This window comes from Pangasianodon hypophthalmus, chromosome 6 (genome assembly GCF_027358585.1).
Source record: "Pangasianodon hypophthalmus isolate fPanHyp1 chromosome 6, fPanHyp1.pri, whole genome shotgun sequence".
Taxonomy (NCBI): domain Eukaryota; kingdom Metazoa; phylum Chordata; class Actinopteri; order Siluriformes; family Pangasiidae; genus Pangasianodon; species Pangasianodon hypophthalmus.
In genome coordinates, this window is record NC_069715.1 from 21,878,236 (window position 1) to 21,950,324 (window position 72,089).

General features: G+C 38.5%; 1 protein-coding gene across 1 annotated transcript; it reads left to right on the plus strand.

The window, feature by feature from the left end:
* Positions 1 to 1,976: 1,976 nt before the first annotated feature.
* Positions 1,977 to 52,886, plus strand: zbbx (zinc finger, B-box domain containing). The gene is made up of 18 exons (XM_026914293.3): positions 1,977 to 2,105; positions 2,746 to 2,841; positions 3,094 to 3,207; positions 8,307 to 8,382; positions 9,876 to 9,927; positions 11,163 to 11,266; positions 15,967 to 16,062; positions 22,252 to 22,434; positions 24,865 to 25,042; positions 26,708 to 26,819; positions 33,003 to 33,115; positions 34,000 to 34,118; positions 34,283 to 34,341; positions 35,267 to 36,192; positions 40,008 to 40,225; positions 41,965 to 42,136; positions 47,309 to 47,461; positions 52,316 to 52,886. The coding sequence occupies exons 2-18, from the start codon at positions 2,780 to 2,782 to the stop codon at positions 52,570 to 52,572; spliced, it is 2,994 nt and encodes a 997-aa protein (XP_026770094.3). The 5' UTR covers positions 1,977 to 2,105; positions 2,746 to 2,779; the 3' UTR covers positions 52,573 to 52,886.
* The last annotated feature ends 19,203 nt before the right edge of the window (positions 52,887 to 72,089 follow it).

The following is a 72,089-nucleotide window of genomic DNA, read 5'->3' on the forward strand; positions in this document are numbered from 1 at the left end:
GCTAAAAGGTTATTGATGCCAGAAGAGCTGGTTTGAGTATTTCTGAAATGGCTGATGTCCTTGGATTTTCACACACAACAGTCTCTAGAGTTTACACAGAATGTGGAGAAAAAAAAAACCACCCACTGAGCGACAGTTCTACAAGTGTATGGGAAGGCTACAGTAACTCAAATAACCACTCTTTCCAACCATGCTTTACAATGTGTACAATGGATATAATATACCTTTTCAATCTGTACTGATTGCATTACACTGACCTGTACAATCTATTACGTGTTGAACTCCCAACCCTGTATACATATGTGTAGATTTCTTTGAATAAATTTATTGACCTGTACTGTGTGGAAACATCTCATACTCAAAATAATTCAAAAGAAAATCTGAAAATGTGTAAAATAAAAAAATATTCCTGTATTTGAATGAAAATTCAATGAATGAAAAAGCTAATTCAGTTAATGTATTTACTATACTAGTAAAAAAAGAGACTTGATTTAAAAGAAAGCTAACTATATATGTATATATATATATATATATATATATATATATATATATATATATATATATATATATATATGCAGTTTTAAATGATTTAAAATTACATTTAAAATTTATTTCCTGAACCACATGGATATGTTTGCACTGCCTTTGTGGCAAAATGCATTTTTCTTTTGTTATCACAGCCTTCCAGCTGTTGGTCAACAGGGTGAGACCACATTATGCTAAGCGGAAAATATGTCTCTATGTGAAACATGGTGGCCACAGAAAATTATCAGTGTCATTGACTGATAAACTCGTATAGCCAAAAGTAAAGCATGGAGCTGTTATTTTAAAATATGTTCACTATATCTCCCAGTCAGATTTCCTTTAGGGATTTGGAAAGAAACCTGACAGAGAGGAACCTGAAAGAAGAAGAGACGGTCTAGGATTAACTTTCTTGCTTTGTCTGATCTGCTATTTGGTTATCTGTTTCATATAAACTGATATAGGATTAGCACAGTGTCTCCCTATTGCTCTATGGTGCTGTTTCCTTAATTTTAAAACAAGAAATTAAACCTAGGAAAAGCATAGCTCCAGTTTTCCTGTGGAAAAGGTTCCCGTACTTTGTGGGAAAAGACCATGTGTTATTTGGAAAAGTCCAGAAAAGTCTCTTTCCTCATTTCCAGCACACTGTCTGTAGCAGCAGTGGGCTTTTAATTAGCTACAAACTTCAATAATATGGCTTATTGTTGCCTGGGGAAATTAGTAAGACCTGATTATGGCTCATTTAGCTTTACATCAGCATTCAAAAGCAACATTGCTAGAGTCCAGTTCATATTAGAGAAACACAAACTACTCAGGTGTGTGAATGTGAGCTCAGGTCTTTGGCCCACATTTTATTTATAAGTAGACATTTTGTTTTTTGTTTTCTTCCTTTTTTTAATTTTTTTTTTAATTATTTTTTAATGTGGTCATGCTTCTCATGTGGTCATTCCATTTCCACCTGCAGAACTGCCCCTCTCTGGATGTGTTTTGTTTTCCCATCATTCTGTGTAAACTCTAGAGACTGTTTTATGTGAAACTCCCAGGAGATCAGCAGTTTCTGATGTATTAAGAAGCATTTAATTTCATTATATTACACTTCTTTGCAAGTACCTAAGACATTTGCCCAGTAATTTTTTCACTTTTAGGATGAAGAATAAAAAATACACTTATTCATAGAATTAAATAAATGTGCTTATTGTCTTACACTAAAATAAAACATATAGATCAATTAAATACGTTTTAACCAGATACATAATCAAATAAGTACTTATTCAATGAAAATGTAATTAAATCAAACAATAAATCACACTGCTTAACAGAATATACTCAGAACAAAGCGAACCAATCAGAATTTAAAGCGCACGTTTCCTATCAGCCAATCAGAATCCACTCTTTCTTCGCGTTGCGGAAATCTCGTGCCAACTCTCGCGACAGCTACCGTTACCATAGTGACGCTAGTACACAGTTACTCGAAGCAACAAGTGAGCGTTCAATGAGTCAGAAATGAACTCGCTTTAGAAAACAGTTTGACTTTTTGTAACCCTTTGTTTGATCTCAGTTTCATCTTTTGTCACGTCTTTCAGGTATGACAACACTTTTATTAGTTATGGCTAGAACCTAAAGGAGTATATTTTTCTGAATTTACAGAGGTCCGATTTTTATGTATTATTTATATATTTAAATTGATATTTCCAATATATTTATATGTTTATATACAGTATTATATTATACATTGCACTGTACTGTTACTTTATATTGTACTGTCCTATTTAGTATGAATTATATAATTACTGTTTAGTTTTCATTATTATTATTATTATTATTATCATTATTATTATTATTATCCCTGTACTGCAAGGGGCATGGTGATTTAATGTTCAGCACTGTTGCCTCGCACCTCCAGGGCTGGGGGTTTGAGTCACACCTCCGCCCTGTGTGCATGGAGTTTGCATGTTCTTGGGGTTTCCTCCCCTAGTCTAAAGACATGCATTGTAGGCTGATTGGCATATCCAAATTGTCTGTAGTGTGTGAATGAGTGTGTGATTGTGCCCTGCAATGGGTTGGCACCCCGTCCAGGGTGTCCCCCGCCTTGTGCCCAGAGTCCCCTGGGATAGGCTCCAGGCTCCCGCACAATCCTGTGTAGGATAAGTGGTACAGAGAATGGATGGATGGATCTCTGTATTGCTAGTCACTTTCATAAGTTTATTATTTTCTCTTTTACAGGGGGAAGTCAAATCTCTAAGCAGGTTCAACAACCATGAATTTAAACAACTTTGTGGTCCTTCCCAACAAGCCTAAATCAGTAAAGCTAAATGTCAGGTTGAGTATTTTTCCCTTTTGGTAATTTGATTTTGCTTTTACATTATTATTAGTGTACACGATGTATTGAGCCTGTTGAGTTAATCACACTTATGTTAATCTCTGGAACGTGGCAGATAGATCTTCATTCTACTGTAACAAATTGGCATGAATTAATTTGTCAGATTTGAAGCTTCTCATCCCGAGACTGCCTGACACATTGCTTCTCTGATTAGGATTTTATGTGTGTAAAGTATGTTGTGTGCTTTGCAGAAATTTGCGTGAGCTGCGAATGGAGACAGCGCAGCTCAGCCAGGACAGCAAGGACATGGAGAGCCGCCTGCAGCAACTCCGAGAAGTCATGAGCCGTGAGAAAGAGGAGAGAGAGTGAGTGACACATATATGGGTGGCAGTAGAGCGAGGGAGTGGAAAAGGGGAGCCTGATATATTTGCTTCCGTTTTTATATACAACCACAATGTGTCTAGTACGTCATGGTTCAACCAGTGTGCTGTTGAAAATGTAAAACACAAAGTTTAGCCACATTATTGATGTGTACATTAGCACTTTAACACAGAGACAAATTGTTGCAGAGATCTTCCAACAATGTCATGTACTGACATACAGTCAGGTCCATAAGTATTTGGACAGTGACTCATTGTGTACACCAGCACAATCGATTTGAAATGAAGCAATCTATATGTGATAAAAGTGTAGAATTTCAGCCTTGAATCAAGGGTTTTAACAAAAAATATTGCATTAACCATTTAGAAATTACAGCCATTTTTTACATAGTACCACCATTCTCACAGGCTCAAAAGTAAATGGACAATTGACTGATAAGCAGTTTCATGGCCAGATGTGGCCTGTTTCCTCATTATTTCATGACAAATTAAGGAAATAAAAGGAATTGATTCCAAGTGTTGAATTTGCATTTGGTAGCCGTTCACGGAAACTCTCAATATGCAGTCCAAAGAGGTGCTGATGCAAGTAAAGAAGGCTATCATTAGGCTGAAAAAAGCAAAACAGACCTCTCCGAGAGATAGCAGAAACTTTAGGAGTGGCTAAATCAACACTGTTGAGCTCAGCAACACCAAAAGGCCTGGAAGACCATGGAAGCCAACTAAAGTGGATGATCACAGAATTCTTTCCTTGGTGAAGAAAAACCCCTTCACAACATCTAGCCAAGTCAAGAACACTCTGGAGGAGGTAGATGTAGCATTGTCAAAGTCTACAATCAAGAGACGCCTTTATGAATGTAAATACGGATGGTTTACCTCAAAATGCAAACCACTGATAACACTCAAGAACAGAAAGGAGAGATTAGACCTTGCTAAAAAGAAACTCTACAAAAGCCTGAAGTTCTGATGCAAGATTAATGTTTTCCAGAATGATGGAAAGAGAAGTGCATGGAGAAGGAAAGGAAGGGCTCATAATCCAAAGCATACCACATCATTTGTCAAACATGTGGAGGCAGTGTTATGGCATGGGCCTGTATGGCTGCCAATAGAACTGGGTCACTGGTGTTTATTGATGATGTGACTGATAGAAGTAGCAGGATGAATTCTGAAGTGTATAGAGCTATACATTCTGCTCAGATTCAGTCAAATGCTGCAAAACTGATAGGGCGCTGCTTTACAGTACAGATGGATAATGACCCAAAATGTACCGTGAAAGCAACCCAAGAGCTTTTTAAGGCAAAAAAATGGAATGTTCTTAAATGGAGTCACCTGACCTCAACACAATTGAGCATGCTTTTCACTTACTAAAGACAAAATTGAGGGCAGAAAGACCCACAAACAAGCACCAACTGAAGGAAAGCTGCTTTAAAGGTCTGGCAAAGCATCTGAAGGGAGGAAATTCTCTGATGCCAAACTGCTGATGTACATGGGTTCCAGATTTCAGGCAGTCACTGACTGCAAAGGATTTGCATCCAAGTATTTAAAATAATCCTAATATTTATGATTGTTAATTTGTCCAATTACTTTTGATCCTGTGAAAATGGAGGGACTCTGTAAAAATTGGCTGTAATTCCTAAACAGATAATGCAATATTTTTGTTAAACCCATTGAATTAATGCTGAAAGTCTACACTTCAATCACATCTTGATTGCTTCATTTCACATTCATTGTGGCATCATTACAAAAATTGTATGACTGTCCAAATACTCATGAACCTGATGGTATAATGCCATATTTGCAATAAATACACTCCTCCTAACTGCCAGGGGTGCTGTGAAACACTTGGATGATGTATCCACTGGATAATGTATGCCACTCCCCTGAGCATATTCCCCTTGAAAGTTGTCAATAAAGTTCTTGCATTGTGGCATTGTGAACTTGAACAGGTGTTGTGTGAAAGAGTGCATTCGCAGTTGAGCTCTAGAGACTTAGAGCTCTTATAGCCTTTCACAGAGCCTGTCACAGGTACCTGCTAGATAGTAGGAACTGAAGCAGGCCCTTCCCCAGTTGAATATGTCATCATATGTAGTTTAACATGTGCACAGGTGAAAAGAAGAAAGGGAAGATGGCTGTATGATGCTATACCATGTCATACATCACTACATGACTTTGGAACATCTCAGCATGCGCGCACCTCCACAAAGGGCTATTCATGTGTTTCTTTATGTTCTACCTTCCATTTATTTTAATGAGAGCAGCATGGTAGTGCAATAGGTAGTGATGGTGCCTCACATTTCATGGTCTGTGGTTCGGTCCTGAGCTTTTGTGTGTTCCCATCGTCTCCTTGTGGGTTTCCTCTGGGTATTCCAGTTTCCTCCAGCCTCCCAGAAGCATGTTGATGGGTGGATTGGCTACTCTGAATTATCCCTAGTTATAAATGAATGTGTGAGTGTGTGTATTTTTGTGCCCTGCGTTGGAGAGGTATCCTGTTCTAGGTGATATTCCTGCCTTGTGCCCATGCTGCAGCTCTACCGAGACCCTGACTAGGAGAAAAAAGGTTACTGAAGATAAATGAATGAATATTTAAATCCACCAATAATACGTATATACCACTGTCACATTGTCCACTATATAGACCGACAGGACTTCATACTTAGATTTCTCAAAAGCACAAAATGGTGACAAATCCACTGGGCTTGTTGATCGAGTTGCTTTTCTCTGGTTCCAGTGAAGCAAAAGTGATTAAATGGAGCCAAAATTAGGCAGGAAAATTAGCTTTCCATAAAAAAACAAAAAACAAACTCTGGAGTTATTACTTTGGCAGTTCCCTCCTCCTCAGAGTAACCCCTTGCAAAATTTCATTAATAACACTCAGATGTGACCTGGGTGTGGAATTATAGTGTGGTCCTTTTAGGGGCTTAAATCAGGATACATGAGCTCATTACTCATCTGGTGTGAAGGAGAGGCATGTTTGTGGTGTACACACTCCATCGTGATGAATCACTGCTGAGGTGATCGGAGGGTTGGGATGAACTTAGCCATGTCTTAATATCTTGGCATCGTATGTGTTTTGCAGCTCATCCAAGAATTAAAATGGTGTAACGACAGTGGAAAATTAATATAGCGTAATGAAATAAAGATGGTTTCGGTATGTTGTTCTTCACGTGGGTTGCACACTGTCAATTAAGGCCTCATGCATCATCTGAAATAATGCAGCTGTTTCAGGGGACTGTGCTGTGTTTTACTGTTTATCGTGCTTCTTTACTGGGATGAGGCCAGTTAGGTAGGGTGCGTTTTTGGGCAGCTTATGTGCTTCCAAGGTAAAACATGTCCAAACTGAAGGCAGCTACTAAGTACATGTATTTAGTGTATTTAGTCACATGTATTCATGTCATTTGAAAACCATGATTAATTTGTTAAAGAAGTAGAATCAGGCATGGCTCCTTTTTGGTTTTAACGAAAGCTTGTATCCAGTCCTGTTGTAGATATCTTTGAAGATCCCTGATCTAGAATTGTGAGGTTCAGCCTCCTGTTTTAAAGCACAAATGAGCTTGTACTTAAAGGTATTTATTATGTATGTGTTACCTTAAAGAGGATTTAGATCAGGGGTGTCAAATATGTGTTCTAAAATAAAATGGTCTTGTGGACTGTAATGAATGACAGATTGGAAAAACCAGCTTTGCTATTCCACTAGGAAGCAATAAACCATGTGTCATTCCAAAACAACTAATTTAGGGGTTTCACAGTGATGGAGTGAATATTTTTGCAAACTTTATAGCTTAAATGGATTTCTTAAGTGTGTGCGTGTGTGTGATTGTGCCCTGCAGTGGGTTGGCACCCTGTCCATGGTGTGCCCCGAGTCCCCTGGGATAGTCTCCGGGCTCCCCTGCAGCCCTGTGTAGGATAAGCCGTATGGGAAATGGATGTTCATTATATTTAAAGACTTACCATTTCTGTACAAAGGGAAATCATATAATAATAGTGCCACACTGAGTTCAGCTGCTAGTCATCATTCATTGTTTGCAAGAAGTAAATGCTAGACAAATATTTCTAATTGGGTATATTTGCAGTAAATACCAACACACACACACACACACACACACGCACACAATCAACAGAGGTCTATATTGCAGAGCTCTTCACCTGAATGTGCAAGAAGACTCAGCTCACTCTGTGTGTGTGAATGGTGTGTGTGTGTGTGTGGGTGTGTATGTGTGTGTTAATCTGGTTGATGATAGCACACTGTCACATTGCTGTGTTCAGCTCTGAGTGTCTTTAATCCTCAGCCCTAAATGAGCCTCTCACTCACTGAGGACCAGCTGATAAGCAGAGTGGACACACACACACACACACGCACACACACACACACACACACAGGCAGTCTCTCACCCTCTTTTTCTCTGTCTCTTGTCTCTTGCTACTATCTGTCTCCATCTGTCTTGCCATCGCTACTCTCCCTCTCACTTTCATTCTTCTGTTACTCTTTCATTCTTTTATCTTACTCCTTTCTCTTTCTTTTTCCTTTTCACTTGCTCTTTCTCTTTGTCTCCTTCTCTTTGTTTTCTCTTTTTTCACTTTCAACAGTTCTCATAATTCTACTTTTTCTTTCTGTTTCACAGGCTCTCTGTCTCATCCTTTCTACTTCTCTGGCTCTTTCTCTGTCTCCCTCTGCTAGCTTTTCTTCCTTCTCTCTTCATTTGCGCTCTCTCTCTCTCTCTCTCTCTCTCTCTCTTTCTCTTCTACTTATCCTTTATTCTCCTGTCTCTATTTTTTCTTGCTCCCATTATCTAATCCACTTTCTATCTCTTATTTTTTGTCACATTTTCTATCTTTCTCCTCTCTACCCTCACTCTGTGGCTCTCTCTTTATCTTTCTCTCTCATTCACTTTTGATGTCAATGTATTTGATTGTTTTTTGTAATTTATTGAAGGTTATAGCTGCCACTTTATCTCTGATTTCTCTCTCCAGCATCTCCAGCACTTCTCGTTTGTCTTGTTTTAAATGTAGTTTATGAATCTGACCTGAGAGTTTGAACATTACAGTAGCTGTACATTGAATGATCCCATGGTTTGATATGTTTCTAACAGGAAGAATGGTGCTTTTCGCTGGAAATCTGCTCAGACCCATGATGGGACAAGGGACAAAGAGAAAAAGCTCAACAAAGTGAGGATTCACTCTGCCATACAGTCAGCTCTGAAGTCATTACTGAGACCTTTTCCAAAGCAGTTCAGATGTCTCAGTTAATGCATTATTTTCTTACACTATGTGCTTGATTATCTAGTGCGTGGATTTTGTAGGGTTGTGTCTTAATTCACTATTGTTTTGCACTAAATGAAAATGACAGATCATTGCCTCATGTTGTTTACAACCTCCAATATTATAACACCACATGGCCTTGTAAACTATTTGGTCGTGATTCGCATTTATGGCATCGTGCCACTCCTGTTGTATTTTAGCCATTTTAAAGTTTTCATACTGCGCCACCTCTCTGATAGCTCTGCATCCCTGCCATGTACACTGTACACTCCAAAAAAAAAAAAAATTATCTTAGCAGGTGAAGATATCTAATATTAATTATCTAATATTTCTATAAGAATGATCTAATATTTCTTATTATTAAATTATTATTATATAACAAAAATAAGACCATTAATGCTATCTGCCAATAGAACAAGACTATTTCAAACTTCTATATAAGTATACAAGAAAATTTCTAGAAATAGACTTAATAATCTTATATTGGTGTAAAATCAATCTAATAAAGAGAACTATTAGTTGAATTTGCCTATATTCCATATATTTATACTTGCTAATTTATTTATTTTTTGTTATAGTGTAGGATATTCATAATATTCTTTTAGTTTTTTGAAGACTTCATTTATTTATTTATTTATTTATTTATTTATTACTAAATTGGTTTTAAATAATGCATTCTTAGTCAGGATCAGCTGAGGAAATTATCGTTGAATTATTGTTTGATAAATGATGAACTCTTTTTACCAGAGGCCAAAAAATGGAATTTCTGCCTGTTTTGGGAGTGCCCATATTCAGCAGTGTGTTTGATGTCATACTCCATAATAGTGGTGAATGGGTCATATGAAAGTAGACAATGTGGACTTTAAGAATTTGCAGCTTTTCATAAGCATTTTTTTAAACCTAGCCTACTAGATTTAAATGTTATAATTTTTTTTTGTGGCAATTTTATAGTGTTTTGTGGAGAGGTGTGAATTGTTTACCCAGCAGGGGGCTCACACCCCTCCCATTTCCCATTGCCCCGCTCACCAGCAGCTCAACATAGAGTCATGATACTCTACACACAGAAACCCAACAGTGTCCTGACTAATCTTATAACAGACTTGCAGCGATAAAATAATTCATTAGTTTATACTGATTGAAAATGTCTGATAAGTTGGTTTCCATCGTGCCGGTGGAATGGAACGCTGATGTACTGCGAGAAAAATAAAAAATTAAATAAAAGTTAAATAAAAAAGTCCTTAGTGTTGCAGTTGGACATCTAAGAGTTCAATATATGGCAACTTTAAGCATAACAGTCATTAAATTAATTAAGACAGTAAACAAATTTAAAGTAGAAGTTTAGAAGTTAATCTAGAATTACAAATGATATAAATTGTCTGTATGTGTGTGTTTTTGGGCAGACTCCCACCAGCAAGATGAAAATAAGAGTGCTGAAGGATGAGCCTTTACCAGGTAAGTGTGTGTTTAAGTGAAAACGGGGTAGTTGCATGTTCACATGTTCTCTGCATGTCAATGCGGATTTCCTCCGGGTTCTCCTCCCACCTCCCAAAAACGTAATGGATTGGTTAAGCTAAATTGCACCCGAGTGAATGAGTATGTGAATGTATGTGTGTGTGTATTCCTGCTTTGCGCCCAGTGTTCCTGGGATCCACCAGCACACTGACCATCAGGTACTGAAGATGAATGAATGAATGAAGGTGCAATTAGAGTTTGGTTACTTCTAATAAATATTTCCGTCTTTTTTCTATTTAGTTTTAATAAGTAACTTATTGAATTTATTCAATTCATAATATACGATTACTACATAATACCCAGGCAGTGTAGAAATATATAAATGCCCCATCTGCATAGACCCCATACTCACTGATAATTTGACGAAATGGCAGCATATAAAAGGAAAATAAAAACAGTCCAACAACAGAGAGCACCGTGGTACACCATAGTCAGTCAGTATAGTTAGTTTTGATCATGGTAGGAGAGTGTAGAATACTGAAGGTTCTCTCTTTGTATAGGTTGAATATAGAAGCTATGTGAAGTGCAACTCGTGGCAATTTTCAAACCGGACCGTTTCTTCTGTCATATAATTATTAATACTTTTGTAAACAAAAATAATTGTTCAAAATCAATGATGAACAAATGGCCATCATTATGCTACCACCAGTTTCCTCAACCATTACAGTTCAGTCAGCAGGAGTGTTGCCAGTGATGTTTCTATAAAGTAGGATAAATTGCAAGGCAGCAGTTATAAATCTTGTGTAATTCCCTAAGCATTAGGCTCAATAAATGTCACTTTGCATGATGTGTATGCGTGTTTAATATACTTTTGTTGTGTTTTGCTGCATTATCATGCGGAGCGCTGTAGCCTGCATTAAAAGGAGCAGAATATGTGCTTACACAGCTGAGTGGAGGTAGATTTTCCCAAGGCTGCACACAGTTTATTATTGATAAATGAATCTTTATAACATGAGTCATATTTTAACTTGACCTACATTAAACTCAAATTCATTGTCACTTTCCATTTAGAAGCCATGTCTGAAACCAAATCAATAATGTGATGAATATTAAATTTCTGGAGAAGGTCTGTGTTTGTCTGGAGTTTATTTGCGTGAGTACTAATATTTCTATTAATCATGCATATAGTTCTAAAGTATTTAAGATGTGTGTGTTTGTGTGTATGTGTGTTTTAGTTGAAAGGGTGCCAGAGCCTCCACCTCCAAAGCATGGACAGAGCAGAAAATCCAGGCTGAAAGGAAAAGTGTGTGGCCAGTGTGAAGCTCGAACTGCTGGACTGGTGAGTCATCATTCATCCATATTCTACATGAAAAAGACTGTTTAATCCAATCATCCATCCATCCATCCATCCATCTATCCACCCACCTAGAGATCTATTTATCCATCTACCTGCTTATTCATATTCACCTATCTATTATATGGTGCCTCTTAGATTTGATAAAGACAGATACACTTGGATAGTACATCAGTTATGTCTATAAATAAAAGACTCATAGAAAGTGCCAGTAAATACAGAGCACACTTGCAAAACAAATATTGAAGTTGAGAATTGACTAATATCTAATTAGAGTGATAATGATTTAGGTCTTTTTCTATTCGCTCTAGATTGTTTACATTAGAAGGTCACACATATTTTCCAGTTCACTTGCTTCGATTTTCTCATTTTAAACAATTTAAAATGAGCCCATTGCATTTTTAAACTGTAACTCTAAGTCCATCCATCCATCCATCCATCCATCTGCAAAATAGGTATAGAATTGTTTTAAAAATTTCAACCCATTTTATCCAATTCTATTTATATTCTTATTTAATCAATCTGTCCCCCTCGTTATACAATGTCTTTACTATAATATACTACTATAGACTACTATAGTATAAGAAAGAAAGAAAGAAAGAAATAATGAAAGGAAAAGAAACTTACTTAGATGAGTGGAGAAACATTTTCAAGAATATAGCACAGAGTTGCCTTGACTCACTTTTACTAGACCAGCCATCGATCCAGATGCTCCATCCATCCATCCATCCATCCGTCAACGCAGTTCACATATATAAGTAACAGTGATAAGTCTTTGTGCGAGTCATCCCGGCAAAGTTCAGGGACTCTTTGACTGTCTGACTCAGAGGAAATGGGATGACTGATGCGTGTGCTGTGAGAGAGAGATATGGCACTGTCTTTTTTCATCACCATGGCGGATTAGGGTGTTATGAGGCCCGTGTTCTCTACTACTACTACACCCACGCGCATACCCACACACAGCGTGATGATGGCTCTGCACTTTTATCTTTCTCTAAACACACACTTCCTGCAACCTCCTCCTGTAGACTACTGATTCAAACCCTGTCACCTTTTTCTCTCATAGCTCTTGTGGAGCTCAATTTTCCTATTCTGTCTAAAAACCTGTCACCTCATTCTTTTCACTGGTCCTTTGTGTGTGTGTGTGTCTGAGTGAATGAGAGACAGGCAGTGCAGTCCTGACTTGGCACATAAAGCCAGGTTAAGCTGAGCAACATCATGTTGTTCAGAGAGAGGGAGAGAGAGAGAGAGAGAGAGAGAGCGAGAGAGAGAAAGTTACTACCTAACTACACTATATGGCCAAAAGTTTGTGGACACCTGACCATCACACCCATATGTGAGTCTTACCCAAACCACGAAGTTGAAAGCCACAAAGTTGGAAGCACACAATTGTATATTATGTCTTTGTATACTGTAGCATTATAATTTCCCTTCACTGGAACTAAGGAGCCCAAACCTGTTGCAGCATGACAATGCCCCTGTGCACAAAGCGAGGGCTATGAAGTCATGGTTTGCCAAGGTTGGTATGGAAGAACACGAGTGGCCTGCAGAAAGCCCTGTTCTCAACCCCACTGAACACCTTTGGGATGAACTGGAATGCTGATTACATGCCAGGCCTCCTCGCATGACATCAGTACCCGACCTCACTAATGCTCTTGTGACTGAATGAGCACAAAACCCCAAAGCCACTCTCCAAAATCTAGTTGAAAGCCTTCACAGAATATTGGAGGTTATTAAGCAAAGGGGAGACTAAATCTGGAATGGGCAGATTTAGCATATATGGGAATGATGGTCAGGTGTCCACAAACTTTTGGCCCAATAGTGTTATTTGGCTCACATATTGCTATGTGTATCTAAACTTATATGCAGTGACAACATAGATTAAGATAAATATTGAACTAAACACTGCTGAGTACACCAGTAAGCGAATATACAGGTAACTTATAATTACATGAATAATTTCAGTTTATTTTTTTCTTACATTAAGACATAGATCCAGTCCAAATGTTCCTAAATTAGTGCTCCTTATGCTAGAATTAAATCAGGTTATAAGGTTCATACAGTCTCACATGAATGGCACAGTCCTGTGGTATTCACTAGTTTGTAAATTGAATTTTTTTTTATAGCGTTAGGTTTGCAAGATGTTTCCTTAACATGACAGGCCCTTAGTAGTTCGTTTTGCAGTAAATGTTAATTGTAATCATAGTTTAATTTTACATCTTAGGCTCGATGTTCATATTTTCAGTGATCTCTCAACTCTAACCAATGAGCAGTTTGTGTGTTTGCTTTACCTTGTCCCATGAGTCCCAACTGGACGCACTACAATATGGTAGACCTCTGCCTCTTAAGGTTTAGTCCTGTGGCTCCGTGTCACTTTGACACAGCTATAGCACGATGACATCTGTTCTTTCTCTCCTCTGCCAACTTTGTTGCAATATATTGCAATACACTCTGCATACTCCTAAGTATATGTCCTCAGTTCATCCCGAAGCTATCATGCATACATTGCTCTGTCACACATCAGCAGCCTCCTAGTACCATCCTGGGGTTTACACCCGGGTCCTACTCCAGCTAACCGGGGGTCTTTATTGACCGCTTCCGTTGAAGCTATGCTGATCACGGTGACAACCAGAATATTTATGACTATTTCTAGCTACTAATATATTCCTTGTAAAATCTATTCCCTAGCCAGTTTTCAGGCCCAGCCAGAGAAGGATGCCCCATGCCACACACACCCAGTACCTTGGTTTCTCTAAGGTTTCTTCCTTCTAGCACAGTCCAAGGGAGTGTTTCCTTGTTTGATCACTCATGGTTAAGGCAGTGTCATGTCTAGGGCTTCTTTGGAACAATGCTGTTTCAGAAGTGCTTCAAAAACAATGCTGTTTACTGTGGCCAAGTCGCATCTCCTCAGCACCACTTCATCATTCCATACATAAACATTATCTAGCACATGAAGTTCTACATGGTTTTGTCTCTCATAGAGGGCCAGGATGGCATCCCTCTCACAGGTCTTGTTGAAATCACCCATTCAGGCAACTCCTAAACCCTGTGGAAGCTATACTCCATCATCACTGTCCTTTTTGGGCTTAGTTATCCTAATCCAATTGATAATTTAGCGATTGCCCATAAGGTCAGGAAAGATGCTCATGTAGATAAGCCCGATGCCATTTCTTTGCTAATGGCATTTTCACTTGCCATTCAAAATGCATAGGATTGGCTCCATCCTCTGATTCAACAGGCTTAAGAGGAAATAAAGTGATTAATAAAGATGAATGAATGAATGAATGAATGAAAATTATCACTGATGCTCCACAGACATGGGAATGTGAAATCGAACACCAGTCATTATAGAATTACATTTGATTCATATCAGACGACTTCAAGATCAATGCTGTATATCTCATTAATATCTGAAGACGGAGATCACACAGTTCACTGGGCACTCTTCTTCCATGTATATTGCATCAATCTGGCTCTATAGCACAGTTTTCAAAGTTCTCTACCCTTTATAACATTTCCATAGAGAGAGAGAGAGAGAGAGAGAGAGAGCATTGCTGTTAGCATAAAAAGTAATAAACAAAGTTGGCTTGCTTATTTTATAATCATTTCGGCCTTGTCTCAAATCACATTGCTCATCTTGTCTTCTTCACTCGTTTCCTAGTTGAAATCAAATAATGAGCTCCCTGAAGATACAGACATCTAGTGTTTCCCCTCATTTCAATATTTATTAAGGCCAAGCCAGAATGAAAGCAAAAGATTTCCCTGCATGAAGTCTGCATGAAGCCTGTTTATAACAGCACACACACACAGACACACACACACACACACACACACACACACACACACACACACACACATGGCTGAGAGTTGAGGCTCATTGGCTGTGTGTGTTTACACCTTGTTTGCTATCTAATCATGATCACAGGACAAGCTTGAGTTTCCCTCTTGTTTGGTTTCTGGTTGTGGGTGGAGTTTGGTTGCTGGTGCCAAACTTCAAATTAAAGGAAAAACTATCATAAACTGTCTTAGTAAGAGGATGGACCACCAAGATCTCATTGATCATTTTATCAAAAAATTTATCAATTCATTCAGTGATCACTTTTGCACTAAGGATTGGAGAATACTGATGCCTAACGTGTAAAGAAATAACACATGATGAGATGTGCTGTTATGGGAAAACAATCCACAGTGGGGTAGGGTGATTTATTGTTACATTTAATATTCCAGAACATTTCCTGTTATCACTTAGGTTATAGCTATAAACAATTGTTTCCTCATCAGCCTCCACTTTTTTCTCATTATTGAAGTTAATAAGACAAAAACCTTGTCATGTTAATGAGAAACTGGAATGTGAAAAAAAAAGTCCTCTGTCCTGAAGACTCTCCTGTGGTGGAAAACGTACTGACTGTTACAACATTCTGACACCTGAGACTGCAACCATAAACGATAATTAAATGTCTCCTAACAGAAAACTTCACCATATCAATCATTTCATGTATTATTTTTTGTTAAATAACAGCACATTTTTAATCTGTTTATTTATTAGACTTATATTAAGGGAAAAATTAAAGCATAATTCTAACATCAAATGTTTAAAAGTTATAAAAGAACAAATTAATCTCTGTGGAGCATTTTAAAGAATAATGCTTTGTAAATGTTGTGGTCGTGTGTGTGTGTGTTTATAGGTGTGTGCAGAATGCGCAGAGGATTACTGTGTCAGCTGCTTTGCTAAATTCCACCAGAAGGGGGCACTAAGGTTCCATCATATCATTCCCATGCAGGTGAGAACCAGTTCTAACACACACACATATCCGCACACACTTACCACACACACACACGCGCACGCACACACACGCGCGCGCACACACACACACACACACACACACACACGTCCGCATGTCTTTGTGCAGACACCAGCAGCAATTGTGCTTGTCCTTCTCCATCTCGCCATTAGCGGCCTCTCTCTCTGCATCCAACTTTGATTACACACACCTGTATACGGGACTGGAGAGTAAACACACACACACATATACACACAGACAGTCAGGCCATCAGAGGGGAGCAGATGAGTGCAAACATAAACACACAGGCGTTTGTTTTAGAGATTGCAGAAGCTGCACAGTATTTGAACCCGAAGCTTTTATTGACATATGTCTGAGAGTTATTGTGTCTGTGTGTGTGTGTGTGTGTGTGTGTGTGTTTACAGTCCAGCCCTAACACAAGCATGTATTTAGCTTTTAGTGAGGACCACATGGCCCAATAAAGATATGAATCCCAGACAAGTTTGACATTGTGGAGACTTTATTTTGTCCCCATGAAGGGTAAAGGTTAGAGTTCTGCCAGATGGTTTCACCACAGGGGGTTGTGGGACTGAAAGCTGATAGGACACCTTACAATCGAAGCTAGCTTCTCTTCAGGTATCTTTTCAACTTTGATTCAGTTTATCATTGGAGTTAATAAAATTTAATTAGTCATATCTTTATTATTGATTTTATTATATAATTCGAGTTTGAATCCTGGCAATGCCATAGCCACTGATTAAAGAGAGCAAAATTGGCCATGATCTCTGGCTGGGAGGTATAGCATTGCATTACTCGCTCCCCTGTCAATCACAGTGACGCTAGCCAATTGTGGGCATCTTTGATCTCATGTATGTGGGAGAGAGTTGATAGCACTTTCCTTCGAGTGTATTACACTGCCTTGTGATGTAACACGAGCAGCAGTTCCAAAAGATACAGAGGTTAGCTACGTGTGTCTCAGAGGAAGCATGTGTTAGCCTTTGCTCTCCCTGTTGGAAGCTGTCAGATGATAGAGGAGAGTTAACTGGTGGGTGGGAATTGGCAGGTCACCTAATCTAGTAGAAAATGGAGGTAAAATAAAAAAAGAGCATTGATAAGCTTAATATATTTGTTCAACATATTCTATGTTTTAATTGTCCACTTATAGAAACTATGAGCTATGTGATTATAAGAACAAGTTAAATATTCCTGATACTGTATACACATAGCATATCCCTGACACTGGCATGTACTGTATTTAGCTTTTTGTTTTGGACCCTAATATAAATGACATTTCAGTTTGCCCAGTCTTCTTCTTTGCCGTCCATGGCAGGTGATAGATGTTCACTATAATAAGACCACAGGCTGACAACTTCGATGAAGAAAGAATTAGACCTAATCTCATTTCCAAGCTAGTGATGTGGCGGAAATTTGATGTTAAAAAACAATGTGATCAGTGTGAGTGATCTAGATTGCTCATTCAGGCTACACTAGATCTTCCTTTTTAAACACTGTACACTTCCTTGCATGCCCTGTCCCAGCTACATGTAGATTTACAGTTAGAGACTCACTCATCATTTCCAATACAATGTGTATAAAACCATTTCAACATAGAACATACAACACAAAGTGAATTAGTAAAGTGTTGGCTCACCCCCAACAGCTTCAGTGTGCTTTAGCAGCGATTCTACAAATCTCTGGAACTATACTGTAGAGATGAACACCATTCTTCCAAAAGATATTCCCTCAGCTGATGGTTGGATGCTGGTGGTGGAGAGCACTGTTTAACACTCCAAAATCTCTCATAGGTGTTCAGTTAGATTGAGAACTAGTGACTATAAAGACCATAGCATTTGAGTTACATCATTTTCATACTCTATAAACCATTCAGTGAGCCCTCATGAACTGTGGATGGGGCGGAGTCATGCCAGAAGAGACCACCAGGACAGAAATGTTTCATCATAGGATAAAGGTGATCAGTCAGAATTACTATTAATAATAACTATTAGTAGTTAATCATAAATAGATTCAACAGAAATTGCCAAACAGCTTGGTAGTTAGCTATGCTCTCTCTACAAAATATTGAAGTGTTCAGTAAAGCAGTCATTGCAGTACCTACACAACTTAAATAGCTAAATCAGCACCATAAATAGAAGTGTACCTGCTTTGCTATAAGTGTTAAAACAGTAATTAATGGTAGCTAAAATATTCCCTTTTTATGTCTCTATTACCTTGAAATTAACTGTGTGTGTGTGTTATATTACAGCATCATTATTAAATAAAGAGTGTGTATTTGCTGACGCAATCAAGGCCTGAAGTAGTTGCACTGTATATTGGAACAAATGAAGAAATGAACACACACACACAGGGAGAGAGAGCGAGAGAGAGAGAGAGAGAGACTTGATGAACATACACAAAAAATATCAGTCTCTGACACACTGCTGGTGATAACAGGGCTTTGTGTGGTCTGTGTGTGTGTGTGTGTGTGTGTGTGTGTGTAAGGATTAGGCTGTGCTCGTGCTGGTTGTGAGGTGGCTGTAATGAGCTGCTCTCCTCCTGCTGCTCAAGTTCAGAGCCCCAGACCCCAGACCAGCACACACACACGCGCACACACACACGCACACATTTGCAATGGAGGTAGGTGTCAGCTCCTATTATATTCAGTGTTCCAGATACACACACACACACACACACACACACACACACACACACATGAACAGACATACAGGTAAACAGGCAAATGCACACACACACACACGCACACACACACAAAATTGATCACTTTGTAGTCTTACCTTCAGGGAATACAGCACATTCCAGCCAAAGCCAAAATGTGTGTGTGTCTATGGAACATAAATTTTATGTTATGCATCCATGTACAATGTGTGTGTTAGACAGTGGCATAAGTTTGTCATAAAGCACCCCTGTGTCTTTCCAAATTAAATATTTGCATAGAAATCAATCATAATTTCAAAAGCAAACATTGTCCCAACAGTCACTGGTGTGTAGAACAATTTACGGTAGAAGATAATGGGACAGTATGCAGTGTGACAGTTTCATTTTACACAATAAACAAGCGTAACTAGATAAGCTGCTAGCAGGCATTAAATAAACTACATCTGAGGAAGGCTTGGCTTGGGGCATAACTGAAATGCATAACAAAATGCATAAAAAGTGTGGGCTGTATGGTCACACTGCAGGTTGTTTCCTAACAGCTCCCGGTACAGGGTTTGATCCTGAGCATGCATTACTGGCTTTGCAGAGTTACACATGTGTCTGTTCGGGTTTCTTCTAGGGATTCTTGTTTTCTGTCACCACATAAATCCTTGATGCTGGATGGACTGGCTATTTTAAATTGCCCCCTGATGTCAGTGTGTGTGCTTGTGTGTACCGTATGTGTGATGCCCTGTTATGGACTGGCATTGCATCCTGGTGTTCCTGGGATATGCTCCGGAGCCACCAGGACCCAGATCAGGGTAAAGCAATCACTGAAATTGAATGAATAATAATTCCACTGGCAGAATTCAAGGTTCAAATGAAACAATCTTTGGAGAATTGGTGCTTTGATTGTCATGCCATGGCAGCTAATCGCAAAGATTGGAATGCCATATCAGTGTGCTCTGCCCAGAACTCCTGTCTGATCCATAATAAAACAATATCATCAGGATTCATTAGAGACCAGACTGAATTCTAATGTAAGTGAGCCAACACTTTTCAGGCAAAGCATAAAGCTAGAATGAGTGCAACGCTATTATAAAAATTATCCATTAAAATAAAAGTGGCATTGGCAGATGCTGTACTGTTTTGGCTTGGATGGCTTTGTTAACAGCTTTCAAACATTCAGTTCTACAAGCCTTTTAAAATATAGCCACATTAGCTTAGGGTAAGGGTTAGATTTTGGTGTAGCATAGCATTAATTAGCTGCATTAATACATACTGTATGTCAACAGAAGGTCCTCATAAGGATAGTAAGAAAAAATGGCATGTGTGTATGTGTGTGTGTGTGTTAGATTTTGGTGTAGCATAGCATTAATTAGCTGCATTAATACATACTGTATGTCGATAGAAGGTCCTCATAAGGATAGTAAGAAAAAATTGTGTGTGTGTATGTGTGTGTGTGAGAAAGAAAAAGCTTAGCCAGAATCAAAGGTGAATGCTTGGCAGGCCACATTGAATCTGGATTAGAGCAATGTGACCACTGAGGCAGGTTTCTGCGCTCTTAATCCTGTTTGATTTGCCTTCATCAAAAAAATGAGAAAAAGGAAAGTGGGAAAAAAATAATCACAACAACACCTATGGATTTGCTTTTGAGTTTGATCCCTGTGGTGTGTCCTGTTTCTCTAGAGATGCAGGCCTTTTCCTCACATCAGTTTTCTTGTAGATTGCATGGCGTTTTAGATTTACATGCTACATTTATTCATGTATTTTTGGCAGACACTTTTATCGCTTAAACTGAGGCAAAATCCAAACCAGTCCAAGCATAGAGCCGAGCAGTAAAGGGTAAACAGTGACAGTTCTAGGATTTGAGCTAATAAACCTTGGTATGCCTGGTATTTGAACTCAAAACCTTCTAGTCACTAGTGGGTCTCTGACAGATGTAGAAGATTTTAACTCATAAGCTTCTAGTTTCCTAAGGACAGCTTTCTGGGTGTAAACTTCTTATAACCATCCAGTTATATTGGCTTTCTGGCAGATTTAAAGTCACAACCTTCCAGTCAACTTTGGCCAACTGGCAAGTTAATCTCTGACATTTCACCCCTAACTGTCTTGATTTTAACTCACAGCCTTTTGCTGACTAGTGGTTCTTTAGCAGTCCTGTGAATTGAACCCATGACCTTTCAGTCACCAGAGATTCTCTATCAATACTGAGTGTACAACCCCACAACTATGGTATCACTAGGGCCTCTAACAATCCTGGGATTTAAACATAACATAACCTTCCAGTTATTAATGGCTCTGTGGCAGTCTTTGAATTTGTATACATAATTTGCTGGTAATTAATGGCATTTCAGAACCAGCAATCTTCCAGTCATCCAGTGCCTCACTGACAGTCCTCAGATGTGTTGAAATGAGTTGTAGCCTCATAGTGTGTAGGGTTGATAACCTCATGGTGTAACCCCAGCTTATTTAATAAATAATATTTAATGTTACTGTATGTTTAGCTGTTAGGTGTTAACCTGTTGGGTAGCTAGATGGATGCCATGCCCCCATTTTCAAAGCTTGAATACTTGACAGACAAACTGAGTAATTTAATTCCCAAGACCGTATCTTGACTTTGTAATGCCTGTTGTGTGTGCAGCCAAGGCTTGCAATTTGTATCATATACAGTATTTACCCACTCTTACTGCATCAAGTACCAAAATTAAGCTCCACTTGCCAATGAGTGGATTGCATAATAGATAACAATTACAGTTCCATTTCTAGAAGGATTTTCATTGCTTGGCACTGGACTTTGGTCGGTGTAAAAGTTGTTTGAAGGAGTTTTACCTAACACTCGATGACAAAGCATAGTACATAGTTCTGGACGCATGTAGGTTTATAGAGTATACATATATATATATATATATATATATATATATACACTTGATACTGTGTGACATTTGTGTAAGCATTGAAGGTAAACATGGAGGATTTCAGGCAATGCAACAGTATCTACAGTCCCCTCCAAAAGTATTCGAACAGCAAGGCCAATTCTTTTGTTTTTGCTACACAATTAAGACATTTGGGTTAGAGATCAAAAGATGAATATGAGATGATAGAGCAGAATTTCAGCTTTCATTTCCTGATATGTACATGTAGCTGCGTTGAACAACTTAGAACATGGTACCTTTTGTTTGAACCCACTCATTTTTCTGTTCAGAAGTGATCAGAAATATTGGGACATGTGACTTGCAGGTGTTTCTTGTTGCCCAGGTTTGCCCTGTTAGATTGATTATTTAAACAATTAATAGCTCTGAATGTCTACTCTTGGCAGATGGGGACAGAAGACATGTGAATGGGTCAACAGGGACAAAAACAGGGAAGACCTGACAGGAGGGCTTTTAGTATGCAAATGTCTAAATGCCTAAAAAGAACTGATTTTATTTCAGTACTCATACAACACAAATCCAACATTTTCCCTCATTATTTAGCCCTCATTATTGGATTAAGTTATGGAAGAATCTTAATATTGTGCAAAATAATTCTGTCCAGGCCGAGCTCCATACCTCCATCAGCACACTGGATGTGGTGAATCGTTTTCAGAAGAAGACTGAACGTGAAGAAGAGGAAGATGTTTGGTCGAATCATGGTGGTGATGGGGGAACAGATCCAGAACGCAGTGCAACATCTACACTTCTCCAGCCTGTTTCTAATAACCAGATGCACAGCACACAAGTGAGACACACACACACACACACACACACACACGGTGTGTCTTACAGTCCAGAAAATATGGTTATGAACTAAACTCCTTTCATCTGCAGTAAAATCTTAGAGTGCTTCAAATACAATGAAAAATAAAAAGGCAACAGCCATAAAACACTTAAAGTAAAGAAGATAAATGCACTTAGCTAAAAGAGGCACTTAGCTGAAAGTGTTGAATCTGTATGGTGTGCGTTAGGCAGAGGTGGGTGGAGTAGAGAAAACCATTCTCAAATTAAAGTGCTCAAGTAGAGGTGATATAATCATCCACTTTACCTTGATTTAAATTGTATACAGTAAGATGTATTATCTTATACAGAAGGTAGCCTACACCTTCTGGTTAACGTTTTCTTTTTAATATCTAGACAACATGGCTGTTGTTTGCAGTTAACATTATTGTAGCCCCGGGCTGTCAAATTCTGTTAAAATAGCATTCAAATTTTAAATATTTAAGAGATTTAAGCTACTGTTCAAATGCATTTGAATATCAATGAACCTGTATTTTTTTAACTGCCACAGACAGACAAACATTAATAATGTTACACTATGTGTTCATATCACATAAACCACAAATGGTAAAAAGGCTAATCACCAAGGATTAAGCAAAAATAATCACCAACAATCACCAGCCTTCCACCCTTTGTTTATCTTCATGCTAGAATATTTATAAGCCCACATTTATTCTGAATTTTAAATGGTTTCCTTTCCACTACATATGCTCACTGTGCAGTAAGTAGTAAACTGTAACTGAATACTGTAGAACCCTTGGTAGGTCTGTCGATAAATGTATACACGGGAGGCAGGCTTTGGAGAGCATGACTTGACTTTTTTCTTTTATTTTCTGCCACTGTTTACTAGGGCTCTTTTCACCATCTCGATCAGGGAAAAAAATACACAAACCCATGCACACATTTCTGCTTCCTCGCAGCTCAGCTCGTTCCACTTGCTTTCTTGTTTCTCTCTCGTCCTGCAACACACAAACCAAGCAAAAAATACCACATTAATTACATGCACACAGGTGCATGCTCATTCCTGGAATTACTCACTCCTTCTCCCGGACTCCCCCCCTCCATTCATAAATGGCGCTCGGCCACGCCCCCGCTGCCATATACCACCACCTTCTGACTCAGGCTGGGGAGTCATCCGACCTGCAGCCAACTTCCTTTCCCAGCAAGAGAGGAAGTCTGCCACCACTACTTGCACCCCTGGCCTGTGGACCACCTTGAACTTAAATGGCTGAAGTGCAAAGATACCAACGAGTGATCTGCGCGTTGTCATCTTCCATGTGATGGAGCCACTGGAGTGGATTGTGGTCCGAACAGGTCATGAGACGGTTTCGTGCCTTATCCTGACCTAAATGCCCTGCCATTTCCTTGTGGCTCTTTGGGACCAGCAGTTGGGTTGTCTCTAAAGGGAAATTCCTGAGGAGAATCCCCACAAAGAGGGGGTGGGCAGAACCCTCCCCACCCTCCCCTCTCTCCCTGATGCGGAACTGACGTTGATGATCATGGCACTGCCTCCCCAGCCAGCGCTGTGCATATCCCACATTGTGCTTTGCTACTGCGGGACCCATCCACAAACATTCCCTTTACTAATATCCGAAAATCTGGCCAGTTTGTCCCTAGACTCATCGGATGGGTAACTGCTGCCTCCACGCTATGCTTTTGACCCGGGAAATAAATATTGAATAAATATTTGCTTAGAACTAAGTTCCTAAGAAAACGTTGCTGTAATGGACAACCAAAATAATAACTGCATGAGCAAGATTACAAAACAATGGCTCTTTGCACATCTCTAGATGAGACCAGTTATGAACTGGAGTGATGAGGAACTGTCAGAGCCAAAAATCACAGATGTTGCTGGCGTTTCTACCGCAGGTTTACCAGTGTTTCTGAGGCATAGTGGTAGGCTTCATATTTAAAACAAACAAAGAACCAAAAAAAAAACCCTCATTCTGGTTTAGGCCACAAAGACTTCAGGTTAAAATCCAATTACATACACAGATTCACTCCTACTGTGCAGAGTATATTTACATTTACTTTCACATTCATGGAGTTAGGCAGATACCCTTATCCAGAGCGATTTATAGAAGTGCTTTGAAGTCTTGATCAAAAAATACATCCTGATACTGGTTCACTAGGTCACGGATTAAGAATACCTTCTTAATACCAGTCTAAAAGCTCTGCTGGGGAGGTAATGTAGTAAGAGAAGCATACAGACAGGAAATGTTGGGGTTACAACAAACTGTTAGACAATGACACTAGATTTAATACTGCTCCTTGCTCAAGTCAGCATTATCTTCAATCTTCACTGCATGCACATAACTCTGATTACGGCCCACTGTTTTCAGAATTTGAAAAGTTAATTAAGTAAATGTGTGTTACTACCCACATCTGGCTTTAGGTGTTGTTTGTGAATGATGCGGATGAGGAGAATGAAACCTCTTTACTGAGAGGCAATTTTGATGAAGAGGAATCTTCCAGAAGTTTTCAGCAGGCTCTGAATGAGTGGAGAGCAGGAAACACACATGGCGACAGAGAACATCATGAACCCAACCGCAATGTACAAACTGCTCGACCAGGTAACACACACACACACACACACACCACAGTGCTATATCCTGCTCACACATATTTGGCTCACATTATATGCCATTTGTTGCTACTTAAGACCAGGGCCACTCTGTTCCATCACACAATAGTTTTCCATTTTTAATCTCTGGTTTTCAATCAATATTTATTATGCGCAAATTAAAAATTAGTTGGAAAACAGCTGAATGTGAATCCACTAATGACCCTGTGTGTTTCATATTCCTGATCAAATCATCTGCTCTGGTCACCACATAGCAGTTGTTACTTCATCACACATTCACTATCCTGCCAACAGGGTTTTACTAATGTGTCTAATTTTCCTAATGTGTCTAATGTGTCTTTGTCATCTCTCTCTTTCCCTAGTGGTCTTTGTTCACTTTCTCATTCCATCTATCATGCACCCTATGTCTTGTATCCCTCTTAAATAATAACACAGGTATATTGCCAAAATCTGGCTCATAAAGCATGTGAATATTACTGACTAATAAAATTGAACAAAAGTCTGTAAAAATTGTAAAAATTGTAATAAAAAAAATCTCCTAAGACTAGGGATGCAGCAGTACCAATACTGGTATCTGGTATCCATCCTATACTCATACTCAAACAAAAATCTCTGATAGCAACATTCAATACCACATGATACTACGCTATATGGCCAAAAGTATATGGACACCTAACCATCACAATCATATGTGCTTGTTGAACATCTCATTCCAGAGTTTGTCCCCTGTTTACTGAAGTCTCCACTCTCCACTGTGGGGATTTGTGTCCATTCAGCCTCAAGCCCGTTAGTGAGGTCAGGTACAGATGTTAGGCGAGGAGGCCTGGAGTTCATCCCAAAAGTGTCCAGTGGTGATGAGGTCAGGGCTCTGTGCAGGCCACTCGAGTTCTTCCATTCCAAGCTTGGCAAAAAATGTCATTGTGGACCTTGCTTTGTGTACAGGGGCACTGTCACTGTGGAACAGGTTTTTGGGTAGGCCCCATAGTTCCAGTATAGAAAAATCTGAAAGCTACAGCATACAAAGACATTCTAGACAATTGTGTGCTTCCAATTTTGTGGCAACAGTTTGGAGAAGACCCACACATGGGTGTAATGGTCAGGTGTCTACATACTTTTGGCCATATAGTGTATGTGATGTAATGAATAGACAGCATGAAGTGAACCTCTGTGAATATGTTGAAAGAGGAGTTCATTGCTAGCAGCACACAGCAACAACCAACACTGTAGTAAGTGCTAGGTAAGTGAAATGTATTTTTCTTATAGCGGTACAGAAGCAATTTTCGAAAGTGAAACAAAACCCGCACCATTGCAGCCCTACTCCATGCAAGGTAACTAATGTAGCTAATTCACTTCATTTAAAATTAACTAGTTAATATTATAAAGAGTGAGCCTAGTAGTGTATGCGCATGGACATACATGTGTGTGCTTTTCATGGCCCCTACTTCAGGGAAACTCATTTCTGTATCAGTATCAGCACTGGTATAGATGAGTATCAAAATACATGTACTCGTGTATTCAGTCTGAAAAAAAAATGGTATCACTGCATTACTAGTTAAAACTACACAAAAATAAACTAACAGCATTTCTGGGAGTAACAAAACCAACAGTTAAAGATGTACAACCTGATCACACTTACTCTGTCTTTTCTCTCTAGTAAGCATGGAGGTGATGGCGACCCAGGCTGGAGGAAGAACTCCCATATTTATTGAGTTTAGGGATCATGGACTAAGCTACATGGAAAGGCTGCTGCTGAAGAAACACCGCAGGTCAGGAGGGCTCTCTTTAGCCTATAAATTACTGTCCTAGGAGATGCTAAATAGCGTCACTTAACCTTCTGGGCCTTAATTAAGACAGACCAGTTAATCACTTTCCCCAGGCTTAAAAATCTCCTGAATCCCATGAGGCAGTTTTCCTTGAGGAATGGAAATCGAACCTATAACGGTGTTCTTTGATGCTGCGTTGATGCTAATACGTTATGAGTTAGGGCAGAACTGGAAGGTACAATTCAAAGATGAAGGCTTTTCATGTGATTTTTCTCTTGCTCATGTCCCTACTGAGTTCAGTAATAGCTCAATTTTCCATCGAGGTCACTGGAGATGCCTAGTTAATGTCGAAACCCCAACCTGCAGAGTGAACCCTAGCATGCTAAGAATAATGTCGTTAGCTCTTTTCAATAGGTGCCTTTGAGTGTAGGAAAGGCACTGTATAAATAAAATGAATTATTACTACATTGTAATTATAAGGAAGACTTGTTAGTGTGGGAGCCATTAGACTTATAACTGGTTTTAGTGCACTAAAATGTTTTGATGGTATTGACTTGATGTACAGAACCAGGGATGGACAAATCACTATCCAGGGTGCCCAGGACATGTAGATTCCATGTCTTTTAGTCTTTTTACTTGTAGTTGGTCAGCTGACAAATAGGTTCAGCAAACAGAAAAAGAAAACTTACTACTTTATTGACTATTACAAAACAAAAAAAATGGTATGTTTGCCATTTATACTTAATGCTATACATTTCCCAAATCCTGAAGCCTGCTGCACTGAATGCACTGAGCTTCATTTTTAGTAAAGTTGTGTGTAAATATTTCTGTAAGCCAAACCGAACAAATATTTTCCTGTGGATTTACAAAAGTTTTGGAAAAGCTGATTTTTTTCGTACTCACATATGTTGATCACCTGTAATGTGCAAAGTGCATTCCTGACATTCACATGTAGTGATGCCCACAAAACTCCATAAAAGTTCAAGTGCACAGACAGCTAGGAACACGAAATGAATGATCAGGGTAAAGGCTGAAAGGCAGAAGTGGATTTTTTTGACTCACTTCTATGCCAATAAAATATTTAATACTATATAATATTAATAATAGTTAGTGAGCACTAAATCTTCTCTCAGCTGAGGCATTTGTTCATGGTTTACAGTTATGTGCAGCCAGATGTTTATCCTCTGTTTATACGCCAGCATTTCTATTGCCATAATTGAATGATTAGTTTTGTTTATCTTACTTTATTGGTTTGTACTAGCTTGCTGTCTTTATTTTTTATGTTATATATTTTTTATTCCACTAATATAAAATGACTTTAATCACAATTTTTTCTTGATGGTATTCTTAGTCCCTGTCCTAGTGAACTAGCATGAGGATGTGCTTTTGACAGAAACTCCAAAGCACTTCTATAAGTCTATAAGAATAAGTATATTCCATGTATAGAAGTGCAGCGATTCATGCAAATTGTATGATTTGAAGTCGATCAAGTTGAGGTTTACATTAGTTAATCTTCTTCTGCGTAAATTTACACATTACAGAATACAAATCTTTTTCTAAATTTCAGGGATTTTCATGAATACCAAATTTCTTGTGTAAACACTTGTACGAACAATTTACAAATAAATCCGTTTGATAAATGAGGCCCTTTGTCCGAGATACTATTGGTTTTTCCTAGGCGGATTAATTAACCTTCACAGATGACAGATGAACTTTTCAGAATCAGGAACAGAGCAAAATAATGTTCAGTGCAAAGCTGTAATATAACTTTCATGCAATATATCTATGTCATGTTTCTATGGTCCTTTTTGCTCCATGAACATAGTTACACCACATCTTCAGAACATTGTTTTTGTAACATTACAGCTTTCTTAATACCTGCAGAATCTGTAGGTAATATTCTGAGAATGTTCTCTGTTAGCTGGAAATGTTGAGACTTACCCATGAAGCACCAATGTTCAGAAAAACACAGCAATACTCTCCATTAAAACAATTTTCAACCCCCGTTCTAATGTCTTAATTTAGCTTTATATTAAAAAGTCAGCTGAACCAGTGTGAATAAGGGGCAACATTCTCCACTATGAATCACACACAGGAAAGCACACCAACCTAACATTTTGTCTTAGTTGCTTGTTGGAGAAGATCAAACCCCATCAAATGCCAGTACCAAATGGAAAATGTGTTAGGTGTAATACTGCCTGTCTGCTTCAAAACAATCTCACCAAACACCAAAGCCAGGCAGAAAATCTGCTGATTTCTTTGAGCCGTGTCGGTGTTGCATAAGGGTTTCATTGTTGCCATGGTTTTCAGGTCAGCTATTCAAAGGGTCTCAGCGGTAAACCTATTAAACAGCTTTTATTTCAATATTATAGTCTGTAGAACAAGAACACCCTGTGTTCCCAGAGTACTGTATGGTTGTGCATGTGTGCACGTGTGTGTGTCCACCAGGATAGACTTACGGTTTTGACCTTTTGGGGACATTTGTCTGGTCCCCACAAAAAAAAAAAAAAAAAGAAATTATAATAAACTAAAAAAATACATTTTTATTTTATTTTATGTATGTATGTATGCATGTATTTCAGAATGTGCAGCTATTCATTTATATGCATTTATATAAAAAACAGTTTCCTTTTGGTTACAGAGGTTAAGGTTAGATTTATGTGTTGCATCATCTGCATTAATAATTGTCAGTGGAAGGTCCTTCCAAGTATCATAAAACAAAAGCGTGTGTGTGTATATGTGTGTAAGAAGAGCTTCAGGGTAGCTTGAAATAGAGAAAAGAAGGCCAAATAATGAAAAAAAGGATAGAATGAGCGAGAAGGATGAACACAGTTGTGTGTTAAATTGCTGTTTTAGGGTAAGAAGAGGATTTGGTGTAGTGAATCAAATTTGGATTTCTGCCTCTAACACTCTCAGCCACTACAGCTCTCATTTCCTCCATTATAATAGAAACAAAATATCACTTTTTCATATCCGCTTTGCTATAAACACTTAGGCAGTTTTCAATTCCAGGCCATTGCACATCTCATTTAACTCATTAGCTCATTAACAAACACACCATGAGGATAAAATGGGTTAGAGTGTGTTTGAGAGTGTGTTAGGTCACTGTGTCTCAATCTTACTTAGTTTGTTCCACCGTTCTGCATGTCCAGTATTTTTCCTGCCCTTACACACCAGACTTAACTTCTGCAGATAGCTGAATCTGTCAAACTCTTTCCTGGCTTGGTTTGAACGTAAAATTTCTGCTATGTGTGACTTTACAAAAAAAAAAAAATTTACAGTTTCACCAAATAGCATAGTTTTAACAGTTTTAGCCTTGGGTTATAACTTAAAATGTGCACCGACCCTCTATAAGGTCCAACATTACTCAATTAAAACACATTCTACGATTCTGTTATGCGCACCAGTTTACTGTGCATGGAATAAGAAGAGCATTTGCACTCTAAATGCATTTTCCGTGGATTTTGTGAAGAAAATAATACTTTCTTCGTGCATGAAAGCTTTATGCATGGTCTAGGATTATGGGATGCCATTCTGTAATGGCACATGCAAACTCATGAGCTCAAGTTAGGATAAACAAATTAGATACTTTGACCTTAGCCACCCATAAAATGAGCTCTTTCCTCAAGTAATCAAATAAAGATTAGTACCATTGATCACAGCTTATATTTTTAAAATGTTACTGTAATTGTAATTTTACTTTATTCTGTCCTTCAGTATATTAGATAAGGGACTTTCTGGTGTTTTTGACACAGAATATGGTATGCACACATTCATGGATATGGCTTGGAATATGACGTCCCTGTCTGTATTTCTTTGGTCACTAGTCTTCCTTCAGAGGGAAAAAAAAACTATTGGCAAAGTGGTTTCTGTCAGTGATGGCATTTTCAGATCTGTGACTCCTGTATTTGGTGTCCCTCCACGTGAACATATGGTGACCAGGGTCACTGATGATGATGTGTGCCCTCTTGCAGCATCAGTGGGTTGCTAGGGACTTGAAGAATTGGAGAGCTGTGCTGATGATTTTTCCACAGTTTTTATGATTTTTTTGGAGGACATATCTTTCATTCTGTGTGACATTTCCAAAATATTCTGTTATATGGATCAGTCCACGGCAGAAGTTAATAAGCCACCTATGCCAGTCTTTCTTGAGTGACTTAGCAAATAAAGGTGATGTTTGCTTGTTTGATGATGGCTGTAGTGTTTATAGACCAGTTCAATATTCACTCCGTTCATTCCGTATAGCATTAGGTTACTGATCAATTTTAATTATGAACTCATGGACTCATCTCCATTGTGTACCCTCCAATAGCAGTAATGTCATTTGCAAATTTAATAATCAGGTTATAGTCATGAAGTGATGAGTAATTTTTTATATGAAGAGTGACCCACTCCCCATGCTTACTGCCTGAGCTCTATTACATGGAAAGTCAAAGATCCAGTTGCAAGTGTTAGTGGGTAGGCCAAGGTCAGCTAGTTTCCTCACTAGCTTAGTGGAGTTGACTGTAGCTGTAGTCCAGGAATGGTACATAGGAATTCCATTTGTGCAGGTGTTCATGGGAAGAGTGAAGACCGATATCTGCTGTATCATCTACAGACCTGTTTGGGCATGAGGTGAACTGCAGGAGTTCATGTGACTCTGGAATTTGCTTGTTGATATGTTTCTAGCTTCTAGGCTTCTTCATGGCTACTGCTGTGAGTGCAACTGATCTACAGAAATTAAAGCTGGTTACCCTGGCTTTTTTCAAGATTACAGTAGAGTGTGGTCTCTTGTGCGAGTGAAATATTAAATATGTCTGCGTATACTCCCTCCAACGGTGCAGCACAGGTTTTCAATATCCTTGGTGCAACATCATCATGTCCTGCTTCCTTCTGCTGCTTTTCTGGGGGTTGATTTTTGCAGAACCACAAAACATCAAATGTTACCTGGAGAATGGGTTCACTGGGCTTGCTGGGGAGTTTGGTGGAAATGTTATAATTGGTGGCATCAAAGTGGGCGTAAAAGAATTTGTGTCCGTGATGCTGGTTTTGTTTCCTCTATAGTTTGTGACAGCTTGGATTCCCTCACACATGCTGTGGTTGTCATTGCTCAGATATTGGCTTTCAATTTTCCTCAAGTATGCTATTTTAGTTTGTTTGATGGTCCTTGATAAAGCGTAGCGAGCTGCTCTGTTGTGTTTTGCTACCAGGCTTAAAAGCCTTGATTCAGTCCTTGATTTTTTTTGTGGTTCTCAGTGATAAACCACACTTTTTTTCCCCAACTGAATAGTTTGAGTTGGCACACAAATAGAAGTGCACTGATTACAGATTCGGTGTATTCATGAATACTAGTTGTGGCTTCTATGAATAAATCCATGTCTGCAGACTCTAAACAGTCCTTTGCAGTATAAGTTAGCACAATGTATTTGGATTTTGTTCATTTAGCAACAGTAAAAATATGACTATTTCCACAGAAGAATAGAAGAAGAACTGGGAAATCTAGCAGTTCTGTACTATATATTTTACCCATGTCCACCTTTAACACACTTATTTTATTGACATAAATGTATGAGCTGAAGACTCAGATTAGGTGTGTTAGAGGAACAGCACTACAGTGTGCAAAACTGGGAACTAAAGGAGCAGGACCTTGAAACTGCATGCCATCATTACACACATTACAAGTCATCATACACTGAGTGACTTTGCAGTTGGCTGCAATTTCACAGCATCCTTGAGATACATTGTGGTACCTTATGGCAAGTTTGGCTGGCTATGCAAAAAATCTCCTTAATGTACATACACACAGTTAGCTAACCCACCTCCCATGCTGTTTGTTGAGTTAGCTACCCAGCAACATTCTACCTGTCTTGTCTAGGAGAACAGTACAAATATTAGCATAGCAAATTCACTGACATGGGCAGGAAGAGGGGTTCATTACCATCATTATTGCTGAGAGTCACACATTTTATCTCTAAGGAAGATCAAGTTAAAGGGCTGTAGTTCGGCTACAGGGCAAATCACAGGTCTTTGTTAATGTGTTTCTTATAATATGCATCTATAGTACGTTTAGGATGGTAATACATCACATCGCCCCATCGTTGATTAATTTCCTATAACAGCATGCCCTGTCATGTTTTATATATACAATCAGTGACTCTACACTGTAACAGATTGTACTCTGACTCTCATCTTCTTTTTCTTCTTCAGAACACAGATTGAATCTTACCAGTTGCTTTCCACCCCGAGATCCCCACAGGACCCGATTACAGACACTCTCACACAGCCTGTTGAAGAGACCCATGCGACTCATGAACTAACAGGTCAGCACCGTTTCATTCCACACACAAATGCAATGATTGAAAAGGAGACAGTTATACATACATGTGTGTTAGCCACAGGCAGTGATTCAATCAATAAATGAAATCCTACCTACCATGCCTACTGGACAGCCTCACCAAGACTTTCAAACACACTTCGAAAAAGTTCGTTTTTCACCCCCTCACTGCTCATGCCTTTGGAATTCCTGTAGCGGGTGCTGCCAATCCATCACACTAACACCACTGAAGGCTAATCACAGGGCTTTTATTACGGTGGAGAGGGTGTCTGATGGCTTGACTGAGGCCTCTGACAGCCGAAGAACAAGTGCATGTTGAGATTCTGCAGGTGAAAAGAAGGAAAAGAGTAGAGAGAAGAGTGATGAAGCTTGCGTTTCCCCTAAACACCTTATCTTTGCTCTAGCATAACCCCTAACACTTCCTCACATCTTTTATGTGTACACCAAACTCTTTTCTGAGTCTGACCATTATCATGCACTACTAACTGATTGAAAAATTCTATTTGACACTATGTACATGTCTTCCTGCAGTGACTCCAGCTTAAAATACGATGTAAAACTACCGTCCACCTTCAAATTTTAGACATATTGTGTTAATCAAATGGTAAAAATTCAAATTAAATGAATATCATATCCAGGTTGCAACACTACAAAATGTGGAAAAGTTCAAGGGGGTGAATACTTATGCAAGGCACTGTAAATATAGCTGACTAAAATCTTTCGCATTATTAAATCCTTCCTGTCTCAAACGTATTGTCTGAAACATGCTCATGCTTTTGTTTTACACTGATTACATTTTGTACTTTGATGAAATATCCTTCAGACTCCACCTGTCACATAATCTCTGTCTCTCTTTCATATGTGCTGCAGCTGAGGAGATGGATCTGCACCGTTACTGCGTCTCTCTTTTTGCCATCTCCAGCTCAGCAGAAGCAGAAGAAGTGAATAACATTTTCAAATCATGCCTGAGTATCACTGAGATAGATGAGGTAATTCTGTGCTCTCTGCGGCTGCTGCCCCATATCACCTGTAGGCACTGAGATATCCGCTATCTAACTAGTGTATTGCTATAAGCCATGCATTTACATTTTAATCTCCTCTCTGAAGTCCAGATTTTTCCCATCAGTGGTTTTGTGGTTTTAATTTTATCCAGACAGCAGGAGACCCTCTGGTGGATGCTTCCTTTGGAGTCAAGCAGAGAGATGATAAAAAGTGAGTCATGCTACATATAGAAAAGAGATATTCAACAACAGAAACAACTCCTCAGTATGCCTCATCTTGTGTCATGAATTCTATTTTAGTTGAATGTTTTTCTGTATATGTATATGTATCTGTATTCTGTATATGAAATAGCAATGTACCACAATGAAAACCCAAACACAATGGACTGAAAACTAAAACAGGAAATTTGTGCTTTAATTTTATTTTATGATTTGCTTTCTTAATTGTATTTACTTATGTATTAATTTACTTCTCTTTCTATGTATACTTCTGAACAAAAACTTCTTTTTCCAATGTAATGGAAAAGATTTACAATGTACAATTTTTTTTTTTTGCATGAAATAGTGTAAAATATTTTGCGCATGTCTGGTATGCATTGAGGGGTGCCAGGAAATGTAGTGTACGCTTACATGAACATGGCACAAGGGAAAGAGATCAGGTAATAACACATGGGATGAAGGAGGACAAAGGATTGAGATTGGGTAAGAACACAGGGAGAGCAGATTGGGTCGCTACTAAGATGGCAAATGAGCAGTGACGTGAAGGATGCATAACAGGTAATGATACTGGGGGCTGCAGATCAGATATATGACACTGGGACCCAGATCAGGTAATGACACGTGGGACACGCTTCAGGTAATGACACAGTGGATGCAGATCGGGCAGTGGCATGTGGTACACAGATCAGTTTGGGTAACAATACAGGGGAACTAGATGCAGAATTGAAAATTAATAAGTGGGATGGGGATGAAAAATGTACTTATAACACTTTGGAAACAAAGGGGAACATTTCCGAGGGAGCTTAGCCAATGAGGCATGATGATCAGATCCAAAAAAAAAAAAAAATGTAACTTTCATTTCTCAATTATATTCTGGGTTCTGATGTGGATTTTTTTTGTATTTTTCTCTCTGACAGAGTGAATCAAGAAGGAAATGCTTTAGCGATGCCTTGCCAAGCAGAAGAGGAAGTGTTGCTTCCAACAAAGCCACTTGATTTCTCACTAAAAACTCAAACACTGGCTAATGAAACAGTTCTGAGTGGGTCAGTAGAATCATTCTCACAATCCCCACCATCAGACCAGCTCCCGTCATCACTCACTCTCCATAAGCTCCAAAAATCTGTGGATAGCTCTACTTTAACAGGCTCTGAAATGCTAAACCCTGAACAATATAAGGAACATGCATTTCAAGAAGCACAATCACCAGAACTCCTCAACCCACACATATCAAGATATCCATCAAAAACCACGTCAACACTCAAATGTACAACACAGGTTAGAGATTCCTGCTCTTCTACTTCTCTTTCTTCTCAATCCCATAGTCCATTAACTTCCACATCAATGCAGTGTCAGTCACCAGCATTCCCTGTGTCCTCCAATCAAAAACTGAGTCTGACTCATCCAGAACACTATCAAAGAAGCTCTAGCACTCTGAACCCCCCATTCACTCCAAGATCTCCACTAAAAGCCACATCAACACAGAGCTTAGATTCCTCTTTTTTTATCCAATCCCATGGCCCATCACCTTCCACATCAATTCAATGCCTCTCGCCAGCATTTTCCATTTCCTCCAGGCTAAAATTGAGCCCAACACCTTCAGAACTCTATCATATTAGCGCTAAAGCTCTGACCCCACCGTCTACTAAATCTTTCTCTCACACCCAAAGTGGTAACACTCCATCACAATCCCAGCCACTTTCAGAACTTCAGAAATCACCTTTATCTGCAGAGCAGTCATCCTCAGACGACGAGGAACCATATTTCCTTCCTTTAGGATCGTCGTCATCTTCGGAAAAGTCAGAAATCCTGCAAAGCTCACCTCCTCTTCACCTGAGCTTATCAAGTGAGTATGATTAGCCTCCTGCTGTGTTCACTACTAATGGTACAATATTCTGTACCATTGCCATCTCTTTAGATTTTATTGTAGAACAATTGAGCTAAAAATGCCAAGTAAAATGGCTACAATTGGCTATATAAATTAAGGGTGTAATGCAATGACCCTATCTGTGCCTGTATTTAGATTTAAATACACAAAAGTGGGTGTGGCCTAAACCGGAATGGTACTTTTTCTTTTTTTCTTTTTTCTTTTGTTCTTTTACTGGAAAAACCAAGAAGTACAAATGCCAGCGCTGTCAGCATGGTCTATGAATTCTCAACTTCAGTACATCTCTCGAGTTCAGAATTGGTCTCAACTACCAGCAATGTGTGCAGAACTGTTTTTGTTTTTTTTAATCCTGTAGGTGGAGTTTATGTTCCCATTTATGCCTGTAGTTGGTTCTATTTCCAGTGCGCGCGCACACACACATATACAAATATACATACTTTGGTAGAAACTAATGATAGACAGATATTTGGTGGTTATGTTTTAATTACACAATAAAATAATTTGAATAAAAGTAATAAAAATTAAATAGAAATAGAAAATTTGCCTAGCTATGTAACTTCAGACACTTATTTCCAGAGGTCTCATAAATGGTAGCTATTTTAAGTAGCTATCCGGAATGCTATTTACATGGAAAAATCAAGATGCAAATTTATGCATCATTTTTGATTAGTGTCCTGGATTCCACAGACCCTTTGCACTTTCCCTGCTTGCTTGCCAAAGTTAATTTAGACAGAACAATAAAGGCCTTTCTCTTTAGATATCGATTAGAGCATTAAATAAATACCCAGTGCACCATAGCATTAAGCCAGGCAATTACACACTGAGGAAAACTACAGGAATACAAGGCAGGAACCTAATCACCACCATCACCTGGGGCTCCCAACAATCAGAATTGAAATGTGGATATGCACACAACACAGCAGGGACTCCGCTGACTTGAAACATGCAAAGAAACACACACACACTCACACACACTCTGACTAAGAATCACACATACACTGCAATGTTCCCACACAGCAGGAACTTTAAGCTTTACTTGCTGACTAGCAGAACCATACAGGCATCAAGCTGTGTATTATAAATGTTATTAAAGGTTTGGAGAGAAAGGTGTGTGTGTGTGTGTGTGAGAGAGAGAGAGAGAGAGAGAGAGAGAGAGAGAGAGAGAGAGAGAAAATACACCACAGCTGGCAGCGTTTGTAGCTCCTCTTAGTTTATAAGATATATAACAAATCCCAAAATAATAATCATAATTCCCTCTTAATCAAAACTTAAGTACCCAACTGTATTTGCAAGACAATCACAGAGGTCTTTCTCCTTTTCTTTTTCGTTGTCTTCATTTTTCTCGATCCTGAAATGGTCAGCATGAAGGGTACAGGCCCTGTTCAAGCATTGTTTTATAGGCAACAAGATTAAAATATAATTTTAGTGAGAAATTTAATCATTACAATACACTGACAGACTATTCATGCATCACTTCAATTCACTTCACACTTTCCAAACTTTTGAGAGTTTTGCAAACCCAGAGTTTCATTCAAGAAAGGCCTACATAGTTATAGTGTGTATAATTTCATAATGGTGATGTACAGTTTTTAGCTATATAGGCTGCTTGCTTTACAAGTCATGTGACGTGTGGAAGCAGATCCATTTGTCACGAAGCTTTGACACGCAAAAGTTTTCCATAAATGTTAAATAAACATCTCCAAAACCGTCATATTAATGATTACACACTTTTCTTTGTTAAATAACATTTAAAAAAAAATCTTTTTCATTTTGGCCGTAGATTATGTAGACTGTCTAACATACAAGTCCCTGTATGAGTTGTTACTATAGAAATAATCTTTAATATTCAGCCTTCCCTTTTGGACACATACTTGGTTTTCTGTCGTCACGTTGTAGATTATCAAAATAGAAAAGCAAAACAAAGCCGTACACATTTTTACAACGTACTAAGTATATAACTATACACATCTAACAATTTGTATGTCTTCATTTTTTGGTTTGCTATATACCAATTCTGGTTTGAATGCTAAAGATTTTTTCATAACATTTACATTTTTATAATCCCATATCCTTCTTTTAGTCCCTACTTAATCTCAACCAGGACATGTTTGCTTAACTTTTTGGCAAAAGGACTATTGTCACTTAATTTAGTGACACTTCATATGTCATTCATATGCCATTAAATTATGCATTACTTTTCTAATTAAATACAAAAATGGACATGATCAGATTGCTATATACTATTACTTATATTTTCTTAAAGTTTTTTTGATCATTTCTAAGCTTATATTTAAGATCCTCCAGTCTGCATTCGCGCATTTACACACAGAAAAATATCTTTGAGTAGTGTTTAATAATAGAAGAGGATTTTAGTTATGATTACTGATTTCTGTTCTTTCTCTGTCACCTTGTGCTTCATTGGTATGACTGTAATAACTTTTTTTCCCATGTTGGAGCCAAGAAAATTTAGAGTTGGCCAATTTAGAGAAGCCAATCTCCCTACCAGCATGGTTTTGGGAGATGGGCGGACCTAGAGGTGCTCTGAGGTGGCAATGCTACTACTACTACTACTACTAATAATAATAATTATAATAAAATGAAGAAGTAGTACAAGAAGAAGAAGAAGGGGGCAAAAAAGATTGTGTTCCAGCACTATTCGTGCTTGGACCTCTAACAAGTAAATGAAATTAAAACATCAATAGAGAAAACGACTGGACAGTAATTAGCTAATACATATGTATATTGCATCTCCATTTCACATTGCATTTTATTCCATCGATTAGTTTATTTTCCTGATTTTTTTGTATTATCTGTAGCTCATATTCTTGATCATTATGGCTCCAGTCCCAACATCATGGAGTTGATTCTAACATGCTAAAGAAAATGAATACATTATCAGAATTGTAGTTTTTACTTCTATGTGTCCAATCACGCATGGACAATGTAGGTCAATATGATTTTTTTGTTATTTGCTCTTTGTTCAATGTGAAATTGTACTTGAGAGAGAGACACAGAGAGGAAAGAAATACATACATACAGAGAGAGAGAGAGAGAGAGAGAGAGAGAGAGAGAGCGAGAGAGGGGCAGTCTTTGTTAGAGAATACAGCTTCCTGTGCTTTGTTAGATAAAGCTCATATCTAGGTCCTCCCTGTCAGTAACTATCCTGCTGATGAAATTCACTTAGAGTTGGAAAGATATGATAAATTCCGAGTGTGATGAGCGTCCAATTCAGTATTATGGTTTTAAGTGCATCTAACTATTTGCTTCCAGCCTTTCCTTCTCAAAGAGGATGACATTAAATGCTACACAGTATGATGGTTTAGTTTTGGGTGAGGGAACCTGATAGAGAAACTCAGCCTTTTGCACATTAACAGAACAATATAAGAACGCCACTTTCCCTGATTTTCACCTCATTAAAGTGATAAATCTGATAAATCAAAAATGGCCTGGTTATTTTTGCACTGGATCTACAAAGCTAATGTTCACACATTTACACCCTTTTACCACAAACCATGTTGAGGAATATCTTTTGATCTGAGTGTGGGATATTTTAGACATGATGCAACTGGCCATAATGTGTACTGAACATTTGCTACAGTAAAGTTCAGACACCAAACATGTCTCGACTAACTATCTTTAAAAAGTGTATAGGACCCACAATCTTGAAATAACATTTTTTTTATTTTTTAAATTACATCGCTATGTATCAGTATCTGCACCCCTGTGGCATAATTCTAATAACGCTAACATTTTTTCTGTTGGTTTTTGTGCAGATTCAGATATGTCAAGCGACAGTATTGGCATGATTCCCACTGATGAAGACTCTTCTGATGAAGAAATGAGGAGATGTGCACTGCAGGACATGGGGGAAGAGGAAGAGAGAAACACGTTCTCTTCCCCTCCATCTCTGTTTCCCACTGTAGATGTTCCTTTCCCCTCTCAGAGCCCCACAACTGAAGAGCAGCCAGGCTTCTTTACCAAACCGTCCCTGGTGAGCAAAACAAATGTGTCTGCTTCAGTTCTCCTGTGTTGGTAGAAATGGAGATTGTGCAGATAGGAAACTGGATTGAGACAGCAGAAACAAAAAGTGTTGAGGTGATGCAGAACTGAATAAATAACTGTTGTTCCTGTAAATTGTGCTTTAAGTTGGAGTTATTCTTTAATGTTATGGTTGGATTCTGACCTTTCAGTACTATCTGCTTGACTCCAGCCTTGGATCCAGCCTTGTGCCACTAGTATTGTTGATTTTGTAATATTCTTTGGGTGTCTCTTAGTCTATGCTCATTAGTTCTCTCTGGTCTGTCTCCCTTAAGGTGTGAATTGTGGGCAGCGATTACTAGTATATATTGAAGGCGTATCCAGTTCAATATTCAGTGTGCTTTAAGTTGTTCTTTCTTGGATTTCATCTCATTTTCTATTGGAGAGAGTCTCTTTGAGTGATAATATTTTGGAGTTAGTGACTCAATGAGTTTGATATTACTGATATTCGACAAATTTAGTTATGTGAATCAAATTTCCTGTGTGGTAAAAAGCCTGTCACACTTATGTGACCTGCTGTACATGGAGGGAGAAAGCGAGAGAAAGAGGTAAGCTAAAATAAAAATTATATCTATAGTCAGAAGCCATTTATTTCCACTCTTTTGTCTGGCTCATGTTCTTTAGGTTTTTATCTCATCCAAACTCATTTTGCGTCAAATTGACAGTGGCCTGGTAACAATCACAAAGCGGACATTTCTCATTTCCTTTTAACAACAACGACACAATGTGTCATTGATGTGAGGCACCACTCTCATAGAGCAGCCTCGTGCTTTTTGCCTGTGGTCATCTCGACTAAAGTACATAGGTCAGCACCAAACATTAGGGTGTCACTCAGATGACAAAAATTCACCAAAAAATGATTTAAACCCAGCCTACCATAAGTAATGTAGTTCGACGTCTGCCTTTATACCCTGACAGAATCAGCAATTTGTGTCAGTATAAAACTGTTGCATTGCATTGGCAGCAGAAATTGAATCTAGCCTGCATTAGTCTAAAGTATTCATTTGATACATTCAGCTGATGTGGGTTCCTAATGTTCAACAGCAACAATGTTCAGATTCTTTGGCAAGAGTGAGTTTTTTTTCTCCCCAATTTGATCACTTGCCAATTCCCACTCACCAGCCAGCTGTCCCCTATCATATGACAGCTACGAACTGGAGAGGGTGAGGGCTAATATGTTTCCGGGACACATAAAGCCACCCAACCAAATGAACTGCTGCTCATGCTGCATCACAGGGCAGCATAAACACATTCGGAAGAAAGCATTATCTGCCCTCTTCTACATACACGAGATATCGATGCACAGGGTGGGCTAGTGTAGCTGTGGATGACTGGAGAGAGAGAGAAAATGCCATCCCTCCCACCCAGATAACACGTACAATTTTGCTCCCTTGGCTCCCAGCCACAGATGACTTTGATAAGTGAGTTTGTAAAATTAATTTTGCTAGCTAGGTACAAACCATGTCTGTGTGGTGCTTCACATCCAAAAAAAAAAAACTATGCACAGCTTTTATTCAGCTTGAGTTTGAGTTTTCTACCCATATAAATTTTTTTCTGGACCATTACACTCAACACTGTGCTAGTAAATGGGTTTTCTGTTCATGGTTTTAGTGGTGCTTTTCGGTATAAGAAACTATACAGTAAAAATAATGAAAGTGATAATGATTATTAATATGCTTCTCTGTATTACAGGCTGTAAGCATTTTAGCACAGAGACACAGCAGTGTATCCACAACCTACCAAGGCCTGGATGGCTTCTTCACACTGGGGCTAGAATCCAGGTCTGTTCCACTGAGTCCGGCTCCATCACACGCTCCTCCAGAGATGCAGACACACTCCACAAACTCAGAGGCCTTTATGTCAGGTCAGTACTGGTGCAAAACAGTCCAAATTTCTCTGTTGAATTAGATTTATTTCTATGTCAATAATCAATCAGTACAAAGTATTTCATCATACCTGGTGTTGAGAAAAATTAGTTTAGTTTATAATCAGTTTATTTAAGTTTATTTATGTTATAGATACTGAGATTGGTGTAGCAATTCAAAGTGGAAAATCTTTATACTCCTAGTCAGTAAGTATAATGGATTATATAATAAATTCAGGCTACAACTTTGCCATAAGTGTTGTCTTTTCATTGGTGTTATTGTTCCATATGGAATGGAGCCATTTAGTAAGTAATGTAGAAAATGAAAGACATTTATTCTCAGTCAAGAGGGACAGATTATGTCCACTGGAGACTGGAGACAATATTATGATATAAATGGAGGATGCATTATCTGAGGGAGCTCTTCAAACACTTCCTGTACTCACCATCATGTTATTGTGTGTGTGTGTGTGTGTGTTCAAAATCAAATCAGATTGTTACCCGGTGGAGTTTGGTACAAGCTGTATTTTCTTTATTCCTTTCTACACTATTGCTGTCCTCAAGGTTTATGTTATTTTTGGCCAAAATGGTAGAGGACGAGTTAATAGAGTCTTTATGCCCACTTGAGACTTGAGGCTTGAGACAATAATACAATACAGATAGAGGCTTTTTTTTTTAGCCTAGGAAGCTCTTCACATATCATCCTATCTCTGATTTGCTCTGTCTCTTAACCCAATGGTGCCATTACCGGTCTGATTCTCATTCATCTTAAAAAAATGTGCCTAAATGTGTTCATTCTCTACAAGGGTGGTTATAACTGTCGTCAATCAAGAGACTTAAGGAAGATTACTCTCACCCAAAGCCCTGCGGCAAAGCAGAACTTGATTCAGGTGACACGCTGTATTGTTTCATACTTATACCCACGGCACCCATTTACTCAAACATTAGTGTTGAAGTGTATGAAAAGTATCAATCTTTCTTTAGAAATTCAGTACTTTTTATGAAACCATTTTTTCCCTGAAATCTAAGCTTATCTTTCATTTGCTCCTATAGCCTGCTAGTTTTCCTCTAGTGGACTTGACTATCTAGTATGTTTGATGTTTGTAGGCTTTTCTTAATCTAACACACACAAAAAAAAATCTCTCAAACTTAGATTCAATTTTGAATCTAACTCAACAAAAAACCACATGGTATCTTGGAGCTAGGTGCCAGAGGGAAGCCTGCAGTAAAATCAACTGAGGCACACCTAGCAACCATCATATAGTGGATTGAACAACAAAAGCTGGACAAATCACTGCCACGTGAACCACACATATACTGCACATGTAAGAGACCAAGATTAAGAAGGTGATAGGAAGTAGCACATCCTCCCCAAATCTAAGCTCCCACCAAAGACTTGCAATGACTTATCTTTGAAGCCCTTTCTTTTAGATATATAATAGAATCAAATGTTTTTAATTTTGTGCAGTTAACCATCTGAGTGCATAATCTACCATGACATGTAGTTTCTAGAAACACTTTAGATACAACAGTGACTTTTTTTCAGCAGTAACCTTTCGTACAAACTAAACGAAATAAATACATTATAATCCGGTAAGCTAAGGCAACGTTTTAGAGAAAATAGAGGAAATGATTCTTCAAGGAACTCTAGAAAATACATCCACACACTAACATTAGTTATGCTACTCTCTCTCTCTCTCTCTCTCTCTCTCTCTCTCTCATAGATTTTTATTTTATGACTTCTACATTATTGATTCAGTACAAAAACTTTTTAGATTTCCAAACATTAGTTTTCCAGCACAAAATTAAATGTTACAGAAAAATGTTTGTATGTCAGTAAAGAAAGCAACATATTACATAAGAGACCACTTTTCAGACAAAAACATAATGAAGGCTGCTGGGTTTTGTGGCAAAAATAAGAAGCAAGTGTGACAGTCAAAGTCTCCAGAAGAACTGTGGCTGCTTCTGCAAGATGCTCTGTAAAGCTAATTACAGCTCATTTCCTTATAAAACTGCCACATTGTACCTGAGACTACTATATCTTTAAAGCGAAGGATTGTCGCACCAAATATTGACTCTGTTTCATTTATTACTGTTTACTGCTCTTTATGGTATTTTTTAATGTAGAAACATTTAATTTCATTATTTTGAAGGCTCTACAGCTATTTTTTTTTGCTCTACAGCATTTCTTTGCATGTGCCTAAGACTTTTGCACAGTACTGTATATATATCATTCATTCATCTTCAGTAATAGCGGTGCTGGTTGGGGGGTTGCAGTGGATCTGAAGCCTATTCAGTGAACGCTGTGTGTGAGGTGGGAATACACCCTGGATGGGATGCCAGTCCATAGCAGGACACCTTGCACACACATTCATACCTAGAGGCAATTTAGAATAGCCAATCCACCTACTGGCATGTTTTGGGAGGTAGGAGGAGAACCAGGATCAGGTACCCTGAATCAATACCCTCTGCACACTATGCCACGCTACTCTTACAGTTGTGGTCATAAGTTTATATACACCTTGCAGAATCTGAAAAATGTTAATAATAAAATAAAAAAAATGAGGGATCATAAAAATTGCATTTTGTTTTTAAATTTAGTATTGCCCTGAATCAGTGATTTCACATAACAGATGTTTATATATAGGCCACAAGACAAAATAATAACTGGATTTACACATATGAACCAGTTCAAAAGTTTACATATGCTTGATTTTTTATAAAGTGTGTTGTTATCTGGATGATCAGTGACTGTTTTTATGTTTTGTGATAGTCCTTTGTTTGTCCTGAGCAGTTAAACTGCCCACTGTTCTTCAGAAAAATCCTCCAGGTCCTGCACATTCTTTGCTTTTCCAGCATCTTCTGCATATTTGACCCCTTTCCAACAGAGGCTATATGATGTTGAGATCCATCTTTTCACGCTGAGGAACAACTGAGGGACTTGTACACAACTATTACAAAAGGTGCAAACATTCACTGATGCTCAAGAAGGCAACACGATACATTAAGAGCCAGGGGGATGTAAACTTTTGAACAAAATGATTGGTGTAAATTGTTATTATTTTGTTTAAAGATCTTATTTTTTTCATTTAGAACCACTCTTCAGAAGTTACATAAGATATTTACATGTTTCCCAGAAGAAAAAAAAAAAAAATTCACACAGATCATCCTGTTCAAAAGTTTACACCCCCCTGGCTCTTAATGTTGTTTGTTGCCTTCTTGAGAATCAGTGAATGTTTGCACCTTTTTTAGTAGTTGTGCATGAATCCCTAAGTTGTCCTAAGTGTGAAAAGATGGATCTCAAAATCATATAGCCACTGTTGGACAAGGGTCAAAAATGCAGAAGATGCTGCAAAACCAGATAATGCACAGTACCTTGAGGATTTTTATTAAGCTGAGTGGGTGGATTAACTCCTCAGGAAAAACATAAAAACAGTCGTTGATCATCCAGGTAACAACACACAGTATTAAGAATCAAGCGTATGTAAACTTTTGAACTGGTTCATTTGTGTAAATTCAGTTATTATTTTGTCTTTTGGACTATATGTAAACATCCTTTATGTAAAATTGCTTATTCAGGGCAGTACTAAATAAACAAAATGCAATTTTGTGATCCCTTTTATTTTTTTATTAGCATTTTGCAGATTCTGCAAAAAAAAAGAGTATATATTTATACTCTTATAAATCAATGAAACAATACGCATATTACTAATTCATAATTGGTATTGAAACAGCTCTCTGTATTGGATATTGGGCCACTATTTCCTCCAGGTGTTTTTTGCTACAAGCTTTGTTTTTTAATTTTAAATAAATAAATTATTAAAACCTTTATTTTTTACAGCACTGTGGTATTCAGACCTTAATTATTCCAGGTTTAGATGAATTGCCCAATAAAATACTGCAGGGTAACAGCCACTGTGCAGATTATGCCGCTCTCATATATCCATTTATTCCCCTGTTCCATTCTCCCCACGCTTAATGAGCTACTCTTAAGAGAGCATTAGTTAGAATGTAAACACTAATATTTCCATTAGTACTTTCTAAGATTGCCGATATTACAATATGGAGGAAGTCAATGGAGATAAACAGAGCTCTAATGGTCTCATTTTTAGATGCTATGTATCAAACCGTGGCTTTAATGAGAGGCAGGAAAGGTCAGATGAGTGATGTTTCCCTGTCAGCAGTGTCTGCTTTTTCCTCCTCTCTTTTTTCCATGCAGCATATATCCATCACTCTTTTTTCTCATCCCTTTTTTATTCCTTAGAGTGCCATGATCTAATAGGTTTTATTGGTCTTTCTCTCTAGCTCGCATTCCCCTGAGCACAGTGACAAGGGCAGCGACCACTGAGCTGGAAAATGGCTTAATTATAGCCGGCGTTTAAGACAGAGAAAGGAGACATGCATTAACCCCAGAGACATGTCTTTCTGTATGCATGCATCTCTCTCTCTCTTTCTCTCTCTTTCTCTCTCTCTCTCTTCTGAAAGTACACTGTGCTGCTCCCTTAATATGTAGTGTCTGGCTGTGTCTTCAACTTTCTAAATCTCAGGAAAAAACAACTTTGGTATGTCTATGACTTAGGGACATAAATTAATTAACAAAAGCTAATCTAAGAGATGGTAGTGCTGCAGGGGGTTGGATTTGAGCATGTGGTGTGTTTATGGCTTTTTACAACAAACGTCATCTTTACAAGCAGATTGACTTCAACAAAACTGTTCTCATAAACGCCACTCATAAAGTCAAGTATAGACTATCAGGCTAATTGGTTCACAGAAAAGGATACTGGAAACAGCACACTTGGGAAAACAAGGAATTATGTAATAGAGTCTAATGATTTTTATTGTTATCTATGGTTGAACTGCTTTAGTTGGAATTCAGATCTAAGTAAATGCCATAGATAGGGAAACAAGTGAATGGACGGACAGACAGAAAAAGAGATGGACAGCTAACTCATCAGACATACAAGCTAGAAAAGATAGAAAACAAGTAAAAATAAACAGGTGAATGGACAGACAGAATGACAGGTAAATGTACAGACAGACAGAGAAGGACAGGTGGATGGATAGACAGAAGCACGCACACACACACACACACACACACACACACACGTTTTTTAAACTTCATTAGAATAATGCCAATGATTCTGCTCTCTCTCTGTCTTTCTTTCTCTGTAGGTGACAGTCTCTGGAGGCCAGAGAGCAGCCTTCAACATCACGCAGAGGCAAAGCTTGTTGGTGTTGTGATTAACAACCAGCCAATCAGCATCATCTCGCGATCTGTCACACCAATCAGTAAAATGGAGCCATCCCGGAGGCTGGGTCAATCAGGTGTGATGTCTCTTATGTAGTTTCTATGCACTTTAATGGAAATTTTGAATGTACACATCAGAAACCCTGCATGGAAACTGACAATTGAGCTGAGTGGGGCGGGGCCAAAACAAGAAACTTCTACGAGTTGCAGTTATAATGTGAGGAACCTACACATGTAAAATAGTAAGCTGTAACTCCACACAGTAACACTCAAAGGTACATACTGAGAGTGTGAATAGATATTTGCAAAAATTACATGAGAAGCATACATTTTTACAGCTTTACAGCTTTGCAGCATTTACAAAATCATAGTCGGCCACAGCAGTCATGACAGCTCGCAGCGCTACGGCACGCTCTTCTGGATTGTCTTATGTTTATGTTGCCACGTGTTTTTTTTTTTTAATTCATGCCTTGTCTCGACCCATGTCCTATTATTGGTTGTCTTCCTCATGTGTCTCTATTACTCGCACCTGTTTTAAGTTTAATTAGTATGTATATTTAAACCCTCGTGTGTCTTTGTCCTCTGTGGAGTATTGTTCAGTGTTTAACCACCTGTCTGTACCAAGCCTTTCTGTTTCCGTATTTGCTGTCCTGCTTACCTGACTTTTGCTAGCCTCCTGATTCTCATGTTTTGCCTTAGCTCAGTGTACTCTGCTCATCGCCTGACCTCTGCCTGTTTCCTGTTTTTGACTCTGATTCACGATTTCGATTTTCTGCCTGCCTCAAATAAACATTTTAACTGCGATTGCATCCCTCTCACCTCTCAACATATGAAAACCACGAGCTTCTCTTTTTACTTCTTTGGTTTGATGTAGTACTTAGCACAAAATACTCATTTCAAACAGTATAATATTTTAGTAATTTTAGCTAACATAGCAAGCCACCCAAACATCGCATTACACTAAAGTTAGCCAGCCAAATAGGTAATGGTAATGTTAACGTTATCTGTCCATCTATAACCATCTGACATTAAGTAGCTAGCTAGTTTGTGTTTCATTAGTTTAGCTAGCAAATTAAAGCTATTAGAAATTGTAAATTAGTAAAATTTTCTAGCGTTCACAGGAGCACTTGAAAATTATTCATGAAAGTCCCATAATTTCAGATAAATGTTCATATCCTACTTGTGCTCCTGAGTGTGTGAAAATGTACGCATAAGATGACTAACTAATGTAAACTTCAATTGATCAGCTTCAAATCATATAAATCTCATTCCAAAAAACTAAAAGAATATTAAATTTAAAAAATCAAGAAAGCAAACCAGCAAAAATCCATAAATTCAGACAAATAAATATAGATGGGCTCAGGCGGTGTATAAGTTGGTTACATTTGCTGAGGCAGCTTCATTTAATGTTGCGTGAACACTTCATTAGAGCCAGCACTAAGTGACCGATAAGTGACTGATCTGGTACGTCTCAAGCCACAATGTGTCATACACTCCCTAGTGTGCTGCGGACCATTTGCTTCCTGCAGACACATGCCCTTCTGCTTTTCTAATATGGTATCGGGGAGGGGGTGAGGGATTTCAGGCCAAGAGTTACTGAGACACCTTGCTTAGAATAAAAATAACAATTAAACATAGCAGTCTCTCTGTGTGTGGTGCTTGGTGTCCCGGATCACCTGGGTGCAGTAGATCAGTAGATATTTTCATGTCAAACCATTTTCTTTTCACCTAACTTAATTCACATGTAATTCACCTTTTCCATAATTTAGCTCCAGATTTTGGCCGTCCAAATGCTGTTACACTGTTATACTGTACACAGTGAGTGTGTGAGATTTGCCTTTTATGGAGTTTTGTGATGTCACCAAATGCAAATCATCTGTGCTGTGCATGCACCTGATCATTTACAGATGATTGGCTTTCATCAGCATATCAACGTTTCTGAAATTTTCTTAAATCCGGCAGAAGTTTTTCGTTTGGTTTGGCTTACTCAAACACTTTACTAACTTTACTAAAAGATTGATAAAAGAGGCCCAATGGGAGCACATGACAACTTTTCTTATTTTCTTCAGGCAAAAAATATCACATCTTTCCAAAATAATAACTCAGTATGACAGAAAAATAAAAGGCTCCTCCACCTTCCTGAACTGCTACCCAGTGGACAGATTAAACACTCCATGAGACTTAATCTAGATTTATAGTGTCAAAATCTGATTAATGTTTTATGCAGCATCTCTTCAGCAAGACTGAATACACTGTTTACTTGATGCTTCGTCCACTTAGTCAGACAGAGTGTTGATCACTGCACTGATGATATTGATAACAGCAAAGACAACAGCAGGAAGCACATAATTGTTCACCGTAGGTGTGATTTACTGGAGCACATTTACAATCCTCACTATATGATTAAAGCAGAGCTGATGATGTTAATACACCGGCCAAAACACATACACGCGCACACACACACACACACACACACACACACACACACACATACATTGTAGAGGCATCATTACTCCACGATTCCTGAACACAACTTGAATCAGAAGTAGCTTAGAGACCAAGAAAACTAGAACTAGAATTAAGACTGAAATGAGTTCTATAATGTACACTAAACTATGACTAGAATTAGAACCAGGCATTTGGTCAGAATTAGGCCTAGGATTAGAATTCTAAGAAATCTAATTGTCTCTTATCAGGACTAGAACTACTACCAAGACTAAGCAGGATTAGTGCTAGGTCCAAGAACAGATCAGTGTTCTCTAGGTTAAGAACTTTGATTCGGACTAGAATTATAGGACTAGACATAAAAGCTGGAACAGGACGAAACCTGGACATTGCATTAAAATTACACTAGGACTAAAGCCAGAACTAGACTAGACCTGACATTAAGACAGCTAGAACCAAAAATAAATTTAAATTCTGATCTTTGATTGACTTAGGGTCCTATTCGAAATTCGAGTTCTATTCGTAGTATTGTTAATAGTTATGGTTCTGCTAGTAATAATTACATTTCTGCTCCCAGTTATGGTTCTAGTTAATCTTAATCCAAGTTCTAGTGATAGTTCTGGTTTCAGTTCTATTTTTAACTAGAACTAGAACTAGAACAAGAAGTAGGAATAGCAGAGAACTAAAATAAGACTAGGACTAGAAGTCAGAAATGGCATTAAACCAAGTGGACTTTATCGTGTGTGTGTGTGTGTGTGTTCTACATCCTTCACTACTTTCCTTCTGCCTCCTCCAGGCCCTATTTAGACTTCACATTATTTACATCCATCTCAGCTGATCCAATCACAAGTGGACAGCCAAGATGGATAAGCGTTCACACCTGGTATTTTTCATGTGTTTCAAATGTGCCTTCACTGCTGTGTGATCACATTTCCATATCTGCCAAAAGCAACTCATTTCCACTTCAAAACCAGGCCAAAGATACTAGCCAATAGCAAACAAAAAAGTTCAACGATATTTTTATATTTATCAGTAAAAGTGTTCATTTTAGCCATCATTTCCTAAATAAACCACCAGGCACTCAGATCAGTCGATAAAAGCATTACTCATACTGTCATCTGGCTTTGCAGCATTTTGTGCAGGGTTTGTTCATTTATTCATGTTTCATGTGCTGTAAAAAGTCACAAACAAAAAAGAGAAGGAAGTAAAAATAGAAATACAATGTGAGTTGCATAGGCATAGTAATAATTCCTTTAATAGTCTTGTCCAATGGCTGAGTATACACTACCATATTTAATGAGTATACACTACCATATTTAATATCTGCCCCTTCCATACCCATACACTATTTTAAAGCCCACCCTCAGGACTATCATTGCAAAATGAGTTGTAATGTGATGCAGTAGTTTTTAATGAAGCAGCATCAAAACAATTTTCTATAGTTTATTTCCCCAAGGTCTTAAAATTGTCTAGTATTATTACATACGTTTTGTCATAAATAAAGAATAGCTCTGAGAATGAGTTGACCAAATCACTAGCACATTTATTCGTATAGTAATGAGCAGAGCTCATGATGAGAACAAGAAACGTGCATATGACACACGTATGCAAGTTTCAATATAATATATGCATAACACTGTGGAACAAAAAAAAATCAACATATAATAACAGTGTGGATGAACAGTTCAAAAGTAGCTTGATTCTGTGTGAAAACCTCAAAACTGACAACACTGGAGACTAGGTGGTCTTTGATATTGTCTGGGATGCACAATGCAATGTGATTTTGTGTGTCCGTGTGTGTGTGTGTGTGTGTGTGTGTGTGTGCGTGCGTCGGGGTGTGTGTGTGTGTTTCCTACATCTTACACTGCTCTTTCAGCCTCTTTCAGGCTTGTACAGTATATGTGTACATGTGTGTGTGTCTGTGTGTGTGTGTGGTGTATCCTTCACTGCTTTTTCTCAACAAGTTTGTACTGTGGTACAGTGTCTGTGCGCGCGTGTGTGTGTGTGTGTGTCTGTGTGTGTGATTGCCTGAGGAGGGCAGAAATCTCCTGCTGCTCTATTTGATTAGATCTGAGGGGCAAAAACACAGCTGACCTGCTGCCACTCGTTTACCACCTACTTTATACTGTCTGCCTATCTCTCTGTCTCTCTTACTCTCTACTCGCTATCACTGTGATTTATCTTTCTTCCTTTACTCCAGTGCCCTCTCCCCTCTGTCCATGCCCTTATTCTTCTCTCTTTACTCTTCAAATGCTTTCTCTTTCCTTTTCTTATTCCTTTTTTTGATTTTTTATCCTGTCTTCTCTCCCTTTCTTACACTGTCCTCTATATTTCTTATGCCATCTTTTGTCTCTCTTCTTTCCAATCTGGTCTTCTCTGTTTCCTTTTTTTTCTTATCTTGTCTTCTTATATTTTTATTGTTTTTTCTCCTACCTCGTTTTTTCTCTTCATTCACTGTGTGTTTATCTTCCTCTCATTCCCTTTAGGTGCCTCTGCTCCAGTCACTCACAATGTTTCTCGTCCTATGTGTGCATCTCGTCCCATTTCACGTGCTGCTCTGGAGATCCTGGAGGTTCAGAGCGTGGAGCAAGCCGAGATCACACACATCAAACAGGATGAGGAGGATCTGCTCACCATCACCTCTCTGGAGGAAGAGTTCAAACGGATGAGCGCTGAGCCAAATTTATTTGTATCAGATGGACATACAGACAATAGAAATTGGACAAAAAAAACTGATTTTTGAAATATATTCAAATTTTGCATCCATATAGTAGCTTTTTTGGCATGATTAAATCTTTTAATAACATAATCAGTCTTTTTCTCATATAAACTGTAATATACTTTTCATGTGCAAATATTAATTCTCAATATCAATATCACAATAATAATTGACCATTTACTCACTCTGTTGTGAAATGCATGCTCAACCCTAATGTAAATATTATTTACACAGAGGATTATAAAATATATAACTAAAACTAGTCTTTCAATTCATTTTAGTTAGCTAGCTGTTGGTGTAGTTATCATGACTTTTAAAGTCTGTTAGTTTGTTAGTTAGTTTGTTAGTTTGTACATTTTAAAGAGGGTATATTGTCACTTAATATGCGATACCGTATAGCTTTCCACTAGATTGTGGAACATGATATCAGACGAGGAGGCCTGGCATGCAGTCAGCATTCCAATTCATCCTAATTGAGTGCTTTTAATGGGGTTGTGGTCAGGGCTTTCTGCAGGCCACTAGAGTTCTTCCACACAAACCTTGGCAAATCATGTTTTTATGGACTTGACTTTGTGTGCAAGGGGGATTGTCATGCTGGAACAGGTTTGGGCTGGGCCCCTTAGATCCAGTCACGGGAAATCTTAATGCTACTGCATACAAAGACAATTATATGCGTCCAACTTTGTGGCAACAGTTTGGGGTAGTCCCTCATATGGGCATAATGGTCGGGTGTCCACATACTTTTGGCTATATAGTGTAAGTAGTATTAATCAGCATCTTCTTTCATTCATTCTGAAGTGACCCATGCCCGGTAGACACGTTTCTGTGCTAGTATGAAGGCAGCATTCTACAGTATGCGACTGCCAAGCTCACAATGCCCTCAATGTCAAAAAAAAGATAACTTAGCTAGCAGTATTAGCTATCACTTACTGCACTACCAGCAGGCAGAAATCAGTATCAGACTTCGATTCAATACTTCAATTCAATTCAATTTTATTTGTATAGAGCTTTTAACCATGGATATTGTCAAAAAGCAGCTTTAGAGAAATATGTAGATTGTGGATATAAATTTTAAATTTATAAATTTTCCATAATAAGCAAGCCAGAGGCGATGGTGTCAAGGAAAAACTCCCTGAGACAATATGATTAAGATTCCTTGAGAGGAACCAAACTCAAAAGGGAACCCATCCTCATCTGAGTGACACTGGATAGTGTGATTGCAAATAATTTCCCTGTACTACATAGTCAAAAAGTGCAATTATGTAACCAGGAACTTATGAGCTTATGAGCAACTTACGAATATTAACATCAGAGTCATTTCTGAATTCATTATAGTTTAACTAGAAGTATATTTTGTTGAAGTTATCAACTGTTAAATGATGGAGACTTGAGTGCAAAATACTACCCTTGCCTACCAGGATGGCATTGGTGTGGATGATGCTGTAATCAATCTGCTAATAGGGCATACTCCTACATGGACACATCAAGCAGCACTGTGAGGATTATGTTCTTCAATTTCTCCAGTGCTTTCAACACCAGTCAGCCTGAACTGTTAGGAGAGATAGTCCCGTTGATGCAGGTGGATGAATCCATCATCTCATGGATAATAGACAACCTAACTGGCAGTATGTGAACCACTGGGGCCCCTCAAGGGACTGTAATGGCTCCCTTCCTGTTCAATCTGTACACCTCAGATTTTAGGTACAACACAGAGTCATGTCATGTGCAGAAGTTCATGTGCAGCCATGGTGGGGTGCATCAGAGGTGGGCAGGAAGAGGAGTACAGGGCCTTGGTGGAGAATTTTGCTGAGTGGTGCAAACTTAATCAAATGGAACTGAACATTGGCAAGACAAAAGCGATGGTGGTGGACTTCAGGAGGTCCAGGCCCCACCTATCACCACTCACCATTGATGGAAAGGAGGTTGTGAGCACATGCAGTATAAGTACCTGGGCATGCGAGGATGCCCAGTCTGGCAGTCTGGATTGGACTATCAATACAGTTGCTGTGTATAAGAAGGGCCAAAGTTGCCTGTACTCGCTGAAGAGGTTGTGGTCCTTTGATATGTGCACATCACTCCTATGTGTGTTCTACCATGTAGCCAGTGCACTTTTCTATGCTGATGGGTGCTGGGGAAATGGTATTGGAGCAAAGCCTGCAAAGAAACTCAACAAACTGATTATGAAGGCCAGCTCTGTTATTGGAGTCCAGCTCGATCCCTGGAAGCAGCACAACACTGTGGCTGGGCCTTGTTCTTCTCTCAGTCTTTTCTGCATATCCTTCTCTCTATGCTGATCAGAGGGCCTATGACTAAGCACCACTAAAGTGCTGAGGCACTCTTCATAGCTAGCCTTCTTTGTTATTTGGATTGCTAACAACAACAACATACCAGGGCTAGAGTTGAAGTCCCTCTGATAACTTCCCTCCTTCCCCAGCTCCCAAATCCCCTGCTTTTCAAAGACTAGTGGGCCTGTGGCTACATACAGCTAGTGTGTAGCTAGGGTGTTTTTTTCACCATAACACACACTTCTTTTAGTTAGCTACCAAATTAATTGGGCGTTTGGACCATCTGCTATACTGAGCCCAGGCCCCTCAGCTAAAATGACAGTTTATGGGTGGACTGGCATATTGCCGAATGCCCGCAATTGACACTTATATTGCATAGCTGGTGATTTTTGTCTAGTGTATTGCATAATGATCAAGCACCAAATGCAGATGCACTGATGACGCTGACTTCACTGGTGATGGATCTCAAGCCCAGATAAATGCGGAAGGTTGCATCAGGAAGGGCATCTGGCATAAAGCCTGTGCCAAATCAATATGTGGACAATGGAAAATGAGTTACTTCTTAAGGTAACTTGGGGGCCCTTTGCATTTTGTTACTGCTTGATATTAGCACAGCTTTCAACACTATCTCACTATCAGGACATACTACTTACTCACCTCCTACTGCCAAATCACTGAATAGGCTACCACATCTTCAAAATGCTGCTGCTAGGCTGCTTATCCATACTTGGAAATAAGAACACGTCACTCCCATTCTGTCAAGTAGTCTTCATCAATTAACCATTTCCTGTCATGTACAATATAATATTGTACTTTTTGTCTAAAAATCTTTGAATGGCTTGTTCCACCCTACCTGGCTGACTGTCCTGTCATTCACATTCAGACTGATTTTCAGTCATGGTACAGCTTTTAACAACATAGTTCCCAGGCTGTGGAATTAATTTCCCCTGAATCTCTGTGATTCAAATGACCTTTTGTCATTTAAAATGCTGTGCCAAAAGGGGAAATTTGGGTGCTACAGTAGCAAAAGACATTGATACACAGGACAAATTTATTGGTCAGCTCTAATAGTCAGACTAGAAGAAAGGAAAGGTGCAAAGGTGGCAGAGATAGTGTCTCCAGTGGGGGAGCCATTAATGGAAGAAGTGTTAATGGACAGCTGGACCCATGCCTAGGTGTTGAATCTGTTAACAAACAGATTCAGTTCATTAACACTCTCCAGACTCCCCTCCACCATTTGGTTACCAGCCTGTTTGTAACCAGTGATGGTCCACCTTCCACTCCACACCTCCTTCACATTGTTCTGCTGGAGCCTGTGCTCCAGCTTGTCCCGCTTGTTATAAATTAAGTTGTTGTTGCTGTTGTTGATGATTATGATGCTGAAATCAGGCAGATACTATGTGCAGTACTGGCTCCTGTTGAGGACACTAGACTCACTGACTGTAGCCACAGCAGTAGTTCCCTTGGGCCTATTGATATTAAAAAACTTTCAGAACTGAGTTATAAGCAAGGATGGATAGTGCTCTCCACCTTGCATAAAAGCTCCTCAGGTGGGCTCACCCACGCTAAGAGCAACACACTTCCCAGGAAGGCACAATGGTGCAGCAGATGTGCTGATGATGTAGTGCATATGCCAGGCAGCTCACTGGGAAAGAATGCACTGGCCCAAGACTGGTCTCTCTGTCTACTGTAAACATTTCTGCCTCTACTGCTGATTCTGCCCACATTGCACAGAATTCAGAGTCCTGCTGTTTCCACTGCTGCTCTTACTAGTGGTTGGAACACCCTTGCAGCTTCTTCCTGATGAGATAATGTCCGTCACTTAATAGGTCAGACTCCATTTAGACAGGGAATCTTCCCACATCTTTCCTTCTTGACATGTGCCTTGTATGCCCTCAGGTGGAAACTTCTGCAAATGGTGTTCACTCCATTATTTGGAACCAGTGCACTGCACAGTTGTTAGATTATTTACCTGCCTGCAGGGACTGATAGACATGAAAAGTCCCTGTCTACACCACATATGACAGGTATTGCAGCACCATGGTTGGTGTCTCACTGAGGGCACATGAACTTATCACATAAACTTATCTAAGTTTATGTGGAAGTTTCCCAGTCTGAAGGGAGTCTGGGCTTGGACATCATCCCCATGGCCTACATGCGAGCCAGATGCTTAGCCACTGTTGTGTCTTGCTACACTTGCTATGCATTATATAGAGGTGTGCTCGTCCAGGATGTCTGCAGTGCTCCTTCCTGGGTGTCACTGCACACCTTCTTCAGGTCCTACAAGGTTAAATTTGCTCTTACCCTTCCTCTAGAACACTTTTTTCCAGTTAGTCCCAATGTTATTTCCAGTCAGTCCCAGGGCACACACTATTCAGGTGATATTTACAACCCCTAACAGGGGTGAAATAGAATGCTGTTTATGCAAGTAACTGTGATTCTATCAACCAGTGCTGATCCGCTGGGAACTCAGCAAGGTTTCAGTAGAAGATGGCTGTATGACAACAGTATTTATAGCAAATACTACACCTTACAGTCAATTTGCGACTTTGTTGGAAGGTCTTGGCATGTGTGCATGCAAGAAAGAAGAAGGAATCCAGGTGATATTTACCTGCCCCTATAGGATATCCAGTTGTTCATAGAATCATAGTTGCATACATCACATAGCTGTACTTAGTAACTCTTCCAATGCCTTACTAATCAGAAGGAAAATCTTTGTTAGTCAGACTTGATGCTCATGTTGAATGAAATTGTTTTGATTGGGTTGAATGATAATGCACCTTGTGTAACCTTGATTCTTCAGCTGTCTATTCTGCAGATGCCTGTGCCTAGTAATATGAACAGCCCACTTTTATGATATGTATTAAGGACTTCAAACATTTTAATTGTCTAACTGTTCTTTTGCTAAGCTCTGACGGGGTAGAAAAAACCTTGCTAAATTCACAAGTTCCAACTGAAGACACAAAAAGGACACACATGATGCTGCTTTCAAGTATCAGTAGTCTTCTGATTTTGTCCCTGTGTCTCTTTTCTTCCCACTCCCTGTCTTCCTCTTGGTGCCTATATCCCTCTGTCTCTGTCTTCATATTCTGCATATCCTCCCTGAGCTCATGGCCTCAGTTGAATAAATGCTTGTAAAACCCTTTACCATGACAAGTTAAGTATAATAGCATTGAGTAGCATTGAGTATTTTCATGTGTACAGGCTTAGGGCTGTGTGTGTGTGTGTCCCAAATTATGTGTGTAACTTAGTATAAATGTAAGCAAGACTGAATAATTTGGCATCTTCTAGTATGTGTATGTAATGATAGGGCCAAATCTTTGCTTGAGGCATGTGATCTGAAGTGTGTCTCTTTTCTGTATCAGTTGCTGTGCTGTGTGTTGTGTAACAGGATTCGGAGGAGTGTGTCTGTCTGTGCGTGTGCCTTCCCACAGGCTACACCAAACACCTCTCCTTTTAGTTCTCTGGTCTATTTCTTTCTTCCTTTCCTTCTTTCCTTCTTTCTTTCTTTCTTTCTTCCTTCCTTCCTTCCTTCCTTTCCTTCTTTCTTTCTTCATCATTTGTGAAATGATCCAGTATTCAAAGAATACAGTCTTAGCTTTTTCTATCAAATATGATAAGCCGATAAGCCAAAACATTATGACCACCTGTCTAATACATTGTTGGTCCTCCATGTGCCACCAAAACAGCTGCGACCTGCTGTGGCATGGACTCTACAAGACCTATGAGATAATCAACATTATTTGCTTCATCTGTGAGTGGTCATAATGTTTTGACTCATCTGTGTATATTGACTATTACGCTGGCAAGCCATCTAATGAAACTAGCTACTAGTTTACAGGCAAAATTTATTTATGTTGTTACTTTGTTGTTCTACTTGGCTGACATTAACCATAGATATTTGAAACAATGTTAGACGTTCCGTTGCGTTACTTCTTTTTTTAATTTGCAAACTGTTGTATAAAGGGAATAGACTAGGAAAGTGTGTTCACCCTTGCCTGTGATCGGATCGTGGCTGATAACACTCCCTCTCAATAACTCACTCCCCCCATGTTCAGTGGTTTATACTTCCACTCACTGATTACTTTAATAAGAACACCTTTACATCTGCTCATTCATGCAATTATCCAACCAGCTAATCATACAGCAGCGCAATGCATACAATCAGGCAGATACATACCAAGAGCTTCAGTTAATGTTAACATCAAACATCAAAATATGGTAAAATGTGAACTCAGTGACTTTGACCATAGCATAGTTGTTGCTACCAGGTAGGCTAGTTTGAGTATTAAAGAAACTGCTGATCTCCTGAGATGTGCATGCACAATAGTCTCTAGAGTATACACAGAAATGTGAGAAAAACAAAAAACATCCAGTGAGCATCAGTTCTGTGGGCAGAAATGTCTGGATGAAGAGAGAGGTCAGGGGAGAATGGCTAGACTGGTTTAAGCTGACAGGAAGTCTACAATAACTCAGATAACTAATCTTTACAACTGTGGTGAGCAGAAAAGCATCTCAGAACTCACAACACATTAAACCTTGAACTATGGGCTCACATCAGTCACATCAGCCAAGAACAGGAATCTGAGGCTACAGTGGGCTACAGGTTCATGGAAACTGGATAGCTAAAGATTGGAAACACATTGCCTGGTCATTTTCTTATCACCAGAAAGAGTAAATTAAAGGTCCCTTTCTGATCTCTCTAGCTCTGTCTGTAGGTAGCCTTTGGCCTGATGAGCTGCATTTAGCATATAAATATATTTGGCTTGACCAAGCTAAAACAGAGGATCTTCTATCTGCTACATGGATCTGATTCATATTTAAAAAAAAAAAAAGTGTTTAGTCTGGTGACATACTTTGCTGGGTTTGTTGGGATTTTTATCTCTCATTTTCATCAGTGATGACTTGCCATGATATTAGATGAATAGGGCTAAAATCTAATATCTATCGATAGCTCAGTGAATATATTAGCACTGAGCAATGCATTATATCATGAGCTCTCATCACTGGCATAATAATGTGACCTCCATAATGTTTGGGACACTTTTTTTTTTTTTTTTTTAAATTTTTACTCAAACAATTCACATGTGGGTAAAGTGCACATTCTCAGATTTTAATAAAGGGAATTTTTTATACATTTTATTTTTACCATGTAGAAATTACAGTATGTTTTATTTAATACTGTTTGCTGCTAAAAAACTAAATCTACTTTAGTTTCTCCTCCAAAGACTCCAAAGATTTTGAGGAAAAAAAGAGATGACAGAGTAAGTACTCCACCTCATTTACAAACATTAATTCCCTGCAATTATTTCACATGCTTTCTCAATCTCTGCTGAAGTGTTATGGAAAATATCAGCCAAGATTGCTTGAAATCTAGGAGAAATTTTACTCTGTGTAATCACTTGACATGACTATCACTGTCATGAATCTGCAGTCTGGGCAAGAAAGCAATCAGCCCCAGTCTCGCTTCTTTATGCCATTCTGTGTATTTTTCTGTGTATGACCATTTGTAGTGCTGTTGCACTTACTTCCATAAAAATCCCAAATAATCTGATTTAAGGCATTTGTTAAAAGAAAATAATCTGCTCATAATCCTATGCCTTTGATCTCCATACTCTCCCCATCATTCTATCTCTCTATTTTCAATATTTTTTTATCTCCATCTCTGAGAACCTCACTCTTTTGTTGCCTCAGAAGTGTCCACTCTCTGTTCCCTAGAGGACTATCACTGCTTGTCTAGGCTTGTCTATTGAGAAAATAATGGTTTTTGTATTACACCACCTCTGCTTGATCTTGATTTTTTAAGACTGATGCAGCAGATGTGATCTCTGACCTTTGATCTCAGCCATCGGTGTTTTGTTGACAGGAACAGATAGCCCACTATCCTCTCTAGAGATAAATTGCACTGTCCAGTACAGTGTGTTCTTACTGACTGAAAGAAATAGGGATGAACACACAGAACACATATTGTAGAGGAGTGTACTAACTGGGTCAATATCAGGTTCTAGTCATGAAAAGACAACAGTCCACACCAGAATTTCTCACACAGCTGACTAAGGCACTTTTATAAATAGTATTAATTAAAGGCTGTGTGTCACACTGTACAATATGATACCAAATCTTGGCCAAATTTGGGGCATTGTGGCTTAGTGGTTAGCTTAAATACCTCGCACCTCTGGGGTTGGGGCTTTGAATCCCACCTCTGATATTATAGCCGATATCTGATTTCTCATCTATACCCTGTGTGTGCAGAGTTTGCATGCTTCATACTTAGGGGGTTTCCTCACCAATCCAAAGACATGCACTATAACCTGATTGGTATTTCCAAATTATCCGTAGTGAGTGAATGCATGTGCGATTGCCCTGCGATGGGCTGTTCCATTGTCTGGGGTGTCCTCTGCCTCATGCCCTGAGTTCCCTGGGATAGGCTCTGGGCTCACCCACAACCCTGTATAGGATAAGCAGTACAGAAAATGGATGGATCTTGGCCAAATTCTGTGCTTGGCTGTGCAATATCAGTTATGTTTATGTGTGCTGCAAATCAGATTATTCAAATAAGACTTGCAGCAGTCCCATGATGCAACAAAGTGACTTTTTAGATAGTAGCATTCACATTCCAAAATTTCTGACACTGCTAAATTGTCTACCAGTGAGCACATCATAACAAGCAATCTAAGACCAATGATTTTAACTCATAGCCAAAGATTTCTTTCATAATGCAGTCTGTGGTGAAAATGATCTGCAATGCAGCTTTACAAAAAATCTAGCATTAGTATTATTAGTTCATTTTAGCGTCAGCTCAGTTCAGTACAAAATATTAGTGTTTGATTTGAGACATTATGATCATACAGAGATCCAATTATTAAATAGTTAGGTACTAAGTGTATATTGTAAGAATCTAGTGCGTGAAGATAGCCTTTTCACACATTGTGTCCTTCCTGTAAGCGTGGCTGTAAACAGAAGGATAGATTGTGTGCCTTTGCTGTCTTGTGCTTTCTTTAGACAGGAGCAAATAAATAGTCTTTACTACTATCTGTCATGTTTTCACTGATCACATGTAAAGTCATGCAAAGTGCATTTTGGTCCATACAAAACCTACTGATGTGTTGTTGCCTGACATTCTGGAAAGAAAAATGTTTTTCTTTACATTCATGCTCAGTGCATTTTTTTTCTGCCAAATGCAACAAAACCCAAAACACCTTATTTTGACTAACAATGCAAGACAGAAAAGTTTGTTCTAGCAACAGTCAATTCCTCCTCCATCTCACTTAGAAACCAGAGTGGTTCCTGTTTGTAGCACCTTAAGCACTTTAATGTCCTCATTGCCAGAAGGAATCACTGATGTTCTGCCAAAGTTAAACCCTCGTTGATGGAAATTGATTAGTATTATTAAAAACAAATGACTACCAGACTTTTTAGCGCATCATGTTGCTGCCAGTATAAATATATGGTCAGAGGAAAGGGAGATGGACTGAGCTGGAAGGAATGGAGAGATGGACATTGCCTGGCGTGTCAGTCATTATATTACTGCCAGCATCATCCTCGGGAGTCTCATGCTCAATCCGTTTCTCTGTTGTCATCAAATTTTCCTTCTTAATTAGATGTAGCCAGTGTGAAGGCGCATTTTTATGCAGGTGATAAATTGTGTTTATGGCAGCAGGAAGAACAAGGCTGCTCTTGCACTGATAAAACCTCGTCCTGGGTTTATGTTTATCACCTGTGTGAGTGTGCAGGCATGCATATCTGTGTGTGTGTGTGTGGAGATGTATACACTTTGTTTATTCCATTGTGTGTGTGTGTGTTTGTGTGTGTGTGTGTGTGTGTGTGTGTATGTGTGTGTGCTATTTGCTGATTTGTCTTCCTCTTCTTTCGGCTGCTACTTTGTTTCTCTTGGCGCGCTAAGCTCATTTCAGCCTGGCGCACACACAAACACACACACACACACACACACTGTTTTGCTCTCTTGCATTGCATTGGCAACTTGCAGACACAAGGGTGCAGGTCTTATATATTTCATGTACGGATGTTTTTGAAAAAAAACTAAAAAACAGTTGTGCTTCATTCTGGAGGCATCATCCTTAGCAGCCTTCAAAGTTATTCGTCTTTAGAGGTAGGTAGAGTAGCCAAAAAACTTACTCAAGCAAAAGTTTCTTAAAAAATAATGACTCAAGCATAAGTAAGAGTAGACCAGGAAGTAACTACTTAAATAAAAGTAAGAATTCTTGAGCATTACCCAGGCTCATATTTAAATCTCACAACAAACAGTGTTCATGTATCGCATCATACAGAAGGTACTTCTCTCATCTGTGAAAGATATTATGCCTAGCATTCTCTGCATGGTACACAGGTGACATAGCTGATGTTAGAGGTTGTCAACCTCTAACATCAACCACAATTGGCAGAGTTTGACATAAGCAGTGCGTTATACAGTAGATCTATTAGTTTTGGTAGCCTGAAAGAAAATACTTTTTCACTATGCATCCATTGCCCACTTTCCTCTGCTGAATCACTGGTTTCCTTCATAAATTCCACTGCCTCACTGCCGACCTTCATGTGACTGGCAGTGTTGCTGATGTTAATGTTGTAATAATGTTGGTAAATTGTCTACTTGCTTACAGTCTGCCAAAACTCCCGATATAACGTGGTAAAGTATTTTGGACATCACAATCCAAATCATTTTACCATCAAAAAAATCGCGTTCCAACAAAGCAAAAATTAAACACAGCTCATGGGTAGAAACAACAGTTTATTTAGTAAAAATACATTTTTAAAGCCATGATATGTTTCGGTACATGTCTGTCATTTTATTAGTAATGTAGTAAGTAAGTATAGTATCATTGGCATGCAGTGCTTAAATATTGGGAGACTTAAACTGAATTAGTAAAAAAACAGGAAATGACCCTATTTTCCCCTCCAAGATGTGAGGGATTGAGTGATGTGCAATGGAGAAATGAATGAACCAAAGCAGGGATTCCCAAACTAGGGCTTGCAACCCCACATGGGGTAGCTTGATTTACAAATGGGGTCATGAGAGAAGCTCTTCTCTTGTTTTATTCATTTATTTACAAATTAATATTAGAACTTTGCTCTAAATATGAAGATGGATTTTGTGTGCTACTATTTTGAAATATTACTGAGTCGCATTCAAATAAGCCACATTTAAATAAAGAGTTTACATGCTACTTTAGTCTTTTCACTATCCTGATATGCTGCAGGAGCACAGGAGTTCACAAATAAAACAGACAATTTCTCTTGCCAGTCTACCTCCACTAAACAATTTGCATTTTTACTGTACCTACTATTCTGGACCATTACTGAGTACTAACACTAACCAGTTTTCCTATTATAGTTAATGTTTAAACTTTAGAAATCTCTCAGGTAGCCTTCAAACCTACAGAAAGGTCTGGTTTGTGCGCCGGTATTCTGGATTTTCCAGATTAGTAAGTATTTTTGAAGGTATGGTCAAAGTTTTAGATTTGAGATGCAACTCATGAAAACAATCATGACAATGATGGAAACTTTTAAAGCGAAACAGAGCTTGTCAGTCTGTTAAATGTCACTGTGCCTGAAATCTCTAAACATTTTACAGTTTGACCCAGAAACCTGATGGATAGGGATTTTTTTTGGGCTCTGACATGACATAGTCTCATTTAATCCAACAGTTGTACTACATATAGTATACATGTGAGTGTCTGATCATTGCTGGTCCTTTACCCAAAATGTTTGGTAACCCCTAAGTAAAGAATCACTAGTGAAAAACAGGTAGAAGTTTCATTAAAAAAAAAAAAAAAAGTAGTGGGAGGCTTCTAATACTGCTACCAGCTTTCCCACTAGCATGTGTGCTGGCTGCTACCATCAGCATTTGTGGGCATGGCACAGAAATGTCCATCTTTTTGGATGGTATGAGATATTTACACATATCACTGTTTCATTCTTTAAAATGTATTTTATTTCAACTCAAGAAAATCTCCGAAAATATAGAAATAAACTGTACCTTTCCTTGTTGCTGGGGTGATACCCTTAATATGTATCTTTCACATGGAAACATGGATAGAGTGTAGGTTTAAAAATGTTTAAAACCTAATTAGCTTTTAGAGTAAACCTTTTGAGCTTTTTGAACATCCCATTATAGATTTAGCCCCCCTTTGCTGTTATAATAACCTCCACTCTTGATGGAAGGCTTTCCACTAGATTTTGGGGTGTGACTGTAGGGATTTGTGCTCATTCATCCACAAGTGCAATAGTGAGGTTGGGCACTGATGTCAGACAACAAAGACTGGCATCCAGTCAGAGTTACAATTCATCCCAAAAGTGTTCAGGGGGGTCGAGGTCAGGGCTCTGTGCAGGCCAGTTGAGTTCTATCACATCATCACTGATGTCTTTATGACAATGCTCCTTTGCTTTGTGCACAGGGACATTGTCATGCTGGAACAGGTTTGGGCCAGTTAGTTCCAGTAAAGCAGAATTCTTAATGCTAAAGCATACATCCTAGATAAGTGTGTTCTTTAAACTTTTGTCTGGGGAAGGCTCACATATGGGTGAGATGGTCAGGTGTCCACATAGTTTTGTCCATATAGTGTACATTCTAAAAGTACAAAAGATGTACTCTTGAGGGTACTGCCCCAACAACAATGAATAGTATAGTTTAGTAGTCTTTTATTTCTGAATGTATGGATTTTCTTCCTTTTTGATTGCAGTTTAAATGTCAAAGTGTTTCTCTGTCTCTATGTCATTTGCTGCTGTTGCCAGAAACTGTCACTTTGTTGCTTCCTAGTGTGAACACAGGGTTAACCAGAGCTATAAATAAATGTGAAGAAATATGGGTTCATCTTTCATTTTGACTCCATATGTTGTGTATACAACAAAAGTGAGCTATTTATATGGGATCTTCACATGAGCAAGATCAACATCTGACAGTAGTTGTGGTGCATGGAATTATGGGATTGGCTGTACCAAGATGGATACATTTAATGTCATGCCCTCAGAAATACCTTCATCCTGGTAGCATAAGAAAGCTGCCAAAAATGCTGTCTTCTTATTGGAACACAAAGAGTATAAGACTGATTGTACGTATTGAACATACCTGGTGGAAATCATGTCTGTTTGTGTCTTGTTAGATGTGTGTATCTTTATAAGCCTTTTGTGTGCAAGTCTGAGACATCTATTTTGGCAAGGTGTTTGCTGTACAATTACTTACTGCAGGATATAAAAGTGTTTTATTTTGGAGGCTGTTAATGGCATGGGTGTGTGTGTGTGGGTGTGTGTGTGCGTGTGTGTGTGTGTGTGTGTGTGCGCGTGTATAGATTCCTGGTAATCCCAGAGCAATCAGACAGTGGCTGATTGAAAACAGAGTGACTGAGAAAAAGATTTAAAAAAAAATCAAGCTGGACACAATGTCCTTCAAAAGTGGCGATATTGTCTACAAGTCTGACAGATACAAACAAACAGATGCAAACACTCCTAAAATCTATTACTAGTAGTTAACATTGCCATTATCAGCTAATAACGCCTAGATATTGTAATAAATGTACTATTTTATACACTCACCATCCACTTTATTAGGAACACCTATACACCTGCACATTCATCCAATCAATCAATCATGTGGCAGAAACGCAATGCTGACAGGGAGTCTATAGTAACTCAGGTAAGTACTCTTTATGACCATGGGGAGCAGAACAAGTGTATGCAAATATGAAAATCATGGGACCATACGGACCTTCAGGACTGTTCAGGAAAGAGGCACAAACGAACTCCCAGGTGTCATGTAATACCTATTACATAAAAGTATATAGCCCTTTAATAAGGTTCAGGCCACCACCTGTGACAGGAGGAGCAACCCAAAGCAGTCATTCGAAAAAGTTCTGAAGCAAGAGAGGAAACGAAGCCTAAATGTGGGAGATATGGAAAAAAAAAATAAAACATAAGCAACAGAAAAGGTATTCAGCAATGAAGTCTACCTGCGACAAATGCAAAAAGGTGGGTCATTGGGAAAGGACGTGCCATAGCAAGTCAGTTAGTGGAATGACTGAGACTGTTTACATCACTGGATGCAGAATTTGGGTTTTGGCAGATACCTCTACATCCAAGCAACAGGCTAATAACTTTCACAACACCCTTTAAACAACTTTTTTTGAGTTGTCCATGAACTCTTACCACCCCAGAATGTCCAGGTGAAGGATTCTTGGCATGGTCACTTACCTGGGGAAGTACATTCCTAATCTGCCAACAGTGTGCCAGCCATTGTATGAGCTACTCCAGTCAAAGACAGCTTGGACATGGGACCATCCACAACAGGCACTTTTCCAGTGCTGAAAGTCTATGATGTGAAGCAGGCTATTGCAGTGACAGCGATGAAGTGATATATACTTAGCTACTTCAATGACCCGTTGTTAGCTGTATTTAATATTAGGAATATTTAACCTTACTTTGTTATTTACCAGTAGCCAACATACTCCATGCCTTTCCTCTTAATACCATAACTACTAGCAAGCTAAAGCTAGCTAGCCTAATTTTTAAATTTGGCAATTGATATTAAAATTAAATGGCACATGACTATAACATCAATCAGAAAGTGGAATGTTTGAACATATTTATTTAAGTGACTTGATGTACAATTTTCCAGAATCGATCAGTGCACTGTATGTGTACGTTAGCATCCGTAGCGCTAGATGCAAAGCTAAAGAGATGAGATGCTGATGTTGCTAGGCAGTTAATTTAGCATAAGTTTCAATTACATGTTAGCTCCGTGAGCCAGTTTAGAGACAAAAGAAACATAATTTGTATCATGTCTTGGTTGATTGACCACATTTGAGTGGAAAATTTATGTAAATGAGATTTTCTCCCAAACTAGTGCTTTAATATAATCAATTTCTCTGAGCATGTCAGTCTTACAGAAAAAAATAGAATCAAATTAATGATGTGGGAAATTCATTTATGATTATTGTGGTCATGTAAACAAACAAAATAATCCATTAATCTGCTAGGTAGCTGAGCAGCCGTGTCCCTCATTATCCATATCGTGTTTATAGGAAGATCTAGTCCACTCTTTGTCAAATCATGTGCTACATTGAGAAGAACTAATGAAGCGTGGCAGAATTCTGATGAGCAAAATTCCCATCCTACCCTAATGGGCCCTGAAGAAAAGATTTCTAATTAGGGTCCCGAACAGGTGCTTCTCATTACTGTGGGCAGAAAAAAGAGCAGGAGAAAAGGAGTGGTGAAATGTGGGAAAAGAGAAGCAACTCTGAAAATTTGCTGAAGTTTTGTCAGAGATCATGGTGTCACACAAAAATAATTCATATGATCTGAGCAAAGTGTTTTTGTGTCCCTCTTGATTTATTCCTCCTGTCTTTTTCATTGCACTCCAGTCTTCATTTAAGCTTCATTTGCACAATTAAAATATTAGATATACTCAATGCAGCAAATCAATGCTATAACCTAAATCAACCGTACCCTTAAACTCAGTAAACAACAAGATCATTTATTTATTTATTTATTTATTTATTTATTTATTTAAACCTGAAAAAAAAAAACTATTGGGGACTAGACAAAGTTCTATATTCCAGATATTCCTATCCTTGCCAAGTATGACATCAGGGTATTGGTTGAAATAATAAATAAAATAAATTGAAATGTTTGAATATGTTTAAGTGACATGAGGTACAACTTCCGAAAGTGTGTAGCTCAGTGCACTGTTTGTGTATCTGGTGAACATTAATGTCTTGTCTTACTCACAATCACTATTTACAATATAAACTTCTCTGTATTCAAAGAATGACGATACACACAAGAGTGTAACATGTGATTTTCTTTTTAAATACAAAACTAATAAATGACATGTGTAGTACCCTATAAACTCTTTTTGCTTGCGTTTATATACAAGATTGGCCACAGCATCCAGCGTTGCAAGCACAAAACCAGAATATCATCTTCATGTCCTTTTTCTATACATTGCTTTTAAATGAATATCTATCATTGCCAGATGTATTATAATATTTAAAATAACATTATTCATTTGAACAAACAGGCGGTCAGTTTGGTATAGAATTTTGCCATAAATAACCTATTTTGCTTGAATGGAAATGTATTTTAATTTATAGGTATAATTAATAAAATCTACACAAAACACCCAATCCCTAACCTGTGGACAAGAAAACTCATAAGCTCATGGCAGAAATTCAAACATTTTAAACCCACCCACCAACCAATCAACCAACCAACAAACCAACAAACCAAAAACAAACAAACAAACAAATAAATGAATAAATGATAGACTATATCTCTGGGAATTTGGTCACACTGAGTGAAAAGCCTGCCATTTTTAGAGTATGCAGATGTTCCCTAAAATGTCAAATGTCAGACGCCAAACATGTCTTGGCTGATTGAGTTGTTCTAATGACTAATGAAAGTGTTGTCACACAAATAAATTATAACGTGTCGGTAATGTGTCCACAATATAAATTTGAAATCCAAGTTGTATATATCATAACATTCCTCATGAAGAATAATGATGCAACAACAAATGTAAAGAAATAACAAATAATCATTTGAGGACACCTGGTCACATAGATGGCACCCCCACCCTTTTTTATTGTTCATATTTTCCTTCTATGTGCTTTTTTCATTGAAAATTTGGGGTAAAATTACACAGCCACACCATTACCTATATCACATTGTACGTCGTGTATGTATACTTGCACTATTGTGAATTATCTGTAGAGAGAGTTATGGTCCCTGAAAAGGGTGGTAGTGGTATGCTCTAAGGACACTGACCTGGGTTTAATAAAAACAACAACAACAAAAAGAAAATATGAAAGTATGTGTGCTTCCCTTAGGCAGTAACTCAAAGATGAGAATGGCAGATGACCACAATGGTAGCCCTGTTCCCTTATTTGTCAGACCATGGGCTACCTTATAGAGGGACGTAAGTGATGAATGTCATGAATTCATACAGCTGCAACACCAGCACTCTCCAGCCCCATTGCCCCAGGCCTACATTTTATATGTTATACCATACTGTTGTACCATTTATTTTAAAATCTCCAATATAGCTTATATTCATCTCAGTGGTGATCATTATATACTTGTGAATGGAACCCTAAAAGCTCTTCCCATGCCCCGATGGCAGGTGAGTGTTCACAGATGGACTGTAAATATGCGACTAGGAGTGGAACTCTCACTAATGTTAAAATAACCAGGCATCCTGTATTTCAGATTTTTTTCCAGGCAGTTAAGACACCAAACTCCAGGCAATTTAGCTTGAGAGAATAGCTTTTTTTCTGCAACATATTGTATAAATCATAATTCAATTCTATTTTAAGAAAACAACATTAACCTGAAAAGTACATGCTATATGTTACTTTTGTTGGCACCATTTGTAACTGGTTTTTGTTAATTTATAATCTGCGGTCATTGAGATCTGCCATTAGTAACATGTGGCTTGTATGCACATCTGATATATCTGCTGGCTATTATTAAGGGTTTTGTATTTCTAGTATTTTTATCATTGATCATATTTAGCTGCAATCAACTATTTAAGCCCATTGAGCTAGATAATGTTAATTCAGCTAGGCATTACACTTCCTAGTTCAGCAAGCTAAACAGCCACAAACAGAGTCCTCATTTAAATGAGTGGCAAAAGAAATGCAATACTATCAGTAAATGAAAGGTTTTTTTAGTTGTTATGAGTTGTTATGTTATGTTTTTTTAGTTATAAACTACCTACAGTGATTTGGGCTTAGATGGACAATTGCAATGGACAAATTGGACAAATAAATATAGTCATTGTTTAAATATTTTAAGTATGAAACATTTTTGAATTAATGGTATTAACTGAAATGGAGACTTACCAAATTCTGAAAGCCAGTTGGTGTATCTGAGGGAAATTTCTTATTGCCTCAGTGGTGGGAAAAAGAAGCAAATGCTAATGACAATAATATTATTATAATTGCAGTGATATTTCAGAAACAACAAAGTATTGTTCATCTAGGAACATATCATGCTACAATGAATTATGTTCACCATTCTGTACATGAAAGCTAATGTTGCTATATATTTGAGTGACCCCTATCATTCTCCCAGCCCCTAGAATATCACTTATTTCATACTCCCAGCTTAATTTTTATTATTTTTTTTGTAATAGTTAATTTACTACATAGTAAGGCTGGGCTCTCAGAGTTCCCTAAAGTGCAAGTACACTGAATGAAGTTTGAAAAAAAAAAAAAAAAAAAAAAGGAAAACATTTTTTACATGGAGAAACCAATAACTGACCTTTTTAACACACTTGGTGCTGCATGCTCCCTACACTACATTCTTAATGTCATAAGAATGATCACAGTAGACGACTGTCAGTAGGTTAGATTTCACTAGTTGACTTTAGCTTGACAGGTTGCTGTCCTTTTATTTTAAAAATGTTCAAAATTGAGAACATATCTTTGCACAGTTAAACATTCCTTTTTTTTCCTAACACAGAATGTAAGAATATAATTCACTGAGCAAGGGAAAGAAAACGATGGGCTTCACAGACTGGAAAGGTGATGTTCTGGTGTACCAGGCTGAGTTATGATCAGATGTCCCTGTTCATTTTCATCTGACCTGGTTGGATCTGAGCATGAAATATTAATGTCTTCCTCACTCTCTCAGCCAACCTTGAGTCATTAATCAGGTTTTTGCCCTTTGCTAAGCCTCATGCTACATGGATGCTTTCACCCTGCATTAGGTGAACATAGCTACTCTGGATGTGAATCTTGCTCCCAATCAACCATGATGAAGAAGAGAAAGAGAAACGAAAACTATTGGACATGGCACAGTACACATTTGCATTAAACCCATTAACCTGACTGTTCCATTCATTGTCTGGTTGTAGGTGCTCCACTGACCCAGGCCATGTCTTTAAAATGAATAGCAATACAACTTTAAGTTGAGAGTAGACAACTTGTCTACATTGCAGAAATATTTCTTACTTGAAATTATACAGAATTCTACATAATAATAACGTTCAGTCACTTTAATTGCTCTTTACTGGTTAAATGTTTAATTTCTAGTACTTCACTACCTTTGACTTAATGGAATAATCTGGAAAAAAGGTAGTGGCTCCTTTTTTTGGGACTGTTTTATGCATGGCAGTGAGCACAGCACAAATTATGCAAAACATGGGTGGCAGAACATTCTGAGTTGTCCAAAAATGGATGGACAGTCCTTTTAATTAATGCCGACACCACATTGAAACTTCCATAATTGGATGCAGCCCTCCTG

Excerpts from the sequence above, each read along its gene's own strand:
- zbbx (XM_026914293.3), top strand. The coding sequence starts at position 2,780 with ATGAATTTAAACAACTTTGTGGTCCTTCCCAACAAGCCTAAATCAGTA. Across the intron at positions 36,193-40,007 it reads TCTTCACCTGAGCTTATCAA|ATTCAGATATGTCAAGCGAC; the intron begins GTGAGTATGATT and ends GTTTTTGTGCAG. Across the intron at positions 42,137-47,308 it reads CTCAGAGGCCTTTATGTCAG|GTGACAGTCTCTGGAGGCCA; the intron begins GTCAGTACTGGT and ends CTTTCTCTGTAG.